This window comes from Bubalus kerabau, chromosome 7 (genome assembly GCF_029407905.1).
Source record: "Bubalus kerabau isolate K-KA32 ecotype Philippines breed swamp buffalo chromosome 7, PCC_UOA_SB_1v2, whole genome shotgun sequence".
Taxonomy (NCBI): Eukaryota; Metazoa; Chordata; class Mammalia; order Artiodactyla; family Bovidae; genus Bubalus; species Bubalus kerabau.
Window position 1 is genome coordinate 92,702,297 of NC_073630.1, and position 60,948 is coordinate 92,763,244.

A 60,948-nucleotide genomic window follows, 5' to 3' on the forward strand; every position below is an offset into this window, starting at 1 on the left:
CCTGGTTAGGGAACTAAGATCACTCAAGCTGTGCTGCATGGTGTGGCCAAAAAATAGTAGTTGTTAAGTAAATGACTCTGAGAATTAATGATGAAAAGCTGGTGTTATAATGTTCAACCCTGATTGACATCATGACGAAGAGAGGACTTTACGAACCTTATTGCTCTGTCCTTTCCCCTTGCCCGGCAGAAGAATTCAACTGCCATGAGTCTAGGACAGGCTTGAATTGTTTTCGTTGATGGAAATAGAAAGACAATCTAAGCAATCTGGCATTCATTTGAATATATTTGAAAAAGCACATGCCATTTTATAAACAGTAATTATATTTATCTTTTGTTTTTCAGCCTACCCTGAGAGTAAGAGGAAAAAAGAGAAATGAAAACTCAGAGCTTATTCATCTGTTTTTCTTTTCTGTTGGTGTTAAATCAACACCCTCTCTAAAGGACATAAATTTCTTTAAATATTTTGCTTCTTTTGTTTGTGCTACAATTAATAAAAAATGAAAAGACTCTAACATAACTGTCCATGAGTGTTATTTTTCAAAGATGTGTTGCCATCCTGAAAATTGCGTTAGGTGCTGTAAAAGTCCCACTGTTCTCTCTTTCCCCATTTCAATGGAGGACTTCTAGTTCCTTATGGGTTAATTATATAAAAGAAACATTAATACTGTTCTGAGTTGTGAATTCTAAGCATTCAAAGTAATGTTTTAACATTATGATAATTCTGGATAAAAGAATAGGAACTGTGGTATAGGTAAAGCATATACTGCTGCTGCTGCTGCCAAGTTACTTCAGTCGTGTCCGACTGTGTGACCCCATAGACGGCAGCCCACCAGGCTCCCCAGTCCCTGGGATTCTCCAGGCAAGAACACTGGAGTGGGTTGCCATTTCCTTCTCCGATGCATGAAAGTGAAAAGTGAAAGGGAAGTCGCTCAGTCGTGCCCGACTCTTAGTGACCCCATGGACTGCGGCCTACCAGGCTCCTCTGTCCATGGGATTTTCCAGGCAAGAGTACTGGAGTGGGGTGCCATTGCCTTCTCCAAAAGCATATAAAGCATGGCTTTTGCCTATATACTGGGGCTGAATAATAAATGTGGAGACCGAGACGATAGAGATGATTGCAAGGATACAATAAGTCCTCTTGTATCTGCAGGGTATAGATCCCATGACTCCCAGTGGATGACTGAACTGCAGATATATCTTATATATACTGCTGCTGCTGCTGCTGCTGCTAAGTCGCTTCAGTCGTGTCCGACTCTGTGCGACCCCATAGATGGTAGCTCACCAGACTCCCCCGTCCCTGGGATTCTCCAGGCAAGAACAATGGAATGGGTTGCCATTTCCTTCTCCAATGCATGCAAGTGAAAAGTGAAAGTGAAGTCGCTCAGTTGTGTCCGACTGTTCGCAACCCCATGGACTGCAGCCTACCAGGCTCCTCCATCCATGGGATTTTCTAGGCAAGAGTACTGGAGTGGGGGTGCCATCGCCTTCTCCGCTTATATATACTAATATATCTTATATATACTAGGTTTTTTCTTGTACTTACATACCTATAATACCTATAATAAAGCTTAATTTATAAATTAGGCACAGTAGGGCATTAACAATAATAAGAAAAATTATTACAATATACTGTAATGTTGCCTCACCCTCTCAAAACACTTTATTATACTACTTTTATGCCTTTTCCATCTGTGGCCACAACTTTTGCAGTTCGAGATGTGACAGCAAAACCAGCATGAATTTCTTTTTCCTTCACAATTTCACAGATGAAAGATCTATCCTTAACGTATCTCTTAACACCCTCAGCATACAATTGTTTTTCTTACCGTATTGAGAACTTTTACCTTTTCTCTTTCAGGAGTAATTTTACGGCTTTTCTTTGACAGATCCCAGTTGTCAGCATCACTACTCTCGCACTGTGGGGTGATAGTTAAGTAAAATAAGAGTGACTTGAAAACAAGCACTGTGATCCCAGGGTAGTTGACCTGGTAACTGAGAGGGTTACTAAGTGGAATATGACGGGTGGGATACGCTGGACAAGGAGATGATTCATGTCTGGGACAGGATGGCATGCGATCTCATCATGGTACTGGGAACAGTGTACAATTTAAAACAATATTCATTATTTATTTCTGGAATTTTCCATTTAATATTTTTTGGACCATAGTTGATCTGAGTAACTGAAACCTCAGAAAGTGAAGCCATGGATGAGGGACTAGGGTAATTAACTGAATTAGAAAAGCAAAAACCTGATCCTGAAGAAATTTAATGACAGTTTAGGAAGACAATATGAGAAGTGTGTAAGAAGTTTAACAAGTGTGGAGAAGCATTTTTGGAAGAGAAGATAGGCAGTCTTGACAAAAGTCAAGTAATAAATGATTGAGATATATTAGATTGAGGAAGTACAAAAGTTAGAAGGTGAAATTTTCTGGTAAAAAATAAAGATGTTATACACAATATTGAACCTTCATTCATTGACTTAGTCAATTGATATCTGGACCCTAGGAACTAGTTCCTTAACAAATATGGCCTTAAGAATCTCAAGAGAAGTGAATTTAGGAGCAGCATTATTAAAGAATAAGTGGGACCCCAGTGGGTGTTGTAAGTGATAGAGAGAAGTCTATCCTATTTGGATGGGTTGAACCTTCACCCACTTCAGGTAGAACAATGTGGCACTTTTCTCCCCAGATGTGCAGAAAACCACTTGTTGAAATACATGCTTTCCGTACAACACACACTTTGTTAAATTACAAACACTGATGCTGTTATAAAAATAATGGCACAGCATGTTTTATTTTCTTTAATCAGTAAGGTAAGCCCCATGTTGCTGAGAGGGAGACTAGGTGCCTGTAGGCCCTGCTCTGGGTGTCAGGACTTATGAAGGGCCAGGATCCTCTCTTCCTCAGGCAGAGAAGAAACCTTGGGTCTGGACACCAGGGGCAGCTCTGTGGCCTTCATGAGTCGGGTTGGTATCAGAGATGGGTGTCACAGCTGAGTGAGATGGTGCACAAAGCACTGAGTGGGAGCCTGGCCCGGGGACCCCTGGTGACCGACACTGCTTTCCCACCTCAGGCCCGGGCCTCCAGGAGCACCAATGTGAGACTCTCCTGAGCCAAAGGTCAGGGACAAGAGGTTGGTGGTGAGGCAGGACCAGGCTGGGGTATGGCAGAGAAAACCCTGTAGTGTCGTCTGTCCTGATGGGGGACTTCATAGAGGGCCAGCAGCTGAAAAGCTGTAAGGGACGAGTTGGAGCCTGGGAGGGGACATTCTGGAAATGGTCTCAGGCCCTGCTGGCTTCCTTGGTCCAAAGCTGGTGGGAGTGGGGAACAGAGACTCTGCCCTCAGCTTCAGTGCCCAGCCACTGGGGTGGAAGCAGAGTCCTCAGGGGGACCGTCCTTGTCACCTGCAGGTTCTACTCAACCACAGACGGCCCTGTGCATCTCTCATGTCCCCTCTCCACAGTCACAGGACCCTGGAAAAATCTCACCCTTTGCCAGAGGGAAGGCAAAGCAGGATCTTGGATGGAATAATAATCTGAGAAGCCACACATTCGAGTATTAGGAGTCACAAACATCTTCCAGGGATGAAGGGGACACCAACAAGGCAGATGAACACCCTGAAGTTTCAAATAGGGTTAGCCCATGTCGCTGGGCTCAGCACTGGGCACTAGAGCAGAAGTTAAAAGGGAGCAGAGTGCCGAGTTAGCTCGAGAGGCTGGCAAGAAGAACATGTGCTCAAACTAAGAATGCCTCTGTCCTATGGGAAAGATGCTCCCTTGGTTTCTTTTTTAAATTGCAACAAGGAAAAACACGTAGAACACCACAACCATATTGAGAGATTCACTCCACTGCTTCTTCCCAGTGCTGAGGGATCGGCTCTTCTACCGACAGAACAGTCCTGGAAAAGAGAGCTGGGTTCCCTCACTTTGTGATGGGGTGGACAACAGACACATGGCTTGAGGCAAAACGGATTCAGTGCAAGAGCCATCATGAGGTATTGAGGATGGGAATGCAGAGGTGCTTTGACCCATTTTATTACCTATCTCATGAGAGAAATTATGAGTCCACAGCACAATCCACTCACAAATGTCTTACCTCCCACAGAATACTGGAGGGCACATATGTTTCTATTCTTTTTCAGGAACATCAAAAGCAAGGCACAGTTCTCTAAAGAGAATCTGTTTAGGGAGAGGTGGTCTATGTTCTGGGGTGCAGTGTGATTGGCTTAAGAACAATAGACAATAATTCTACTTTTATCCTATACATGTCTTATGAGAAGAACGCATATTTACAGGTGTGTGTGTCTGCGTGTGTGTATGTATCTTAGTTTGGACCGCCGTAACAAAATACCATAAAGGAGGTGGCTTAAACCACAGAAATTTATTCTCTCATAATTCTGACTGCTGGAAATTCCAAGATAGATATTTAGTAGGCTTCAGTTTCAGGTGAGCGCTCACTAGCTGCCTTGCAGATGGTCACCTTCTCACTGCATGCTCACAAGCTGGAGAGAGAGAACTAGAGAAACAGAAATAGAACGAGATAGGGAGGGAGGGAGAGACGATAGACGCAAGCCCGCCCTCTGGTGTCTATTCTTATAAGGACACTAAGCCCGCTCACTCGTGACCTCATCTAAACCTAATTACTTGCCAAAGGCCCGGTCTACAAATACTATCACAGTGGTGGGTTAGGGCTTCAACATATGAGTTTTGCGAGGATAAAAAAATTCAGTCTATAAAAGTGTGTGAAACCTGTGGACCATGCAGGGGATTTTTCTGAAGCTCCTAAGACATTGAGCCATCACTCCACTTTGCTAAGGACAGGGAGTGTCCAGCAGTTATGCTGAGGATGGCATAAGGTCAGAGAATCCCTTTGTTATTTCTCATACTCTGCCTTGGCTACAGCATCTGGAAAGAGATGGGTCATAAGCATTTCATCATCAGAGAAAGTAGATGTCATCACAAAAGAGCTCCAGACTTATCAGCTTCCTCACCAGGATCTTCCTCTTCCCAAATCTGACCCAGGGCCTCTGGACCCTGACCATCAGAGAAAATATGAATGTAGACATTTCAGTAATGCTGTCTGGTTGAAAGGGTACGAGAGATGTGTCATTCGTTTATGTCAAATGAGTGAATGACCACAGTTAATGCATAAACCCTGACTACAGAAATCTGGTTCTGTGGCACTCAGTTTCTCCATGTGAAGATCTGCTTTGTGCCAGACATTGTGCCAGGCATTGCAGGAGCTGTGAAGATGAGTCTTTGAATCCAAGAAGCCCACTCTTCAGGAAGAACTTTGTAAGCTTGCAAATGCCTGTGATGTAAGATCAAATGAGAAGTACCAAGGGAAAACAATATAAAAGGTATTATAGGTTGCCAAAAGAGAGCGCATTTTTCTCTCCTTAGGGGGTAATCAGATACATATTCATGGAAGATTATTTGATATAGACTTTGTAAGTGTATGTGTGCTAAATTGTGTCAGTCATGTCCAACTCTTTGAGACCTCATGGACTGTAGCCCATCAGGCTCCTCTCTCCATGAGGATTCTCCAGGCAAGAATACTGGAGTGGGTTGCCATGCCCTCCTCCAGGGAATCTTTCCAACCCTGGAATTGAACCCAGGTCTCTTACATCTTCTGCATTGGCAAAGGGGTTCTTTACAACTAGAGCCACCTGGGAAGCCCAATACAGACCTTGAAGAATGAATAAATTTTTTTATAAGCATCAGTGAGGAAGAGGAAGAGATGTTGCCCTCAACTTTCAAATAACTAACCAGTCAAATCAACAAAGAGCAAAATAGAGCCCAGAAGGAGTAAGTAGCCAGTGTCATCTGAATAGAAGGCATTTTCTAGCAACCTCGTGTACAGCTTAACTACTTTGAAGAAAAGTGCTTCTAATATTTAACACTAATCATAATGTGAATACAATGATGATAATTATTTTTAAAAATATCTGTTAGGTATAAGACACTTTAAATGCATTATTCCTTCTATACACAAAATCGTTTGAGGGGGAAATTATCATTTTCATTATATATGTGTGAAAATTGAGAATCAGAGAGATTAAATTATTTGCCTAAAGTCATATGGTTAATAAATGTTACAGCCAAGATCAGCATCTGCCTGATACAAAAGTCCAGTTTACCACGCTATTCTGTTTCTGGGCAGTATTATAGATTTATTACAAAGCAAATAGAGTCAAAATTAGAGCAATGGAAATATTTGACATGAACTGTGTACTTTGGATGACACGTTGAGCAATGACGCATATACATCAAAGGTTGTTTGCAGTTAGTAGACAAACTGTGGTCCAGAGCTCCTCTTTATGGCTTGTCTTTAAAATTTGGTGTTCCTCAGGTACCTCTTTTCACTACAATCTGTCTTTCTCATCCCATCACATGGCTATGATAACCATCTATAAGCTGATGATTACTATTCAACTGCCCATCAGCTCCTCTAGCATAGATCTTACTTTAAACTTGCAAACCAGGGTGTTCTGCTTAATAATTACTCCAAGTTAAGGTGGCACTAGTAGTGAAAAACCTGTCTGCTAATGCAGGAGACATAAGAGATGTGGGTTTGATCCCTGGGTTGGGACGATCCCCTGGAGGAGGGCATGGTGGCCCACTCCAGTATTCTTGCCTGGAGAATCCCATGGACAGAGGAACCTGGAGGGCTACAGTCCACGGGGTCACAAAGAATCGGACACGACTGAAACGACTTAGCATGGCAACAGGCATAAACCAGAGTGAACTGGTCACTCTGTCTTAACTTCAGTATATGCAAAACTGAACGCACATTTGTAAGTCAGTCCTTTCCATGTTAACTCGTTCATATCACCTGCTTTCATCCACAGCAGTATTTCTAATTAGCACTACTCTCATCCAGGACACTTCTTGGGCTGTATTGTAAAAGCTTTCTAACGGATCTCCCTATCACAATCTTGTCTCCTTTTGTAATAAAGAGATTGTTTTAAAACACAAATGTGATTTTTATTAGATCCCCTTTGTAGACTCTGTTATCTTGGGATGAGGTACAAACTTGATTTAAAATGTCTTTGAGATGTCATCCTGCTCACTTTGCCAGGAAGTCCCTTTATAGAGTATGTTCCCTCAGCTTTTAACTTTGTCTTTCATTGCAATTGCATTTCTTCCAATTCCTTAAATATGCTGTGCGGGCCCTCACTTGCGGGCCTTTTCACTGCTTTCTACATTTGCCTGACTTCCTAATGGGTCTCCCAGTGTTACCTCCCTTTCTTTGGCTCACCTCCAGTTTTTCTACTGGTCCCTGCTAAGAGATTGCTTTCTCCAGGAAGCCTTCCCTGACTCTCTCCAAACATGTCAGATGTTTCTCTTCTCATTCTGCTTATCACTGCATCCATTACACCACGTGGACTTCCCTGGTGGCTCAGTTGGTAAAGAATCCACTTGCAATGCCAGAGACCTGGGTTCAATCCCTGGGTTGGGAAGATTCCCTGGAGAAGGGCGTGGCAAGCCTCTCCAGTATTCTTGCCTGGAGAATCCCCATGGACAGAGGAGCCTGGTGGGCTGCAGTCCCTGGAGTAGCAAAGAGTTGGACACGACTGAGTGACGAAGCACAACACATATTACCATGTTGTGATTGCTGATAATAACTCTCTGTCTCTCCCCTTAGATGATAAAGTCAGTGAGAACAGGGGTGGTGCATGTTTCTTGTTGCTAATTATTCCCACCAAAGAATAGTGCCTGGTATGCTGACTTCATCTTTTTGTTGAATGAATAAATAAAACTCCCATCTATTAAATGCCACTCTGTGCAAGGCCCTATTCTTAGCTATTTATGCCCAGTAGTTTATTTAATCATGAAAGAATTCTATAGTCTCCTTATATTGTAGATGATGAAAATAGAAAAGTTAAACAACTTGTCCAAAGTTTTGTAGCTAAGTGGCAGGGCAAAAATTCAAACCTGGTCCCCAAGCCCTCATGTTGAATCATGACATTGTACTGTCCTGATTATAAGGCAGTAATGAATTTGTGCATTTAGTTGAATTTCATACAAAATCTGATGCCATTTTATCTATGGCCCTGTTAACTTGTGTTGTGCAATTTAGGGAAAAGTCACATTCTTGAATGCCTGTAGTTTGAGAAGAATATTTGTTATATTTGCAAAATGGGATGAGTTTGCAAGTTTCATCCCCCTCCCCTTTTTCCACCCAAAGAAGGTCTGTGTCCTTGAACATAAAACGCAAATAATCCCTGTGCTGTTAATTATTAGCAAGTCATCCTATTTGGAATGTAAGGAAATAAAGTAACCGATGTACTGGCAACAGATTACTAGTTAACAGGCCTTGCTAGAGAAGACTATAAAAGAATTTCAGTTCAGTTTTCAATATTCTGCCCCAATCATTACCACCGAGGACAAAATAACTAGCAAGCATGAAGTGGGTGGTATCATTCTTTTTACTTTTTCTACTAAATTTTAGCGATTCCAGAACAATGCATAAAAATGCATATGGAATAGGTAAGATATTTTGTGTTTTTCTTTTTTCTACATGAAAATTCTTAAATCTGTATTTATTCATTTGCTTTGAATTATTTATCATATTGCTCCACATAGAGGATACATATTTCATTGGTGAATAGCTTAAAATGAATGATAAATTTATATCTTTATAAGAGTACAAGAGTTTTACAAAATCATGGCAGTGTTTAACATTATCTGTGACTAGTTCAATAGTGTTAAAACACTGGAAGATATAAAAACTGAATTTTAGTGTTAAGTCTACTATAAATTATTCTGCTTAACTCTATTTCTAAGCTTCTTTGTTTTCCCAAGTACAAAATTAAGATATTTGGATAGATGATTCCTAATGTCTTCTCAGTTCTAAAATTGTATAGTTCTAACTGAGACACAAACATTATATCTAGCAATGATGCCTTTCCTGACTGCAGTTGAAAACACCATTTTTCATGAAATTTATCTTGCTTTCCAGATTCCATATTGGATTCTTCCCCATGTTCTTCAGGGACAAATTTAGTTGGCCTGTAAGTTTTGTTTGTATAAATGCACTTTAAGTATGTACAGCAATGAAAATTTAATTTAGATAATTGAATAAAATTAGACAGCTCTATGAGTTTTTAAAAATGTAAAAGCAAACAAGACAATGTTAAGAAAAATTATTTATGTTGAATATCAAATTGATATTGAAAAAGTTGAATGGTTGACCCATGCCTTAGATGTTCACCTCAACCTCTAGATTCCTTGTAGATCTATGGGACAAACAAAATCAGATTTTAGAACTTGAAGAGTAATGTCTGATTGATGGTAACTCTATGAATTCAAGAATTTTTCTCATCAATACCAATAGGATGATAGTATCATATTTTCTAATCTGAATACTGCTTAATCCTAGTAACAGATAGTAGAAGGTGAAATGTTCTATTTTTGGTTATTTGTAGAAGGTATGTTCTCTTGAATGCTGTCTTTCTGTTCCATACTTCTGAAGTTTCTAATAATGATTTTAAAAGCATGTGGTATGGATATCGATTGCACACAGAAACCTGTGATAGTAATGCTTTGGGTTAATCCATGATCAGATCTTGATCACCCTGGGAGTAGACTCAGGCAAAGGTCTACTGACTAATTCTCTGCTTAAACACACACACACACACACAAAACAACAAACTACAAAGAATATAGATACCTTCAAGTATGGATACATTGCAGTGGGTAGATGACCATGAAAGGAGGAACCATTCATAGGGGAAATCCACTTATTTGCTTTGTTAACAGATATATGTGTATTCGTGGGGGAAAGAGACAAGAAGAAGATGGACATTTCTTCTGGATGGCTAAAATTTATATACATATTTAGCAAAAGTCATCCCCTAAGCAGATTACAATATAAGCAGACAACAAAAAACCCAAAAACTAACCTTGAGAAAAAGAATGACAGAAGTCTGTTTCTTAAGCATTCATATATATTTTTGTTTTAGAGCTACCATATTTTTTGCCCAGTCTGTTCAAGGAGCCACTTACGAGGAAGTAAGTCAAATGGTGAAAGATGTATTGACTATAATAGAGAAACCCACTGGCAGTAAGCAACCTGCTGGGTGTTTAGAGAACCAGGTGAGTGGATAGCAATAATTTTTTAAAAAATTATTGTGATATTTGACTAAAACTCAGCATGCAAAAGAGAAGATGCAGGGACTGCTTAAGAAATAAATACATTGAATTATTTGAAAACCTGTTTTATGAGAGGAGGTTTAATTCTGATTCACTGGAGAGAGCAGAGGAGAAAACAATGGATGTCTATTGTAAAGAGATGTTATAAGCATGGGGACTAAGAGCTAAGGTTCTGAAATCAGAGTATCTGGGTGACTGTGGGCATATTACTAAACTTCTTTGAGTTTAGTTTCTTTATCTATAAAATGAGTGATAATAATAGCTTCCATTTCTGGATTGTCATGGAGACTGATATGATGAGTAGTAGGAGTTAATTTTTATTAAGCAAACAGTGTGACAGCCATTCTTGGTGGGAATGTTATGTACCTATTGATAGTCAAAATATTTTGTGACGTGGAGCATAGCTTTGATGAATCAGAATGAATGTTCAGTGAGCCAAGAGATTTTGGGTAGGCCTTGTTGGCAGAGTATCAGCTTTGCTTGCAAATGCTAATTTATTAAATATTTGCCATAATCCTAGGGGGCAGATGAAAGTCTTCCAGTTGGGGAAGCCGAAGCACAGAGAGATTAGGTAATTTTCTTAAAGGCAACTCACAACCAGGATTTAACATCCTCAATGGCTTCATTATATTAGACTCTACACTATAGCAAATGTGAGGAGCATAGCACAGATTAGGGTCACCAGATTCAACAAATAAACAACCACAAAAAAATAGGAAGCCCTCTTAAAATTGAATTTCAGATTAACAATGACTACTTTTTTAGAATAGGATACCCTAATGTAGAAGATCAATAAATTACAGTTATTATTGGTTATTATTATCTCAATATAGAAAATAACTAAGAACTTTAAAATAATTAGAGCTACCAATTATGAAACAAAATGCCCAGAGAATCCTCTGTCATGATGGAGCTAATGAAATAGCCAAAAGATGATGCATCTACATTATTATAAAGGAGATGCCCTTTTAAAGATATGAAGTATTTATAACTCTGAAACTGATGACTTAATAAAAGTCCCTGATTGGCATCTCTATTTTTGACTTGACCTGATAGTCTAAAAATGTATGTAAAATAAGCAAAATGCATGTTATATCACAACTTTACATCCAATGAGATATCCAAGGTGCTGTGATGTGATCACATCTTGGATGTGACTTAGTGATAAGTCACTAAGAATAGTGACTTATCATTGTAAACCTGAAGACCTAATTTTATGTAAATTGGGAAATGGAAGTCTTAGTTACTATTTCTAGGATTCTCTAAATATTAGTAGTTTTAAAAGCTAAATAAAAAATGTCCCTAATTGAGTGAAACACACATAATTCTCAGAGGCATTCATCAGGCTATTGGTGTCATCAACTGATTTTGGTAAAATTAAGGCAACAAAGAAGGATTTTAAACATTTAAAATCTACATTTTAATTTTTTTTTTTTTTTTTTTACACTGTGGGTCTTGTGGGACCTTAATTACCCAACCAGAGGTCAAACCCTGGCCACAGCAGTGAAAGTGCCAAGTCCTAAAGCACTGGACTACCAGGGAATTCCCTAAAACATTTTAGCTAAATGTATAATTAGACCCATTAAAAGTATTTGAGGCTATTCTTATTCCATTTCAAATTATTTTGATTTTTGTCTGAAAATAATCTCCAACTTTTAGATCAGTGTCTTATCACAAGAATATCAGATGGAGTATCTGTGTCCTGCTTTTAAGACAAAATAATTTTGTCATGTGTATTACTCAAGGTTGGCAACTAAATTCCATTTTCCAAACACAGCAAAGAGAACTATCCCATCAGGATGAAACTAAATATATTGGAATTTGTAGGGGGAAATTATTTTCCTAATCCACAGTTCTGATTCTAGATATTAGAAGACTTTTCATGTATTTTGCAGCATTTTTAGGTAAAGCTAGTTGTCTTTCATTACAAATAAATCTTCTAGGTATCTGCCTTTCTGGAAGAAATTTGCCGTGAAAAGGAAATTCCTGAAAAGTATGGGCTTTCAGACTGCTGCAGCCGAACTGGAGAGGAAAGACATGACTGTTTCTTGGCACACAAAAAGGCTGCTCCAGCTTCCATTCCACCCTTTCCAGTTCTGGAACCTGTCACAAGTTGTAAATCGTACAAGGAAAATAGAGAGCTGTTCATAAACAGGTAAGACCCCAGAAAGAGAGCAGTGCCAATCAGAATCTAGAAATTCTGCAATTTGTGAATGTAGTCTAATGCATGGAGAAAAAAATGTTTTGTGTGGCATCTTCTGAACTCTTGCCCTGTGAAATTAAGTGAGCAATGTTAAATGTAACTTTGTCTCCACAACAGGTAAATAGATAGGTGTAGCCCACACAGGAGACCCACCAGCTGTTAGTCTCTTAGACACACCTTGTTTTTCCTAATTTTAGCTTGCCCAAGAATAATATTTAGCTTGTCCAATGTTTCTATGGCACAAATGACTCCTTCTAGAGCCAAACATTTGGTATTTTGTGTTCATCAAATTGCTCAGAAAAAAAAATTAGCCATCCAGGAATGTTTAAGATACATAAGCATGTCTAGCATTTATTGAGCACTTAGTATGTTTTAGGGACGTGTGTAATTAAAAGACACTTACTCCTTGGAAGGAAAGTTATGACCAACCTAGATAGCATATTCAAAAGCAGAGACATTACTTTGCCAACAAAGGTCCGTCTAGTCAAGGCTATGGTTTTTCCAGTGGTCATGTATAGATGTGAAAGTTGGACTGTAAAGAAAGCTGAGCGCCGAAGAAGTGATGCTTTTGAACTGTGGTGTTGGAGAAGACTCTTGAGAGTCCCTTGGACTGCAAGGAGATCCAACCAATCCATTCTAGAGAAGATCAGTCCTGGGTGTTCTTTGGAAGGACTGATGCTAAAGCTGAAACCTCAATACTTTTTTTGGCCACCTCATGTGAAGAGTTGACTCACTGGAAAAGATTCTGATGCTGGGAGGAATTGGGGGCAGGAGAAGAAGGGGACAACAGAGCATGAGATGGCTGGATGGCATCACCGACTCGATGGACATGAGTTTGGGTGAACTCTGGGAGTTGCTGATGGACAGGGAGGCCTGGCGTGCTGCAATTCACGGGGTCGCAAAGAGTCCGACACGACTGAACGACTGAACTGAACTGAACTGAGGGACGTGTGTGCTTGGCACATATGATCATATTGATGCTCACAAACAGCCTATCAATTCTCCTTGTCCTCTTCCTCTTGATTTCTTTCCTTCTTCTTATTTGCAGATGGGGAGATTGAAGCTTAGACAATTAAGGCAATTGTATGAGGGCATACAGCTAGTACATTCCCAAGAAAGTATTTGAGTCCAGGTTCTCTGTTGGGGAAGCCTGTGTCTAATTCTTAATCACTTCTATCTTCCCTGGTAGTGCCTAATCCAGAGAAATATAGAACCTGCCCTTAGAACATCTCTGCTACACTGATTGCCAGGGTGGATAATCCCATTTTGCACTGATAAGAAAAAAATACTTTACCTTTCTTCTTTATTTAGTGAAAGTCTGGCCTTACTGATTCTGGAAACATATCTGAGTAGACTTTTTGAAAAGGATACTTTAATAAGAATCACAGTCAGTGGTTCTGCCTGGTTTGTTCTCATAATAGAATGTAGGACAGGCTGTCAGATTTTTCTTTTTCTTGGAGCATCTTTATTTATTTTTATTGGAGGATAATTGCTTTACAATATTATGGTAGTTTCTGCTGTACATCAATGTATAGCAATCATAATTTTATATTTATATATATATATCCTCCCCCGGAAGATCTTTAGTGAGGAAAATTTTGACAGCAAGTGGAAAAAAATGACGATTTTCTTAATCTTTAAACAATTCCAGCGTCCAGTTCCAAGCAATAGCAGTCCTATTTTAATGTGTTTGTAAATCTTACTGCTCCTTTTCATTTCAGATACATCTATGAAATAGCAAGAAGGCACCCTGTCCTGTATGCACCAACAATTCTTTCTGTGGCTACTCAATACAATAAAATTATTCCACATTGCTGCAAAGCTGAAAATGCCACTGAATGCTTTGAAACAAAGGTATTATATTTGTAGGGATATCTGAACCAATAACTTCAATCTGATTATGACTGACTAAAGCCAAAAAAAAGTTAGAAATACGCTCTGTGTATAGAGTATCATTTTCAGAATAGGATATATTTCAGTAGTCTGCTATTCTTTGGGCTAAAAACCTGGGTTTGCTGTTTTTTTTTTTTTTAATTCATTCTTTTATCCACCCATTCATTCAGACAATGATTATTTTATTATTAAGGAAGTAAGTTTGATGGGATAAAGACAGAGGTAGAAGTGATAACATAACTGAAGGAGAGGAGTAGAAGGTGAAAGAAGATGGGGTAGGAGGAAGAGGAGAAAACGAGCAGGAAAAGAGGGAAAAAAGTGAAAGAGAAGTAGGATAAATGCTTTATATTTGTTATTTCTTTTAAACCTTAGAATAAATTTGAAGTGGAAGTGTTACTGTCATTTAACAAACAAGGAAATTTAAATTTAGAGATGTGAATAGATTTCTTAGGTTTGGAGAGCTAGAATAACATCCACAATTCATTACTTGTTGCTTAAAGTCACCAACTCGATGGACATGAGTTGGAGCAAGCTCTGGGAGTTGGTGATGGACAGGGAAGCCTGTCATGCTGCAGTCCATGGAGTCACAAAGAGTCAGACATGACTGAGCAACTGAACTGAACTGAATTGAAAGTCCTATAATAAAAATTTCCTAAGGACAGTGACTCTTCCTAGAATGTCAGGCTGTGATGCAATCTCACTTTTTGTGACTGAGCAGCCACTTAAGAAATTATCAGGCTTCAATTTGTTCAAAATTACAGTTGTTTATTCATTCTCAAGTATAAAAATTGCAGTTTTTTTGTTTTAAGTTACTTTTAATAAATCTGTCTGGCATAGATGTATATAAACCCATCTAAAAGAAAAAAGCATGAATAAAGTTTTGTAAAAATAGTTATAATTTATAAATATTTTAAATATTTTAAATAAATAAATAATTTAAAAATATTTATAATTTTTAGCAGAGTTTTTGTAGAGTTTTATGTTTTATCTGTGAGCTTTCCTGGTGGCTGGCTCAGTGATAAAGAATCCGTCTGCTAATGCAGGAGACGTGGGTTTGACCCTTGGGTTGGGAAGATCCCCTGGAGAAGGAAATGGTAACCCATTCAAGTATTCTTGCTTGGGAAATCCCATGGACAGAGGAGCCTGACAGGCTACAGTCCGTGTGGTAACAAAGAGTCAGACATGACTTAGTGACTAAACAACAATAAATACGTTAGCTGTACCTGTTGTTTTTCTAATTATTAGAGTCTAACAGGGAAAATGCATTCTTTCTTGACACTTTTTTTTTGTTTGTTTTTCTGTCTAGGTAACATCAATTACAAAAGAATTAAGAGAAAGCAGTTTGTTAAATCAGCATATATGTGCAGTAATGGGAAAATTTGGACCCCGGACCTTCCGAGCCATGTAAGTTTGAGCTCTATCTAGAAGATACCTGTAAAACTTCCATTTTGTAATTTGAGTCCACTTTTCTTGTTAATACTGTTGTAGAGAATGAAGTTTCCATTGATGAGAGCTACTGTGGGCTTCCCTTGTAGCTCAACTGGTAAAGAATCCGTCTGCAATGTGGGAGACGTGGGTTCAATCCCTGGGTTGAGTAGATCCCCTGGAAAAGGGAAAGTCTACCCACTCCAGTATTCTGGCCTGTAGAATTCCATGGACTGTATAGTCCATGTGGTTGCAGAGTCGGACACGACTGAGTGACTTTCACTTTCACTTTTCACTGTGATTAGAATCATGAAATCTTAGGAATGGGGAGAACAACAGATCAGTCTGCTATTTAAAACTTTCTTAAGTCTAGACGACGAGATAACGCTTAGAGAAGGCTTCAGAGATTTATGCTACTTACCTGTTCTTTTAGATACTCAAGTTCTGGACTTCAACTTATTTATACCTCCAGGTTATAATTATTTTCCTGCATTCTCTACAAAGTAGATTAGCCTTCTCTAAGTATCATTTAAAATTTCTGGCTTAACAAAACATTTTTTATATTAATTCTGCTTCCTACTCTGCTATAAAAGTCCATTATGCCAATTGTTGCTCTTTATAAATATTCACTTGAAGCAATAATATTAGAATCTGCTGTCCAGAGGAAAACAAAATTGTCATTTCTGAAGAACTGGCATGTATTTTCCTAACTGATGAAAGCATATGTTAATAACTCACTGAAGTCTGTTTTCTTGTCCCAGCTGCTAAAAAAGCTCAGAGGCAAATTAGGAGTTTTTCAATTGACTGTTATACTTAGCATATTTGCCCTCTCTTTCTTCTCTTGATTGTATGTATGTATGTATCTGTGTATCTATCTACCTATCTAGTCTATCATCTATGTATCTAATTTATCTACTTTTTGTTGTTAAAATGAGAGGAATATTAAAAAAACAAAACCCAAACAACTGAATCATCATGTAGTTCATGATGTAGTTCAACCTCTTCATTTTCAGACACGAGTAACCGAAGTCCGGTCAGATTAAAGCAGTTTACCCAAGACCACATTACTGGTCATCAGAACCAAGTTTTTCTAGGTCCTTTTCATGATTTATTTCCATCACATCTGCTTGTCTGCTATGTCAGTAATCTCTAATTGTCTGAATCCTCACAACTGAGACTTTGAGGTCAAATATGGGAATCAGAGAAGGAAATGGCAACCCACTCCAGTGTTCTTGCCTGGAGAATCCCAAGGATGGGGGAGCCTGGTGGGCTTCCGTCTATGGGGTCGCACAGAGTCGGACACGACTATGTCTCTTGCTATGACTCTTTCAGCATTTGGGGCTACCTATGCATGTTATTTCATCTTGATAGATAGCTATGATTGATTTCTAATTCTTTTTTTCCCTTAGAACTGTTACTAAAGTGAGTCAAAAGTTTCCCAAAGCTAATTTTACTGAAATTCAGAAACTGGTCATGGATGTGGCCCACATACATGAGGAATGCTGCAAAGGAAACGTGCTGGAGTGTCTGCAGGATGGGGTGAAGAGTTTTGCCTCCTATAAAAGATATTTCTGCTCTCTTTTCTTTCTCTTGCTCTCATTCTAAATGGGAGAAGGCTGTTGTGAGTTGGTCATAGGTGTGGTAACTAGCTCACAGTGAACAACCGTCTTTGCTGACTTTGTTTTTTACTTCAAGCATAGGCTCCTCTTGCTAGACCATTCATTTTTACTTTGAAAGGAGATGGTAACCTCTTGGGAACCCTCCACATAGGATTGAGGATGGGCAGACTCTTTACTGTTAATATATTTGTTTTTCCATCCATTTGTACTTTCAATTGACAGTATATATTGAATACTTTCTATGTGCTAGCCACTGTTGGGATCACCTATTAGGAAGACGCAAGCTGACTTCAAGGAATTTACTGTCTGATAGGATAGATAAGACATGTGACCTCGTTGGGATTAGGGACTGTCTTTGGTTGGCTGTTATTTCTGTAGGCCACCAGTACAATGCCTGGCACATGGAAGGCACTCTATATTATATTCATAGAGCTATTACATGAATACAACAAAATAATATAAGAAACATAAAAACAGCACAAAATACTGTTTTACAAAGTAAAAAGCTAGCCATCAAGGAAAGGTGTGAATAAAGGGCTCTAAGGTGATTAAAACCCAGAAACAAATACACCCAAAACAGAACCTCAAGCAGGCCATAGTCAGTTGAGCTTTAAGCAGTGTGGCATTGATCTATTTTGGGCCACCCTTGGCTTCTTAGATGTTGTGCACTAGGCCTGTCTGTCTCCAAATTTCTCCCTCTCTGGTCCCCTGTGATACACCTTCTTCTTTAAGGAGGCTTAAAATCATTGTTCCTTGATATTTAGATGGCTTGAAACCAGGGCTGGAACGTGGTTTCCAGAAGGTTGAAAGTGAGGGTAAAATGCTCATTTCAACCAGTCCAATGGCAGTTTATCTGAGATAGACTTTGAAGTCAGCAAAAAGCCAAGGCTGCTGGGGAGACCTGAGGGTGACACTGAGCCCACGCAAAGAATCTTGGTGTCGGGAGTTGGGGAAAGTGAACTAGGAATGCTGCCTCCAAGGCAGTTTTCCTATCTCATTTATTTTTCCTTTTAGAAGCACTTACCTTCATATTAAGAATGGTAATAAGAACATTTTTCTCTTTGTATCAGTTTTAGTTGACAATTTTACTAAGTGGTATGGTCATTCCTAAAATTTAGTTTTTTCAGTTTTTGGAGTGTATAACCATCCTTTTCCTTTAAGGTGGAAAAAATAATTTAAGTATGGTATATTAGTTGGATGTTAACAGCTGAATAATGGTTCTAATTGTTCCTGGTAAGAATGCACAGAATTTTCAGGACTCTGAGAGGGACATGGAAGCTCAGCTTCTTTCTTGGTCACTTACATGCCCTGAACATTTCATTGTCTATAGACTGCCCTCTGGAGGTCCTAATGGGTTACTGCAGATTGTTTTGCTAAAAATGAATCTTTTGCTCTCCGTGATATGCCATCAATAACAAATGTTTAGTAGCACATTTCTATACTAATAGAAAGATATGAATCAACATGCATATCATTCATTTTGAGGCATACATTTGTATTTTGTTTTTAAAAACTTGCTATGAGGGTAAAATAGATTTTACCTGACACGTATGAAAAGAAGAATTGAACAAACAAGGTTAGGTGGAAAGACGTGAAGAGAGACAGAAGGGAGAAAGCCCTACCATAAAAAGGGAGACAAGGCAAATGTCTTTTTCCTTCCATCTTTCCTTCCTGGGATTGACCTTAAGATCCTGAATTAAAGAATAAATTTTTAAAACTTAGACTTGTTTTTCTATTGCAGGAAAGAGTTATGTCCTACATATGTTCCCAACAAGATATTCTGTCAAGACAAATAGCAGAGTGCTGCAAGTTGCCCACCACACTTGAACTTGGTCATTGCATAATTCATGCAGAAAATGATGACAGACCTGAAGGCTTATCTCCAAATGTAAATAGGTTTTTAGGAGAGAGAGATTTCAACCAACTTTCTTCAAGGGATAAAGATCTCTCCATGGCAAGGTAACACACTCTGTAAATGTTATGTTCACACAAGTAAGAATTATGATGTGACTGACAGCTTTGTGTTGTTGAAATGGTTTCTGAACTCAGTATGTGAGGATGATTCTAGAATGTTCTAAGCCAAAATATAGTTAGGCAGTTAACAAGGGAATAAAGAATGGGATCTCTTAAACTGATGAGACTTTCACCCTTGCTGTTGCTCACTGGCTTGCTTATGAGGATGTATTTTGTTTTATATCAATTTCTCTAGAATCAGAAGCATTATCATCCTTGTATGGATTGCTCATATAAAGATCACTGTTGGTTTTCCAAATAGATTATAGATATTTTTGTAATAAGAAGGGCTCATAATTAAAAATGTGCATTTTCACTGTGCATGTTTTAAAAACTTTTCCCTCAAGTACAACTTAATAGATAGTGCTAGATAGAAGGGCCTTTACAGTAGCAGTTTATTTGCTACTGAATATATGTTTTATTTTTTTAAGAAAATAAAAATGCATTTAAAGATATTTGCAGTATGGCCCTAATAACTGTAATTTACAGGATATGTTCTCATTCTATTTGCCTTTAAGGGAATGAGCTTTTAAGGGGAATTAAGTTAGTACATTTTCCTTTACTGTACAGTGTGTATCAATGGACACTATTACAGGAGGGATTGTGCAGCTCTTAGGACATTATACTTAATGATCTCCAAAAGTCTTTCTAAATTTAAGAGTCTGCTTTTAATGTGGTAATGAAAATAATGGTGCAATTTTCTTTTTAATAATCCCAGAGGATGTTACTCTATTGTTGCCTTAAAATTACACAGGCACACACTGTTTGCACCGCTAAATTAAATTATGCAAACAAGAACAAAGTCTAGATTTCAGAAACTCAGGGACAATATTATTGGAGGCAGAACTAATATGACCTATTTCTACAATCTGGGAATAAAATCAGTAAATTCAAGAATTTTCTTTAAATTTACCCATTCATACATTCTGAAGCTGTTCATTTAAAAGCAATTCTTCAGTTGGAAAGGTTCTTCGCAGTAGAAATTTTCTCAGCCAAGAATGATCTTTCCTCAAACATTCTGTGTGGCTTCCTTCAACTAGGTTTTTCTTTGAAAAGAGCTGCTCAAAGAGACTTTTCTTGACCACACACTCTAAATTGTCACCCTTTTCCGTCTTCTTTTATTTCTCTTCATCGATTTAGCACTACTTAAATTAGATGACCTATTGCTTATTTGTTTCTGTCTCCCTATAATGCATGCTTTTTAGAGGCCCGGCATTTTATCTTATACATTATTGAAACCTTCCTGCTTAAAGAAAATGCTTGCACAGAGATGGCAGTGGAAAAATATTTGTTGGATGGATACATTTAAAGCCCATAAGTGAAAAGCCAAAGCGAATGATGCAAAAGAAACCAAAATACCATTTTAGAACAATTGGAGGGGTCATAATTTTCATTAATAGTTTTGCCATGCATATAGTTGAAATCATATTTGACTTCTAGCTTTATTTATTTCAATGTTAACTCCTGCATGTCATATAGCAGAAGAATAATTTGTCTCTTAATTCCAATAACTTGTTTTTTCACACATATTTCAGATTTACATATGAATATTCAAGAAGACATACTAAGCTTGCCGTTCCAATAATTCTAAGGGTTGCTAAAGGATATCAGGAATTACTGGAGAAGTGTTCCCAGTCTGAAAACCCTTCTGAATGCCAGGATAAAGGGGTAAATTGCTCAGTTTTTTTAAGGAAAATCTGAAAAACTAGATTGATATCATGTATTGAAAGTGCTGTTTGTTTGAAAATACCTAGTTACTAATGAGTTGTTAGGTGGTTATAGCTATTAAATAGCTATCTAGCTAGTGATTAACTGGTAGTCAACAACTTTTGGCTTTTTTTAGAAATGTTTTAACTGAAAGTTCTTTTATACACAGAATAAAAATAATATTCCTTTTGAATAGCTCCAGAAAGGCAAGAATTTTGTATAGAAAGAATTGTAAATTTTTTACCCAAGGATTGAGTTCTGTCATACAATAACTTGTGGTTCACACAATTTTCAACTTAAATCCCTAAAGTCCATTTTCTTTAATTCTCATAATTCATTTTTAATAGTAAAAAGAAACCCTCTAAAAGTGATTTCTCTACGATTGGTATCATAATAGAATAAGATATTATTTGGCCAAATTTTACATATAAAGTTGCTTGTACAGACAGAAAAAAACATGTATAATAATGCTTGTATTTTCAGGAGGAAGAATTGGAGAAATATATCCAGGAGAGCCAAGCCCTGGCAAAGCGAAGCTGTGGTCTCTTTCAGAAATTAGGAGAATATTACTTACAAAATGCGTATGCTTTGTTTAAAGAATATTTTAAGTGATGTATGGGAAGATTCCCCTGGAGAAGGGCACGGCAGCCCACTACAGTATTCTTGCCTGGAGAATCTCATGGACAGAGGAGTCGGGTGGGCTGCAGTCCATAGGGTCACAGAGTCGAACATGACTGAGTGCCTAACACTTAAGTGATTTAAAATCATTAACTGATGAGGGAAAGATTTATCTAAATTAACCACCCATGGCTATGCTAATTTCATCACCTAGTTGGACTGGTGTGCTCAGTTGCTCAGTCATGTCCGAGTTTTTGCGACCCCATGGACTGTAGCCCACCAGGCTCCACTGTCCAAAACCCAGTTTCCTGTTCCAGCAGGCGGCCTTCCCCAGGCCCCTCTCTTAAGGAGCAACAGATGGCCTGTAAAGATGGCCTCCAAAGTCTGGCTTTGGGTTGCCCAAACCATGTGGATTTTTGCAGTAAGGATACCCCTTCTATCATAAAGTTAAAACACCAAAAGATCAAAGTTCATCTCAAGGAAACTTTTGAGGGTGGGAATAGAGTCAGCCTGCTGCCCAGTGTTAATTTTCCCATTTAATTTCCCAATTAATTTCCCAATTTTCTGTTGGTGTAACAGGAGCGTAGGGAGTGAGTGTCAGAGTGAATGCGTCCCCAGTACTGGTCCAGGCACCATGTGGATGAAATAAATGAGCTGAATTAATGCCTTCTGATGCCAGAAGGGGGTCTTTGAAATAGCAACCCACTCCAGTGTTCTTGCCTGGAGAATCCCAGGGACGGGGGAGCCTGGTGGGCTGCCATCTGTGGGGTCGCACAGAGTCGGACACGACTGAAGCGACTTAGCAGCAGCAGCAGCAGGGGGATCCAGAAACAAGTGAAGGACTCAGCAAGATCTGGTGGGAATTGCTTCTTTCAGGTTTCTTGTTGCTTACACAAAGAAGGCTCCTCAGCTAACCTCACCTGAGTTGATGGCCTTGACCAGGAAAATGGCGAACGCAGGAGCCATTTGTTGCCATCTCAGTGAGGACAAACAGCTGGCCTGTGGCGAGGGAGTGGTGAGTGTTCTGTTTGGCCCCATCCTGTTTCTGCTCTGTTGGACTTGAAATAGCCTTATGGTTCCCATTTGGGGGAAATGGTTAAGAACCAATGCGGAGATAGCTTTCTTGGACTTGCTTGATTAGTTGCCATTGAAGGGGTGTAAGGACTCAGCTCTGAATGGCTGGCATGTGGTCAGGCTTCCTGTCCTTCTAGAATGGCAGTGAGTCTATTCAACAATTTCTGAGCAAGCTTTATGTACAGGGATGACCGAAAGACTGACACATCACTAGATTCATGATTTCACCAAATACCTAATGTTGAAAAAGCTTCAGGTTTGACAGATTCAGAATCTCTATTTTATTTTTAGCCATATCAATGTTTTTGTCTTTTGTAGTTTAATTTTTATGATGATGATAGTAGGGACAGTTTATCCCCCTTAACAGGGTACTGGGTATAGAACAGGGTAGTCCCACGTTCTGAATAATAAAATGACTTTCCAGTCGGTAAGCCAATAACCTTTACTTTTTAACGTCACTGGTGTCATACATATGATTACAGGTTTAATTTTTTCCATTATGTTTTCCCTTAAAGTCACAATTATGAATAAAATTGTGTATTTTTTTCCCATTTTTCCTCTTTTATATGATGAGGGGTTAATTGCTAGTAAGTCTTCATGTCCTGGAATTTTTTGTCAAAGATTAGAAGTAAAAAGAAAATTTCCTGTAATTAAGAACTGTCATCTTTGTCATTTATGGAATCCCACATATTAGGAGGATGCAGGGACAAAGGTGATAGAATGCTTCAGGGTATAGTTTCTGGGGGCCTTCTGCCTCCATTCCTGTCCCATTTCAGGACTTGTTAGTCTTGTCACGCTGGGAAAGCTGATCATCTCACTAAGCTTGAGAATTTTCATCTGACGTCTGAGAACAGAAGTTGTCAAGGGCTGTCTTAAGTGAGATAATCAGTATGACCCGCTCAGCACTAGCGTGATACATAGTATGCATACAAAATATGTTGGCCCTTATACAAGTTATTATTAAGTGCTTAAGAAATATCTCTGGGGACTTTCCTGGTGGTCCAGTGGTTAAGTCCTCACCTTCCAATGCAGGGGGTATGGGTTCGATCCCTGGTCGAGGAGCTAAGATCCCACATGCTTCACCATCAAAAAATCAAAACATAAAACAAAAATAATATTATCAAAACTTCAATAAAGATTTTAAAATTGGTCCATATTAAAAACTTTTTTGAAATAATAAAAAAAGGTATCTCTGAAGTGTGGAAGGTAGGTGAATTCTACATGAAGAAAGCCTTAAGGACACGCGCACACACGCACAAACACACACACACACACGCGCGCAGGCCTTATTTCTTTTCAATTAGGACTATGAGCTTCCCTTGTGGCTCAGCTGGTAAAGAATCCGCCTGCAATGCAGGAGACCTGAGTTCAATCCCTGGGTTGGGAAGATCCCCTGGAGAAGGGAAAGGCTACCCACTCCAGTATTCTGGCCTGGAGAATTCCACGGACTGTATAGTCGATGGAGTCCCAAAGAGTCGGATATGACTGAGCGACTGACACTTATGTATTAACTATGTGAAGAGGTTAGGTTTTGCTATTCTTACCTACAGAAAAAGATTCTCTGAATCCCAAAAGGAAAATGGAAAGTTCAACTAAATATACACGGAAAGGATAAGCCATGTAATGATTTCCTGGGTCAGAGCAGAGACTTTTCCCCTGTGGAAGTATGTATGTAACTGAAAATGTGTTTTCAATAGCTGACACACATAGCTGAAGGGGCTGTCTTCCATATCACCTGTGGAACATAGGTCACTAAAAGCTGAAGTTTATCCCAAACAAGTGGGTAAAGGTAAATATGGCAGCATATACGCTGATACAGACAACATGTTTTCCTGTAATGTTAATATTACTGGACATTAAGCATTACTGAAACAATTTTCCTGAATCAATGCTCTGGTTAATGCTCCATCTCTTTGCTTTCTCCTCTCTCACTCTCCTAACCAGGCTGACCTTATTATAGGACACTTATGCATCAGACATGAAGAGAATCCCATAAACCCTGGTGTTGACCAGTGCTGCACCTCTTCATACTCCAACAGGAGGCCATGCTTCAGCAGCTTGGTGGTGGATGAGACATACGTGCCTCCGCCATTCTCCGATGACAAGTTCATCTTCCATAAGGATCTATGCCAAGTTCAGGGTGTACCACTGCAGACAATGAAGCAACAGTAAGAAATAGTTATTTGCTATTATGGAGAAGACTGACAACACTAAATAGTGGTGGAGATTTCTACCTCACGCACCCAACACTCTTGGGCTCAGCAGGAGAACGTTATTACTCCAAAGCACTTAAAGTGACTTTCAAAATAGTCTTGTCTCGGTGTCTTCATAGCCTTTAGTCTAGAAAAATTCACTGGGGGCAGGTGTTCCTGTTTGTAAAAAGAGTCTCCATTTTAACTATTGTTGTGATGAGTTTTGGGATTGAGAAAAAGGGGGCAATCTGTTTAGGATTAATTAGGATATATCTTTATAGGAAGTCTTGGGTACTTGCAACACAAGCACTGAAAAATGCCTTTGCATTTTTCCCACACTATTTGCTCCTTGAAGAAAATAACCATAATATTTGATTCAACCATGAAGTATGGGTGTTAGGAAATGGAATGCACATTTCAGTTCATCGTGGGATGCATTCTGTAATGATGATAGTAATGCAAAGTGGAATTCATTTCTCCCAATTTCCATGCATTTTAATACTCCCATGCTTTGTAAAAGGTCTCCCTTCATTTTGGAAAACCTGTTCTTCCCTTTTTTCTGTCACAATCTGAGGCATGCAAGAATGCTGCCTCCTCTGGCAAGCTTCTCCCATTTCTTCAGTTAATGTGAATTCCAACATGACTGTATTACTAAGTGTGTTGTTGTTGTTCAGCCGCTCAGCTGTGTCTGACTCTGTGTGACCCCCCTGGATTTCAGCACTAAATGTGTAGTACAGGCAATTAGGATGGGCAGTGTTCAGGTAGGGGTGTGGTAACTGTGAATGGCAGGGGTTTGGAAGTTGGAGCCTTTGAGCATAGATAAGACATATTATAGCAGAGAGAACCAATCAGAAAGGATATTTTAGGCAAGTAAGAAGACTTGCTATCTCACTACATATGGTGGAACTATAAAGTAGTGTTTCACCTATAATCTGCATAAATCAAGACCAGTGGAACATTTAGCATGGTTCTAGCCTCAGTCATTCTAATAAATATTAGACAAAATATATGTGGTAAGTCTGGTGATAATTGATGGAATGAGGATGTAGAGCAAGGATTGCTGGAGCTCTGAAAGTTCTCTACTAAGTGTTTTTAGAAAAATACCATCGCAAAGCAGGTTTCTCTTATATATTGTTTTGTTTTGAAACAGGTTTCTCATTAACCTTGTGAAGCAGAAGCCACAAATAACAGAGGAACAACTGGAGACTGTCGTTGCAGATTTCTCTGGCCTCCTGGAAAAGTGCTGCCAAAGCCAAGAGCAGGAAGTCTGCTTTACAGAAGAGGTAGGTGCAGCTCGTGTTTATACTCAAACACTCGATATGGAATTTTCTGTAATGAAAAATGAAAAGAATATCTCACTAATGTATAATTTTAAAATAATGCCAGAAATATTTATATTTAATTTAGAAACAGATCGAAAGACTATAATGTTTAAAAATAGTCATCAGATAAGATCAGATCAGTCGCTCAGTCGTGTCCGACTCTTTGCGACCCCATGAATCGCAGCACGCCAGGCCTCCTTATCCAACACCAACTCCCGGAGTTCACTCAGACTCACGTCCATCGAGTCAGTGATGCCATCCAGCCATCTCATTCTCTGTTGTCCCCTTCTCCTCCTGCCCCCAATCCCTCCCAGCATCAGAGTCTTTTCCAATGAGTCAACTCTTCACATGAGGTGGCCAAAGTACTGGAGTTTCAGCTTTAGCATCATTCCTTCCAAAGAAATCCCAGGGCTGATCTCCTTCAGAATAGACTGGTTGGATCTATAGTTTTCCTAAATATTAGGAAGAAGTGCAGTTTGGAATGTATAATGAGAGTTAGTAATTTTGATTTATTTCCTAGTGGAGAAAACCGTAAAGTGAATATATAATTAACTGATGATAATTTAGATGGCTTCTGGCCTAAAATTTATCAATTCAGCAAATGGATGAAAAGGATTTAGTTGCAAATTAATTGTGCAAACAGGATATTGGGGGAATATTTATAGAAAGTATATTGAATTCATTTAGGAGCAAGCCTTTGAATATTGACAGAGTAGTAATTAAGGATTATCTTAATATAATTATTTAGCAGTTTTAGCTGGATTTACAAATTGGTTACACTTTGTAAGCCTCAAGTTTGTATTACTAAATACATTTGAATATAGCATCTGCTGCTGCTAAGTCACTTCAGTCGTGTCCGACTCTGTGCGACCCCATAGACGGCAGCCCACCAGGCTCCCCTGTCCCTGGGATTCTCCAGGCAAGAACACTGGAGTGGGTTGCCATTTCCTTCTCCAATGCATGAAAGTGAAAAGTGAAAGTGAAGTCGCTCAGTCGTGTCTGACCTTCAGCGACCCCATGGACTGCAGCCTTCCAGGCTCCTCCATCCATGGGATTTTCCAGGCAAGAGTACTAGAGTGGGGTGCCATTGCTTTCTCCGTTGAATATAGCATCAACATATTTTAAAAAGATATTCTATATTTCACCTTTTGCTCTTTTATTTGACTGTCTCATAATATAGAAGTTTAGATATTTTGTTATTTGATAATATTTAGAAATGTTGAGTTTTTCAATAGATAATATAATTATGTGTGTTTCAATGTGTGTTCTTATTAGTATGTGTTGTGTTTTTTGGTTGAAGTGGGTGGGACAGATAGCAAAATCAAATAAAACTAGATAAAATAGATTTTATGTAAACTATTTATGATAAATATGATACAAAAAGATTAATGTCCTCTGTTCTGAGAAGACATTAATTTACAGGTAGAGAACATTAACAAATAGTAGTATAGTAGTATTTCCTCTGCAAATCTTTCGATTTCTATGACTGATTTTCAGAGAAAGGAGAGAGGATGAGGCTTGGTAAGAATTTGGAGTTTGGTATGCTGCTGCTGGGAGGGATTGGGGGCAAGAGGAGAAAGGGACGACAGAGGATGAGATGGCTGGATGACATCACTGACTCGGTGGACGTGAGTCTCAGTGAACTCCGGGAGTTGGTGATGGACAGGGAAGCCTGGCGTGCTGCAATTCATGGGGTCGCAAAGAGTCGGACACGACTGAGCGACTGATCTGATCTGATGCTGCTGCTGCTAAGTCGCTTCAGCTGTGTCCGACTCTGTGCGACCCCATAGACGGCAGCCCACCAGGCTCCCCTGTCCCTGGGATTCTCCAGGCAAGAATACTGGAGTGGGTTGCCATTTCCTTCTCCAATGCATGAAAGTGAAAAGTGAAAGTGAAGTCTCTCAGTCGTGTCCGACTCTTCGAGACCCCATGGACTGCAGCCTTCCAGGCTCCTCTGCCCATGGGATTTTCCAGGCAAGAGTACTGGAGTGGGGTGCCATTGCCTTCTCCGGAAGTTTGGTATAGGAAATACAAGATCTACTATTGATTGGAGTGGAGGATTTTTTCCACCTCTGGCTTCCGTTGTCCCAGTTTGTTTACATCAGAGTTGGAAATCTTTATTTTAATCCATTTAATCTATAAACCTGTGAATTTACCCCTAGCTAGTAGAGAGTTAACTGTGTCGTGACTAGCATAGTCATCTACTTTTTAATCTGATGAGTCTTATTGATTGACTTTACTTTTATTTTTTTCATTTTTTATTAGTAGTTGATGTACAGTATTATATAAGTTACAGGTATACAGTATGGTGATTCACAATTTTTTAAAGGTTCTACTCCATTTATAGTATTGACTATATCCCCCTGGTTGTACAATATATCATTGTAGCTTATTTTATACCTAATACCTCTTACTCTCCTCCCTCCATATCTCCCCTCCCTCCTTATCTCCCCTCCCTCTTTCCTCTCCCCACTCACTGGTAACCACTAATTTGTTCTCTATATCTGTGAACCTGCTTCTTTTTTGTTATAGTCACTAGTTTGTTGATTATTCTTTTCTATTTTTAATTTTCAGGGTCCAGCACTGATTTCAAAAACTCGTGCTGCTTTGGGAGTCTAAATTACTTCAGGTAACAAAAAATTCAGAAAAGGCTAACTATAATGTTGATTCTCCCCAAATATTGATCCATAGCGAAATGCATTCTAAGAGCTAGCATTAAATACTTTCTTAAGTCAGTCAGTCAGTTCAGTCCCTTAGTCGTGTCTGACTCTTTGCAACCCCATGCACTGTAGCACACCAGGCCTCCCTGTCCATCACCAACTCCTGGAGTTTACTCAAACTTGTCTCCACTGAGCTGGTGATGCCATCCAACCATCTCATCCTCTATCGTCCCCTTCTCCTCCAGCCTTCAATCTTTCCCAGCATCAGGGAAATTCAGTAAAAAAAGAAAAAAAATTTAAAAAGCCTGGAACACGATAATGTTCACAATGTTAAACTGGTGATTTGAATAACTCAAAATTCTTTTAGGTTTTTTCACAGGCTTCAGAGAATGCCATCCGGAGGCCTTCCTATCAGTATATCTGATACAGATCTGATATATGTACACATACACACACACATACACACACACACCTGATGCAAAATAATAAAACCTGTTACTGCACCTATTAATTTCATTAATATTTATATAATATTTTTATTCTTGTTACAGGAGGAAGAGAAGAAAACAAGTCTTTATTTTTGTTTGGTGTGAATTTTTCCCTTTAATTCTAACTGATTTGTGCTTTTTGTGAATTAAAGAAATGATGAAGACTTTTATGTGAGATTTCCCTATCACAGAAATAAAATACCTTCAAATGTTTCCTTTTTCCTAGCCTGCTTATTTATGAAAACATGTAGATAATTTCTTGAAATCATTTTGTATACCATTGTCAGAAGCAGATTCTGGTCACAAAGCACTGAGTATTGGTCCCTGAAGTTTAAAACTACTCAAGGATGGATTTATGACACTGAAGACTAAACTATACAATGAACTAAAACAAATGTTCCCAAGTAAAGCACTATTTGGTGCTTCCAGGGCATACTGTTCATTAAATATCACTTAAGTATTCTAGTTTAACATCTACTTTTTTCTTAACCTTGTTCAGTTCTCTGTTCATAGACCTTTTAAAACAGAGTGTTTACTGTAGTCATTTTGATTGACAGTAACTGACACTGTCACCAATTATTATTATTTCTTTTGATTCTTCAAGTATTTGTTGAACACTCACTGTGTCTCAGGTCCTGTTCTGGGTGCGGTCACTGTCCTGCGGTTGCTCAAGAAAAGAAGGAAGCAACTAAGAGCAATGCAACAAGATTATGGATATTATAAAGGCAGCAACATATTGTTGAGAGAATGAAAGAGTGGGTGAGACCAGTTGTGACTATGGAAAGTCACACTGGCAGAGACAAACATTTAAGTGTCTCAGAAGATGAATGGGTAAAGAAGAAGGCAAATGCATGAAAAAGGAAAACATGAACTATTACAAACCATGATGAATGAACGTATAGACATGGACGATCAAACAAGACATGCATACTATATAGAATTGAGTGGATTCTCATGGGTTTTACCACAAAGGGTTTGAACAAAGTGTTATGGGCACCAGGGGATGAACATAATATGTAAGCAGAGTAATTAGTTTTTAAGGAGATATCTCATGAGATATGGAAGATGGGGAGTTCAGTTCAGTTCAGTTCAGTCGCTCAGTCATGTCTGACTCTTTGCTACCCCATGGACTGCAGCACGCCAAACCTCCCTGTCCATCACTAACTCCTGTAGTTTACTCAAACTCATGTCCATTGAGTTGGTGATGCCATCCAACCATCTCATCCTCTGAAATCCCCTTCTCCTCTCATCTTCAATCTTTCCCAGCATCAGGATCTTTTCAAATGAGTCAGTTCTTCGCATCAGGTGGCCAAAGTATTGAAGTTTCAGCTTCAGCATCAGTCCTTCCAATGAAAACTCAGGACTGATTTCCTTTATGATGGACTGGTTGGATCTCCTTGCAGTCCAAGGGTCTCTCGAGAGTCTTCTCCAACACCACAGTTCAAAAGCATCAATTCTTCAGCACTCAGCTTTCTTTATAGTCCAACTCTCACATCCATACATGACTACTGGAAAAACCATAGACTTAGATGGACCTTTATTGGCAAAGTAATGTCTCTGCTTTTGAATATGCTATCTAGGTTGGTCATAACTTTCCTCCCAAGGAGTAAATGTCTTTTTATTTCATGGCTGAAGTCACCAACTGCAGTGATTTTGGAGCCCCCCAAAGTAAAGTCTGCCACTGTTTCCACTGTTTATCTATTTGCCATGAAGTGATGGGACTGGATGCCATGATCTTTGTTTTCTGAATGTTGAGCTTTAAGACAATTTTTTCACTCTTCTCTTTCACTTTCATCAAGAGGCTCTTTAGTTCTTCACTTTCTGCCATAAGGGTGGTGTCACCTGCATATCTGAGGTTATTAATATTTCTCCTAGCAATCCTGATTCCAGCTTATACTTCATCCAGCCCAGCATATGGGGAGTAGGGGCAGGGGAAAGCGTAGCGGGGGACAAGGTCAGTAAGTGGTGACAAAAGATCAGCCTGTGAGTAGGGAGGCTGTTAATTGTATTAGATTTTGAATAGAAATCTAAAAGGTGTATTTATGTTTTGGCCTCTGCTGCTGAAGAAAACATTTGCTCAGAGGAATAAAATGAGCTTTTGGTTCTAACTCAGTTGCTTTGTCCTTCACATTTTCCTTTCAATTCTGTTGCAATATCTGTGGACTTTGCCTGATTTTGGTGTAATTCTAAAACGTATTAACTTAAAGATCACAGTAAGATAAAGTAGAATTCAACATAAAAGCATTTAACAGGAAGATAGTTTTTTTATTGTTAAGGGGAAAGTTCGAGTAAGATTAAACTATTTGGAAAACATATGAGCCAAATTATATTTCATGGACATATATAAAGGAAAAAAAATTTTTTTGAAGCATTAGGATGAATTGACACAAATACAACAAAAAATTGGAGATTTTACAACAGTTCTACCTCTTAGAAAAAACCAAGTTAAGCAAACAATAAATAAATAAAGACACAAGGTAGAAACTTTTCTAGTCAAAGCTACCAATGGCTTCCATGGTGTAAAATCAGTTACCTGATTTACCTTGTGAGAATTTGACACACTAGATCACTGCCTTTTCCTTGAAACATTTTTCTTGTTGGCTTCTGGATTTTCCTCCAATTTTATTGATTGAATCTCCTTAATATTTTTCACTACATTTTCTGCAATTCTCTGACCTCTGAATGTTGCAGTATCCCAGAGTTGCTCTTCCCAAACATGAAATTACTGAGTGCTAAGTCATTTCATTGCCTGACTCTTTGCAACCCTATGGACTGTAGCCTGCCAGGCTCCTCTGTCCATGGGACTCTCCAGGCAAGAATACTGGAGTGATAATCTCATATAAACTTAGTACAGTCAGACCATCTAAATATTGACAACACATATTTATATCTCCAACCTGGCTTTATTTCCCCTTAATTTCCAGGCTCTTGTGTCAGCTTCCTCCCTAACATCTCCATGTTGATAATGCGAAGACAATTCAAACTTAGTACAGTTTATACTAAACTCCCAAATCTATGTCTCCCTCTGTCTGGTCCATCTTTCTGGTTACTCAGGCCAGAAACCTTAGAGCCATATATGGTTCTGCTCTTCTGCATCATCCCTAGAATCAATCTATGAACAAAACCCGATGACTCTATCAATGTACACCCCAAATTTGACTTTTTCCCAATACCACCAGTGCAAGCCACAGTCCTGCCACAGAGGGATTATTGCCACAGCTTAATTGCTCTCCTTACAAGGTACCCTTGCCTCATTGCCAGCTCAACCTAGTAATTGTAGTGATCTTTAGTTGAAGTACAGTATACCACTTTTTCACTTAAAATTCCTAGTAGCAGGACTTCCCTGGGGTCCAGTGGTTAAGACTTTTCCTTTGAATGCAGGAGGTGAAGTTTCAGTCCCTGGTCAGGAGCTAAAATTCCACATGCTTCAGGGTCAAAAAGCAAAGACATAAAACAGAAGCAATGTTGCAACAAATTTCATAAAGACTTAAAAAAATGGCTCATATCATAAAATCTTTAAAAAAAAAATCTCTAAGTAGCTTCCCATCTCACTCAGATTAAAGTCTCTATAATGATTCTGCATGATAATAGCTTTCTGCTCTTTTCTCTTTCTTCTTTTCCACTGTGTATCTTTGCTCAGGTACAGTGGCCTCCTGGATATTCTTCAAGTTACCAATTAATTTCCAATTAACTTGCTGCTGTGATTCTTTTTGCTTGGAAATTGTGCCCTCAGATATGTGGGAGACAAGCTCCATCACCTCCTCAGGCTTCTACATTGTCATCTGCTGGAAAAGTCTTTCTTGACTGTCCTATTTTAAATCAGATACCTATCCTTATTCTCCACTCCAATTATCACCCTTTCATATACAGTAGATTTTATTTATTTTCTGACTACCCCCACTAGTGTAAACTCCATGAGGACAGGGCTTTTCCTCTGTTTTGTTCACTTCTATTATTCTCAATGTAAGAATAGTGCCTGGAACATAATAGGCATTAGGTCACATTTGATGGGTATATAGATGAATACATGTGCATGGGCTGTATTCTCTTACATGGTGGTAACCTAGAGGAGTCACCAGCTCCATTTTCTAAAAGTCACACTGGGGAGAAGGAGAAGCCTGGGTCTGAGAAATTAACATTAAAAACATAAGAAACCATTGAGGAGGTTAAAGATTCTTAGGGTTTGGTTAGGGTATAGAATGAGGATGTGTTGGTGTCTTGTGGCTACTGTAACAAACTACTGCAAACTGGGTGGCTTGGAACAACAGTTTTCTCTGTCTCACAGTTTTGGAGGCCTGCGGTCACTGCCAGGGCAGTGCTTCCCTGAGCTTCTGGTGGGTGCTTCAGCATTCCTGGGCTTGCATTCTAGTCTCTGCTTCCATTCTCCCATCATCTTCTCTCTGTGTGTCTGTGTCTTCTCCTTCCACTTCTCTGTCTCAAATCTCCCCTTGCCCTTCTCTTAAAACCACCTCTCACTGGATTAGACCCAGATGGGATAATCCTCATCTCAAGATCCTTAATTTAATCATATCTGCAAAATCCAAACATTTGATGTCTACAGGATAACATTAGGATAGGACTAATTTCCTGCTGGGCTACAAACTGTTGAAAGCAGCTGAGTATAGACTGTGTGTGCATGCTCACTTCACTCCTGTCTGACTCTTTGTGACACTTTGGTCTGTAGCCTGCCAGGCTCCTCTGTCCATAGGAATTCTCTAAGCAAGAATACTGGAATGGGTTGCTATGACCTCCTTATGAGGATCTCTCTGACCCAGGGATTGAATCCATGTGTCTGATTCTTTGCGACCCCGTGGACTGTAGCCTTCCAGGCCCCTCTGTCCATGGAATTCTCCATAGACATGCCCTCCTCTAGGGGATCTTCCCAACCCAGGGATCGAACCCAGGTCTCCCGCATTGCAGACAGATTCTTTACCATCTGAGCTACCAGGGAAACCCGGAGTATAGATCAGTCACTTTTAAAAAAATGACTCTTCCAACCTTTCCCTACTGCCTCAGGACTGGAGGATTACTGTACAAAGAATTTGTCTCTTCCCAATGATACCACTTTCAAAGAATTAAGGGAGATTTCAGAAAATTGCTTGATGGTATAAAATTAAATTGATAATATATAATTGCAAGATATCTGGAAATGCAGTGTTCATGAACTAAATAACATACTTCTAAGGAACTCATGAATCAAAGGAGAAATAAATAGGGCATTATAAATATTTTAAACTGAATTAAAATGAAAATGCAACATATCAAAATTTGTGGGATATTATTAAAATATCACTTAAAGAAAATGTATAGCACCAAAGTCACTCTGTTTTATAATTTATAGCACTCCGTTGTCTTCAGTTAACATTTGTTGGAGGAGAAAGAAGATCTCAAACCAACGAATGCAGCTTCCACTTTAAGGCAAAAAGAGCAAATTAAAACAAGGCAAGCCAAATAAAGGAAGTAATGGAGATCAAAGCAGAAATCAATAAAATAGAAAACACACAAAAACATAGATAAAAATCAGTAAAGCCAAATACTGGTTCTTTGAGAAGATCATTACTATTGATAAATCTCTAGCTGGAGTTTTCAAGGAATAATAATAATAATAAAAAAAAACCCCTGAACTACTAGGACCAGGAATGAGAGAGGTGACATCACTTCAGATATCAAAATAATAAGGGAATATTTTGAAAAATATTTTGTCAATAAATTCAACAACTTAGGTGAAATGAACAAATGCCTTGAAAGATACAAACTACCAAAGCTCCCTTAAAAATAAAAAAAAAAAGATAATTTGATTATTTCTATATCCATTAAAGAAATGCAAAATTTGGTTAAGATCATTCCCATAAAACTCCAGAAAACTGGTGAATTCTACTAAACACTGAAGGAAGATAGTATACTAATTCTATACAAACTCTTCCAAAAAACTGAAGAGAAGGGACCTTGATTCTGTGAGGCCAGTACTACCCTGATACCCTTTTCCTGCCATGTGAGGTCAGCACCAGATTTTGGCAGCCTGCAACCCTGAGGAGAGCTCTCACCGGAGCCAGATCAGGCTGGCATCCTGATCTCAGATTCCCAGCTTCCAGAGCTGAGAGGAATGAACTTCTGTTGTTGATAAGCCTCCCACTTTATCATGTTTTGTTATAAGGCCCCCGCTTTATGCTGTTTTGTTATAGCAGCTTGAAGTAACTTAGACACTGTATTGCTTCTGCCCTGTTCTCCCTTTCTCCTATAGATAGAAGCTTTTCTCAGTGCTTGGTTATCCGTTCTTTTCTTTATTTTTAACAGTTAAGCAAATATGTATATAAATAATTTTCCTATTACACCATTCTACCTATATTACATAAGGAGTTACATACTTGCATATATTGTTCTGCACCTTTTTACACTTAAAAATATAATCTTGGTGACCACTTCATATTATGCATACATTTTTTTCTTCAATTTTTAAGCAGCTGCACAGAATTTCTTTGTGTGATTACGGCTATAGGTTTTTAATTGACCTTGTATTGACACTTGGATAATTTCTAATCCTTTGTTAAGGCAAATAATGCCACAGTGAGGAAGCTAGTGCTTTGGTTGTTTAATCATATTGGTAGCATATTTTTAACTTGTGTGTACTTAGCTGCTCAGTTGTGTTCAACTTTGTGACCCCATGGACTGGGGCCCACCAGGCTCCTCTGTCCCTGGGGATTCTCCAGGCAAGAATCCGGGAGTGGGTTGCCATGTACTCCTCTAGGGGATTTTCCCAAACCAGGGATCGAATCCAGGTCTCCAGCATTGCAGGTGGATTCTTTATTGTCTGAGCCACCAGGGAATCCCATTTTATTTTTATTTTTTTAGTATAGGTACCTGTCAGAAATTTGTTTCTAACAAATTTCTAAATTTCTTAAAAAATTTTTTTTTTTACTTTACAATATTGTATTGGTTTTGCCATATATCAACATACATCTGCCACGGGTGTACACGTGTTCCCCATCCTGAATCCCCTTCCCACCTCCCTCCCCATACCATCCCTCTGGGTCATCTAAATTTCAAAGGATAAATACATTTATTTTTGTTGTTGTTTAGTTGATAAGTCGTGTCTGGGTCTTTTGTGACACCATGAACTGTAACCTGCCATGCTCCTCTGTCCATGGGATTTCCCAGGCAAGAATACTGGAATGGGTTGCCATTTTCTCCCCCAGGGGATCTTCCCAACCTGGGGATTGAACCTGTGTGTCCTGTATTAGCAAGCAGATTCTTTACCACCCAGCCACATGGGAAGCACATTATTTTTTAGATATTGCCAAATTCTCTACAGGTATTGCACAACCATTTTGCATTCGTAGAAGCTCTGGATAAGAGGACCTATTTCTCCACTGTTTTATCCTCAAAGTATGTTGTCAAACTTTTAGATTTTTACCAATCATATAGGTGAGGAATGGTGCTATGGTGTTGCTAGATGTTCATTTTTCCTATTATGAGCATCTTTTTTAGATTAAATATCCTTTTAAATGTTTTTTCTTTTTGCATACCATCTGTTTATATCATCTTGCTATTTTTCTATCAGATTGTTGGTGTTTTTTTCTTTCATATTTCAAGGTCTCTTTGTATATTGATAGATTGCAGCTATCTTTTCTCAGTTTCTTCTCTGCATTTGTGACTTTGCCTATAATGTTTTTCCATATACAGTCTTAAAAACTTTTTTGGGGTAGTTGAATTTATTACTGCCTCTGAATTTTGTATCATAGGACAATTGTCCCCATTTCACTTGTGTTTCTTCTAGTACATTTACTCTCCCCACTCCCTTTTAACATTTAGATCTGTGATCTATTTGGAATTTAGTGCATGGACAGGCATTTGAACCTAATTTTAAAATTTTAATTGTATGTGTCTTTCTCTTGATTGCCTATAATACACTTTTAATTATTTTGCTAGTTTAGAATGTTTTATTATCTATTAGCGCTGCTTTGCTCAGCCATTAAAAAGAATGAAATAATGCCATTTGCAGCAACATGGATGCAACTAGAGATTATCATACTAAGTGAAGTAAGTCAGAAAAAGAAAGACAACTACCATATGATCTCACATATATATGGAATCTAAAAACAAAACCGACCAACCAACAACAAAGCTTAAGCTCATAGACACAGAGAACAGATTGGTGATTGCTGGGTGGTGAGGGGAGATGCACAAAGCAAATGAACAGGAGGGTCAAAAGCATAGTGACTATAGTTAATAATATTTTACTGCATATTTGAAAGTTTCTAAGAGTAGGTCTTACAAGTCCTCAATATAAAAAAGAAAAAATTGTAACTATGTATGCTTATGAGTGTTGACTTACTGTGGTCAGCATTTTGTAATGTAGACAAATATTGAATCGGGTTGTATACCTGAAACTAACACAATACTATATGTCAATTATTCTTCAATAAAAAAATAAATTCTAAAATTGTGAAAAAAAAAAAAAAAAAACAACCCAGTGTTTTTTCTCCTTAGGGTTTTTATAATTATACTACTTGGCCATTCTTCAGTCCGCGTATAAATGCTCCAGCTTCCCAGTCTCTGGCCGAGACAATTCTAGGAAATCATCTTCCACTTCTCAGACAGGGTTACACCCAGCTGCCTACATGGTTACTTTTCTCATTAACACCTCCTTTATTAGCTTTTTCACTTCTTGGTCTCACTTCCTCATCTGTGCCTCCTTCAATCATCTTCAAAATAAATAAAAGGTCTTTGGAGGTCTGCTTTTGGAAAATGCAAACTAAGAAAAAGTCATTTTTAAATTTTGACCTAGAGGTAACCACTGAGACCTGAGTTTGCTCTCTACATGTGTGTGGTGGTAGAGAAAGAGAGAAGGAAGTGGTGCCCGCTGACTGACCTGTTCCGAATGCAGCTTTCTAGCTTGTTCTCCTGATTATCGCCCTATATAGCAGATATTGCTCTTTAGACTCAGAGCTTCTAGGGAAGGGTGGTCTTATCTTCCTTATTTGGAGCTCAGGTTCCTTCTTATTTATTTTCTCTATCAACTAGATCCCATCTGTGCTAGTTTCAGAGATTTTCTCAAGATTCTGAATATTCTGCTGGATATCTCCCTCTTTTTTCCCCAGTATCCTTATGTATATGTATGTGTCTATATAGCTAAAGCCAGACTTCTTAGGCACGTTTATCTGAGTAAGTTTCAAAGTTTGTTTATTGCTAACAAGGGAGCTAGCAGTTAGATAATTCCAGGCAAATTCAAAATGACCAGGAAGAAAATTGGTTTAAATACAATAAGCTTTTAACTCAGCTTTGACTGCTCTTTTATTTCATACAGTCACACACACAAAAATCACATTCCTATCAGTGATGGGGGTTAAACTTGTGAACTAGATGAATTGGAGCCATCTTCACAGAAGTACCAGGTGTGAACCAGTAATCAGAAGTCATAAGTAACATAGCTGAGAAGAAAATGAAAAGCAAGTTGATGTAATAGTTGAATAGTTGAAATGACAAAAGGCTGTTTAGAGGTCAGCATGATCAGTGACATTTACTGGTTGCAACCAGAGGCTGACCAAGCCAGTTTCAGAAACCTCAGTCTACCTCTGTCTCTTTCTCTCCCCACTTCTTTTTCTCTATACCACTGTTTACTTATCCATCTGTAAAGATGTCTTTTTTCTTCGTAATTAATGTAATCTATGCAGTTATAGTTTAAAACTGTAAATGTGCCTTTGTCTGATAATTTCTCACCAGTAACTTTGGCATCCATTCATGAAACTGATTTAGATCAGTTGCTACTGTGAGAGTTACAAATGATTAGTTACATTTATTAGTTGATCTTCTTAAAGAGAGAAGAGCTTTTGTTTCCTCTCCTTTTATTTTAATTTTGTATTGGTATACATTCATGGAATTTTAAAACAAAATTTAATGTGTTATAATGCATTCCTTTCATTATTTACTTTATTGTCAAATTGTCCCATTGATTTCTATTTTTTTTTGACATGTCGCCATTCGTTTTTGAAACTTTCCTTAGTTTTAGAAGTTCAAGATTCTCACAGTAGAGAAGAGTGTTTAAAACGTGATGGAGGCACAAAATGGGCTCCAAGGGCACCAAATAGCTACCTGGTAGCTATTGTTTTTGTGTGCTTTTAGTGGCCATAACAAAGAGAAGAAATAGATTTCTTATTTTATATCATGTACTAAAAATATTTACTTATTTAGGATCATGATCTTAGTATAGGTTCCCAGAATTTGAATGACTGGTTGAAATAACACAAACATCTTTTTTATAAAATTTTAAAATGTATGTATTTTTAAATGGAAGGATAATTGCTTTATAGAATTTTTTTGGTTTCTGTCAAACATCAACATGAAAAACACAAACATCTTTAAGGCTATTAATTCTTATAATAAACTTGTTCAGAAACTTTTATTTTGTGGGTACTTGCTTTGCTATATGTTTACCGGAATAACATCTTATTTTTCTCCTAATTTTATCAAGTATATAAAATTATTTATTGCAAATTCAACTCCTTTTGATTACCAGAGAAATTCAGCATCTTTTTAGTTATGCTTCCTCTTTGGTGAATTATTTATTCTTGTCCTTTCTCTTTTAGCGTTTGCAATAGTTTAAGATTTTTTGTTTTGGTTGTCTGTTTGACTAGGTATTGTGCATACTTAACCTGTGGACTTCTTTTTCTAACTCAATAGATTTTTCCAGTGAAACACTGAAAGAATTTTTTTCCTGGTTAATAATTAGCAAAAAATTCTGCAGAGTGATCAAATAAAAATCAAATATGAGGTATATGAGAAATAGGTTAAGCAAGTTACTTTTTTACTAATAGTGTCAAAGAATAATATAAAAACTTGATTTTCCTCATTCATGTTACTTTTCTTTTGTGAATGTGATTTCTTAAAAAATGAAACAGTTAAAACTTACAGGTTTTGTTATTTTCTTTTTCTTTTTGACTGAATCCCTAACCTTGCCCACACAGCCTCAAGATGTAGGTAAGAAATTTCCTTGTCTATCCCCTAAGGAATGACTAAGTTGGGCTAATTTCTAATTTTTAACTTCGGTTTCTTTCAGTTTAAATTTTCACTTGCTTTTTTTCTCCCTCTCCCTAGTTTACATATGCTGATCAGATACCCTGATCTAACCTTTCCAGATATTGTATTTTGGATCATATTATTCTATCTACTGACAGAGACAATTATCACACCCAGCAATCGGTCACCAGCATAATGGTAATATAAGAAGTGTTGCTGGGAGATATAATTTGGATTTGAAACTATTAATGTTTCTTGCAAATATGTGTAGTGTATAGAAACAATGGAACATTAGACATGAGTTGAGATTTTACTGGAACTTTGGTCGTTCGTTGTATTTCTTAATTATGTGGTAAACACCTTAAGAGTATGCAGACCCTGCTTCTTCCAACTGTACACACTTGGCGAATTTTTAAATCCCTGCAAGCCTGTACATTTCCTCAAGCCTAGCTGAAGCAGCGTCAGCCTGGAGGAAACTGTGACTTTTATATTTCTTCTACTCAAAGAGGGAACATTTTGAACTTCACCTGTTGGAGGTGTTTTTTTGTAATCCCTCTGGCCTGAAAGGACCATCTTTTTGCAGTTCACCAAGGTGCTGTACGTGTTACCATGCTCTGAAGTTGTGGATGATGTCTTAATTTGGTATCCCCTACAGTGCCTGCTGGGGCTTCCCTTGTAGCTTAGTTGGTAAATAATCTGCCTGCAATGCAGGAGACCTGGGTTCAATACCTAGGTCGGGAAGATCCCCTGGAGAAGGAAATGGCAATCCACTCCTGTATTCTTGCCTGGAGAATCCCCATGGACAGAGGAGCCTGACAGGCTACAGTCCTTGGTGTCACAAGAGTTGGACACGACTTAGCAACAAAACCACCGCCACCAACACAGTGCCTGCTAGTGAGCCCCGTCACAGGGCTTAAAGAAGGATAGTCATTTTTGAGTTTTTCTTCTCCTTTGCCTCTTGTAAAAACATGCTTTAAAAAAAAGTCCTGTTGATTTTTGACTCCAATATTTTTGCATCCACATTTTCCTTTGCACTTCTGTTACTCCTACCAAAATTCACGTCCTGCTGACTTCTCAACAGGACAGTTGCAAAAGTCTCCTAATGAGCTTCTTGATTTCCCCCTCTCCATCCATTCATTCTTACGTCTATCTGACAAATAGTTCTTGTTACTTTCTTTTTTTTGTTTTATTTATTTTTAAATTTTATTTTATTTTTAAACTTTACAATATTGTAGTAGTTTTGCCAAATATTGAAATGAATCCACCACAGGTATACATGTGTTCCCCATCCTGAACCCTCCTCCCTCCTCCCTCCCCATACCATCCTTCTGGGTCATCCCAGTGCACCAGCCCCAAGCATCCAGTATCGTGTATCGAACCTGGACTGGCGACTCATTTCATACATGATATTATACATGTTTCAATGCTATTCTCCCAAATCTTCCCACCCTCTTCTTCTCCCACAGAGTCCATAAGACTGTTCTATACATCAGTGTCTCTTCTGCTGTCTCGTACACAGGGTTATTGTTACCATCTTTCTAAATTCCATATATACGCGTTAGTATACTGTGTTGGTGTTTTTCTTTCTGGCTTACTTCACTCTGTATAAAAGGCTCCAGTTCTATTTGTTAGGTACTGTGGGAGATCCCAGATCATCAGACATACCATTACCTGGCTGGTATTTCTTAGTTTGGAGAGATGATGATATTACGATTCTATATAAACATTTTCAGTGGCTCCTCATGGTTCCCAGTTGAGGCCCAAACTCCTCAGCTTTATATGAAAGGCACACATAACCTGGATCCAGGTTCTTTCTATCTGCGGCTCCATTATGTTTCTTTATGACTCACTTTCTCATCAAAGTGGAAGATTAATTGATTAATTAATGTTCCCCAAACATCCCAGGATTCTTTACCTTTGCACTTTACTCACATCATTCTCTCCACACAGAAAGATGAGCTTACTTACTTCTCAGCTAGCTGAAACCCTGGACATTTTTTAGGCTCAACTTATATATCCCTCCTCCTATAATTCTTTTCTGGTTCTTCACCCAGAGACCATAAGCATTCCTGTTATATGTTGTTGTTGCTCAGTTGTTCAGTCATGTCCGACTCTTTGCGACCCCATGGACTGCAGCACTCCAGGCTTTCCTGTCCTTCACCATCTGCTGAAGCTTGCTCAAACTCATGCCCACTGAGTCAATGATGCCATCCAACCATCTGGTCCTCTGTCATCCCCTTTGCCTCCTGCCTTCAATCTTTCCCAGCATCAGGGTCTTTTCTAATGAGTTGGCTCTTCGTATCAAGTGGTCAAAGTCTTGGAGCTTCAGCTTCACCATCAGTCCTTCCAATGAATATTCAGGATTGATTTCCTTTAGGATTGACTGGTTTAATCTCCTTGCAATCCAAGGGACTCACAAAAGTCTTTCTTCTTCAATACCACAGTTAAGAAGCATCAATTCTTTGATGCTCAGCCTTCTTTATGGTCCAACTCTCACATCCATCCATGACTCCTGGAAAACCCACAGCTTTGACTATACGGACCTTTGTCAACAAAGTAATGTCTATGCTTTTTAATATGCTGTCTAGTACCCACTTTACTGTAGAATATTATATACATTCTACATTGGATTACAGTCATGTTCATGAGTCACCTGCACTATAAGAGTATTTAGGAACCCAAGGTCCAGGGGAGATGTTTTAGTTATCATTGATTGCCTCATAGTAACCAGTGCAGTACTTTGAAAAAGTAAAGAGTCCATAAAAATAGCCTGTATGAACAAATATAAATGTGTTCTGATAAGTATATGCTTATTGGAAAGGAACCAGTGGTGTTAGACTAGTTCAGAGATCACCTAAATATCTGTGTAATAATTTTGGCTAGTATCATAATTTTGGAGAAGGCAATGGCACCACCCTCCTCTTGCCTGGAAAATCCCATGGACGGAGGAGCCTGGTAGGCTGCAGTCCATGGGGTCGCGAAGAGTCGGACATGACTGAGCAACTTCACTTTCACTTTTCACTTTCATGCATTGGAGAAGGAAATGGCAACCCACTCCAGTGTTGTTGCCTGGAGAATCTCAGGGACAGGGGAGCCTGGTGGGCTGCCGTCTATGGGGTCGCACAGAGTCGGACACGACTGAAGTGACTTAGCAGCAGCAGAAGCACCATAATTTACACTACCATCAGCATGCCTGGCATCTCTTGCTGGGCACAACTGTAGCATTATATCACTTAACAATGAAACTTCATACTACTTTTCTAGTCATACCTGTTATCTAGCATGGAAATGGTGCTTGTGTTTGACGGTTGTGGCTGGGGAGCCATCAATAGTAAATATAAAGTCTGGTGAGTTTGAGATTAATTCAAGCCAATTCAACTTAATGAATATTTTTAAGCACATAATCAACTGTGATTAAGATGTAATATTTGGCTCATATGATGTCTCTTCTTCATATTAAATATGCTATTTTTTTCTATATCATTTTTTATTTTATACTTTTAAAATGTATTACATATAGTAATTTATTGGTAAAATATTAAAATACCAGGATATATAATAACTTAAATATCTTTGCTTTCAGATGATGTCAGAATCACCCAGAAATTTATAGAGGATAACATTGGATATATGTGAGTTCCTCTAAACTTGTTTTGATGATGATGGTGCTTATATAAGCTTATCTGATATATTCCAGAATTATTCATGCTAATATATTAATTAAATATATGCCATTAAAAAGTGAATACAATATTAAAGAACAATTCAGATGAGGCAATTGAATTGTCAAGAAGTTATAAAACTTAGAGACTTCACATTTTGATAATTTTCTAAGGTTAGTCAGCAAGTGGGTGCTCCTATGAGCTTTTGGTTGGACATACCTGGAAATTCTGCAGGTCATCATTGTGTACTCTGTGTGGACTATTGCAGCACCATCATTGCATTTGCTCAATATATTCAGGAGGCGTCCTTTGAAGAAGTAGAAATGTTGGTTAAAGCCATGACAGAATACAGAGATAAATGCTTGGCTGACAGGACACTCCCAGAGTGTTCAAAATTAGCTGTAAGTAAATTGTTTGCATTTCTTAAACAAACAAGCTTATTTGTCAACCCTGAGAGAATTTTTGGCTTGAAAATCTAGAGGGATGCTCTATGCTCTTGTTGTTCCTTTGCCTGACTTCAGTATTTAGGATAAGGCCCTTTCTTAGGAGAGCTGCAATTCTGTGTACTGATGCACAGGAGGGCTTGACTAGGAGCTTGCAATTCATGCCATAAGTATACAGGCAGGAAGACTAAACCTATAGCTTGGCAAAGTGCACGGAAGTAAAGTTACTTTCTTGACCTGCCTCTCAATATGTACTCTACTGTCACACCCCCTTTTCTTGATATCCTCCCAATAGAGTAACCACCTGCATCTCTAGAAAGCTATTACTAAACATTACCGCTAAATACTTCACCAACCCATTACACTCTGACCCTGTTACCTAGAGAGAGGAAAAAAAAAAAAAAAAGCCGCTATGTAAGGGAGGTGTAGGCAGAAGAGAGATAGGAAGAGGTTAAGGGGACTCAGGATAGGATAGAGTTTCCCAAAGCGTAGGATGGTTGTCAAGGCTGTGGGTAGAGATGCTCTGCTGGTAATATTGGGAACATCCTGGAATCTCTTTCTCAAAGAGTGACACTCACCACTCATTGTTTCCACTGTGTCATCTCAGAAGCCTGAAAAATGTTGCAATGAATAAAATGTGTCTTTTCCTTTTCTGTTGTCCAGAATGAGGTTTTACTGGAAAATATATGTGCCATGGAGGGACTGCCACAAAAATATAACTTTTCACACTGCTGCCGTAAGGTTGACTTTGAAAGAAGACTCTGTTTCTTCCATAATAAGAAAGCTGATATAGGATTTTTGCCTCCTCTCCCTACTCTGGATCCTGAGGAGAAATGCCAGACTTACAAAAATAACAGGGAATCTTTTTTGAATAAGTAAGTTGAATTTTAGTAGAAAAATCATCTAATTGAAGAATTATTCTTAGGCTAAATTCAGTATCTATTCCAAATGAACATAGTTGGGTTTATGGATCAATTAGTTAATTCAACATGCATTTGTGTGTCAGATTCTGTGGTCATTGTTGAGAAGATGAACAAGATATGAAACCTGCTTTCAAGGTCCTTTCAATAATGATGTGCATTTTCTAATGGGATAAGCCCCAGAACCCAAGTGTGTGCATGGTACGAAAGCAGTACTGGAGGAAATATATGGTCTTTCAAAAGGGAAGGTGCAGCTTTTACCAAAGATAAATATTAAGTCAATGGATGTTTAGCAGTGCAATAGTTTCAGAAGCAGAGACTTTTTCTGGAAAGCTTAAATCACAAAGTTTTATTTTTACATGTAAGTGATTATGATCTCTGAATCTCAGATGGAGTCTGTATAGGTAGCTGTTCTTTGAGCATGACAAGGAGGGCTGCGGACCATCTGGCGTCATGGGGAAGAAAAGAGAATAGCCAGGGTCTTGCATTCATGATTAGAACTGCAATCATCATTTTTATTTGGGAGTTGGCAACTTCAGTGGTACGACATTTTTGGAGACTCAGTAATGTTGCCTTCCTTTGAAGCCTTTAGTAATGGGAAATCCTTCTTCATCTCAACTTAACTTTCACAAATTGATCTTGTCTTTTTTAATCTTCTCTTTCCCTTCCCTTGCCTACCATTCCTTCACTTCTTTCCTGTTTTTCCCCCTTCCCTCCTTCCTTCCTTTTGAAGTTATGTTTATGAAGTTTCCAGAAGGAACCCCTTCGTTTTTGCTCCTACACTTCTAACTGTTGCTGCTCGTTTTGAGGAGATGACTAAAACATGCTGTGAAGAACAAGAAAAAGCTAACTGCTTTCGAACAAAGGTGGGCATTCCATTTATTCCATTTACTATTATATATATTTATTCTATTTAATAAAGGTAGGTATTACACTTATTAAAAGGACAGGGAGTTACCCGAAATTGTAGATCTTTACTTAAATTATAGCAAAAGAGGTTTTTTTTGTTTTTTTTTTTACCACTTATCAGCCGTTCTCTTGTCACTTTCACTGTTATTTCAACCCATTCACCACCTGCTGACTGATCTAAATGTCTTATTACTTGAGACCTTTGAAAATTTGCCCATTTCTAGGGTCTCTCTTCTGATTTTGTCTTCCTTGTAAATTGGAAGGAAACACTAGTGAGTAACTAACCAGGGTAAAATTACATTTTATCTTCTATCTTGGACAAGTCCTAAACCATATAAGTGAATCATCCTGGGAGATAGGGACAAGCTACCTACACACTGCACTTCCCAGCAAGTGTAATTTAGTCATCAGGAAGACTGGCTCTGCCTTTATAATGTGCCACACATTTATATTTATTTTGATATACACATTTCCTGAGATAAAAAACCCCATAGGTTTTCTATTTCTGAGGAAACATTGGGATTGTTTGGTTGACATGTGGTTAGGAAATAAGAGAACAGTAGGATTTTTCCACTTACTTCAACAGAATTTTCTCTTTATCCCTCAGGCAGAACCTTTCATATACTATTTAAAAGCATTGTCTTCTTATCAAAAAAATGCCTGTGGGGCACTTATGAAATTTGGACGACAAATCTTACAATTCATGTGAGTTTTATAATCTATCTTTTGTTTCTATTTGTATTTTTTTTTGTTTCTGTTCTATTTTTGTTAAATTATTGATGACTTTTTATTTATTCTCTTCTTAGATCTTCAGGGGTTTTGAGGTGGGGGTTAATCTGCTTGGATTGCTCAGAATCAGGACGTTAGATCAGGATGAGAGAAGCCTTGAAAGGTGGGGAGACCCCAGAGAGAAAGAAGGCTACTTCTGAGTTAGGTTTTGGTTAGTTGGGAATCTGAATGGGTCTTGGAGTTCCCAATCAGAATTTTAAAACCTCCGAGTGCTTTAGACATGACTTATCCATCCATCTTTGACTTTAATAACTAGGAAACTATCTTCTAGGGATACATTCTATTTCGCATCTTACCTAGCCAAAGAGCAATGGTACTAGTGCAGTGTTTTGTGAGAAATTCTGAGATTTCAAATAGATCAGTTAAAAAGGGTGCTGTGATGAATTATCTATGCCTGCCATGGACTCACAAGAAGAAATGGTGGTCCTTAAAAAATATGTTTTGCTATAACAATTGTGGAAGAGGGCATACCTTTCAGGCCTTTTTCTCCCCCTAGTCCTAGAACTCAAAATACCAATGCTTACTGCAGCTACTTATACGGTATTAGCAGAGAATTTCCTTTTGTCTATTTGCTGTTCAAGTTGTTTTAGTGGTTTATCAATTCTGTTTCCAGAAACATTGCTATACTTAGTCAAAAATTTCCCAAGATTGGATTTAAGCAACTTACCTCCCTTCTAGAAGATGTTTCTTCCAAATATGATGGTTGCTGTGAAGGGGACGTTGTGCAGTGCATCCATGGCAGGGTAAATATTCTATAAAACCAAGCAAAAATGGTGATTTCAGGGGGGATATTTTTTATTCTGAAGTTGCCTTAATGTGTGGGTACACACCACAATATAATCATAATGTTAATAAATTGGGAATAACAGATAGCACTACTATATATAAAACAGATACACAACAAAGACCTCCTCTTTGGTACAGGGGGCTACATTTAATATCTTGTAATAGCTTCTAATGGAAATGGAAAAGAATCTGAAAAAATAATATGTAATCTCTTACATATATGTTCAGTTATATATATATATATATATATATATGACTGACACTAACACACATTGTAAAACACCTATACTTCAATAAAAATTAATTGTTAAATAACATGAACCAAATAAAATTTAAAAAGAAGTATTAACAAATGAGACCAAATAACGCATTGGAGTTTTTAATGAATGAGATTGATTTTAGATTACTTAGTTGATTCTATTTTATGTGACTAAATGCACATGACATAATCCCCAGGAATTTATAATTTGTGAACATTCACTCAGCCAGACTAAAGTTTTCTTTAATATTGCAAATACTCTTTTAGAGATATTAGAAATTAACAGTAAAGCTCAGAAAACGACTGGTGATCTTTATGTTTTTAAGAGTTGCTTTCTCTGAGTTTCTTCAGGATACTTAGGAACGATCTTTTCAAATAAGTGAATATGTTCATTTAAAATAACTCTTATTGTAGTCTTTAAAGTGATTCTCTAAGGACATATACTAGTAAATATAATAGTGACCTAGTTGAAGTTGTTCATGCATACGAAGGTAACACGATTTCATTAAAAATAATCCTGATTTCTTAGTTGAAATTAGTTTTTTTTAGTGATTTTTTAAATTAGTCTTACTGTTTTAAATTCAAAACATCATGTTCATTAGATAACTTGAATTTTGGAGTATGAAGATATATACATTTTATTTCAAGCAATGGACAATAGATGTCCCCAAGAATTATTTTGTCCTTAAATTTATTGCAATGAAAAGCAGTCTCACTCACTGTTTATTTGTGTATTATTTGGTCACTTATAGGGATGTTGGTTTTATAATAGTGAATATAATGTACTGAATTAGGATATAATTGAAGAGTTTTCTGTGAAGTTTGGAGCTGAGACTAAGGGATCATATTATATTTTTAATATCCTTTTTTTTGATGGCTTTATGTAGAAATAAGAGCAATTGAATGGTATATTTCATTCAAAACAGAAATGAAATTTCAGACAATAAGTGATGTGTTGCCCTGAATAATGATGGCCTTAGGTGAGATGTATATTTGTCTGCAAAGATGGACTCCCTGGTTCTATGTGGTTTGCTGGAAACATGGTACAGACCTCCATTCCATTTCTCATCTCAGCCTAGAGCGCCATCTCATTCCTCACCTTCAGTGTTCCCCAGAGGAAGATTCCAGGTAGGGGAACCACTTGAGCAGAGTCAGAGTGTCTGGAATAGTCCAGTGCTTTGATGAAACACACTGTAGTTCATGTGAAGCTGGAACAGAGAGTAGGAGAAATGTGCAGACTCATTCTGAAGAGTCTGGAGGAAGAAGCAGGGATTAGACCACCTTTAAGAGAATTCCAGCTAATATGTAATAAATTTATGAGTCTATTTTTCATAATTATATCATCTAAAATCCTATGAAATCAAGCTTGCATTAAAATGAAAGGTCACTGTATTAAATCAATACAAAATTTAATTAGCATCAAATTAGTTGATGAAATAGTTCTCGATATTATAGATATGGTTGGTTTTGCATTCCATTTATGAAGGAGAATCTAGCCCTGAAGAACTTATGAAAATAAAGTCATTTCTCATTCTTATTTGATACAGAGCAAGGTTATGAGCCATATTTGTTCAAAACAAGATTCCATCTCCAGCAAAATCAAAGACTGCTGTGAAAAGAAAATACCAGAGCGTGGAGAGTGTATCATTTACTCCAATAAAGATGATAGACCCAACGACTTATCTTTAAGAGAAGCAAAATTTATTGAAAGTGACAATGTGTGTGAGAAACGAGATGCTGACCAAGCGAACTTCATGGCTGAGTAACATACCTCTATATTGACATTTATAAGGCAAACAGAAACTTATGACTTGATCTATTTTGGCTAACTTGGGTGGAAGATATAGGAACCATTTAAATCATTGGGTATACCACATAATTTTTAAAAATCATGGTTTTAGATTGTAATCTTTTTACATTATTTTAGAAACTGCAACTGCATAGGACAGTGATGGCTAACATTTATTGAGTACTTGATACGTGCCAGACAGTGGGCTAAGTACAGATTATCTATTTTAGTTTTCACAGCAGTCATGTAAAATAAGCATGATTTCTCCCAGTTTTCAGAAGAGAAAACTGAGGTACAGGGAAGTTAAGTAATTTGTTTAAGATTCACAGTTAAAATATGGCAGACTAAGGACATGATCCAGGAGGTCTGACCTAAGAATTTGCAGGCTTATCTGCCACACTCTCCCCTGCCTTCTCCCCCAACTCCCACCACTGTTTAGCTGACTTGGAAGCAAAAGGACTAGATTTGAATCCTGGTAGAATCACTGGGGCAAGTTAACCTGTCTGTATTTTAGGAATTGTATATAAAATTCATATGAGAATATTTAGTCATTCAAGGTTTGTCAGTAATAACTCTGGGTTGACCAAAAAGTTTGTTCGGATTTTTTTCTGTAAGATGTTATGGAAAATAAATGAACTTTTTGGGCAACTCAATATAATCCAGGGGCTTAACCAAGTTAAACAGGGGTTTTGCCTCCAATAAGCTTTCATCAATAGAAGTATGATGTGGAAAGAGACAGCCTCATAAATATATGAGTGCAAGAAACACTCTTTAATTTCTGAAAGCACTAGACCATAGGCAATATGGGGATCGAAGAGGAAGTCCTTGGGAACTCTGAAAAGTCTTGACGGGGAGGAGGTACTTGAAGAAATGCTGATAATCTGGATAGAAGAGGTAGAACACTGATAGAGGTGTGAAATGCATGGTGTGTATGTGGTTGTGCTAGGGTTTCTGCAGTGAGAGAAGAGGGTAGGGAGAGGCACATGGGGTCAGATCATCCAGATAAGCTAAGTAACAAGATGCCACCGAAGGGTTTTCATTGAAGAATAAGGAAGGACAAAATCACTTTTGTCTTTTAGAAACTTCATCTGGAATGAATCCCAGTTTGGGGCTTAGGTGGTTGGTAAGTAGTTTTCAGACTCCATGAGATGGGAAGTATGGGGGAAGGTTTGTGGGAAAGAGAAACTTTTTGTATTTGACCACATTGATTTCCCAGGTGGCGCTAGTGGTAAAGAGCTTGCCTGCCAGTGCAGGAGGCATAAGAGATAAGAGTTCGATCACTGGGTTGGGTAGATCCCCTGGAGGAGGGCATGGCAACCCACTCCAGTATTCTTGCTTAGAGAATCCTATGGACAGAGGAGCCTGGCGGTCTACAGTCCATTGGGTTGCAAAGAATCGAACACGACTGAAGCAACTTAGCACACACACATTGACTTTGAAGTGCCTGTGAGGTAATGCAGTGAAAATATCATAAGAGGATTTTATATATGAACCTGGAATTCTGGAAGGATGTCTGGATTGAAGATACAGGTTATTGAATACTTAGCCAAATTTTCAGTGCTTCACATCTGTCAATCAATTTAATTTTCAAAACAAACTCTGTGGTTAGAATACTTTCCTCAATCATCATTTTGCAGGCAAGGAAACTGAAGCACAGAGGTTAAGTAACTTGCTCCAAAGTCACACAACTAATATTTGGTGGAGTGAGGGTTCAAATGCAACCACTGTGGTTCCAGATTCCTGTTCTTATAACCACTGAGCTCTATTGCTTCTCATGAATCATGGATGCTCAGTCAAATTAAACTAAATCATTGATGCAGTACATTTCACTTGTACCTGACATAGACTTGCTAAATGGAAGCAGTTTTCATCCTTATCCTCATTTCTCATCATCTCCATCATCATCACCATGACAACTAAGATAGGGTAGGAAGCATGGGGAGAAAGGATAGAGCAGCGATGAATATGCTGAACCAGAAACAGCTTACGATGCAGTTTTTCTGGATGCCAATATTTGATGCAAGACCTCGGTGGATCTGCCACGCTAGGGGTTTTCTTCCAGGGGTTTTGTTTACAATATTTTGGTGGTGAGATTTTAGGTGCAATTTTATTTCTGAGGAAAAGTTCATGCCTTTTATGAAATATTAAGGGGAGCCCTTGATTCTTTAAACACCACTGCTTTAGAATATGAGACTGTATCTCACAACTGGGACTGAGAAGGTAAATGGAGAAGAGGAGAGATGTCAGAAAAGCCAAGATTAATCAAGAGAAAAAGGCTACAAGACAAAAAGAGATGACAAAATTCCCTTGGACTTGAAAAACTTTTGTGATGTATGACTCTCACAAAACATAGATCATTTTTACTTAATTCAAAAGAATAAAGATGATATTTCTATGAAGAAAATTGTAAATAGTATAGGGTAGTTAAAGAAAACAGCTCTCTTGAGAAAAGAGTTGGCTTGGTTTAAAAAGAATGAAGTAGGCGTCCTCTGGGACCTAGGTTCAAATTTTACAAAGTGAAAGTGTTTGTTCCTCAGTCGTGTCTGGCTCTTCCAGACCTATGGACTTTGGCCTGCCAGGCTTCTCTGTCCATGGCTCCAGGAAAGAATACTGGAGTGGGTAGCCATTCCCTTCTCCAGGGGAATCTTCCTGACCCAGGGATTGAACCCAGGTCTACCTGCATTGCAGGCGGACTCTACTGTCTGAGCCACCAGGGAAGCCAATAGCCAGGTGCTTTACTGGGCTGAGGCAGTTTCCTCGGCTGTGAAACACTACTTATCTTGAGGGCTAAGTGAAGTTAAATGAGACAGTGTTTTATAAAGGCTAGGAAGCCAATCTTTGTCTCGTATGCCCAAAGCTTGATCCAATGCCTCGCACCTACTAAGGGCTTAATAAGTGTTAGCCTCTTCCTCTCCCTTTCCCACTTTGTCCTCTATTCATACCCACCTGTACCATTATAACGCCTCACTGAGGCCATGGAAACGACTGCTAATGATTTGGACCTGCAGGGGTGATTACTCCCATAACTGACAAGTGACAGGATGAAGTAATGGGCAAAGTCTGCTCCACAATCTTTACCCAGGTGCACCGGGAGTGAGGAGAAGCCATATTCCCCAAATCTCAAGATGGAGGTCGAATGCATTTTCCAACAGAATTATACTTGATATGTATTTCCTAAAGTATTGGTAGCATGATCTACTATTTCTGATGCTTTATGGATAAAATTATTTTAACAATGAATAATAAACACCTCTAACCATTCTATCCCTCCAAGTAAAAAACATTGCTATTTTAAAACATAATATGGAAGAAAATCTTTGTAACATGGTTTCTTTTGTCAAAATGTCCTCTTAAGCCACTCCTCCGCCAGAGAAAGATGAAAGAGGATTTGAAGGCAGACTCAGTAATAAAAGGTCTCCCCAGAGTAAAAGATAGCAGGATTTGGTGTTTTGCTCTTTCTTGAAGTTCTAATGTACAAAATATTTTACACATCACAGGTTTCTTTATGAGTACTCAAGGAGACATCCAGAACTGTCCACACCAGAGCTGTTAAGAATTGCTCAAGTGTATAAGGATCTCCTGAAAGAGTGTTGTAACATGGAAAACCCTCCTGAGTGTTACCGTCATGCGGTAGGTTCCATCCTAGCAGGCTCAGAGAATTAAAGAAAACAGCAAACACTTAAAAACTATCAAATTTTATTATGGTTCAGAGGGTAGAAAATGTGATTGACCAATCTGAGTCTATCTAAAATTCGGTGTAAGCTGATCACTGCAAAGACCAATATCATCTGGGTTACACATAATGTTTAGAACTATGAATCCTGTGTATTGAGGTAAAAAACTCTTCTGATTAAATATTTATATTTTTATTTATGTGCTCTTGTGTTTTCTTGAGCCATCTTGGATTTTTTATGATCATAAAAATAATAAATGATTATTAAAGATGATTAAGGAATTACTAAAAGTTATAAAGGAAAAAGTAAAAACTTTCTGATTCAGTCCTCAATAAATACCTTTAATTAATATTTTTTTCATCTTTTCTATGCATATATGAATCTATTTGTATGTATGTTTACAAATAAGATTGGGATAATATTTTCCAAGGAAATTTTTGGATTTGTTTTTATTTATTGTCATAAAAAACATTTTACATTATTAAACAGACTTCAAAAAATTCACTTTATTTTACATGATGGTATTCCATTGTAATAATATATCTAAATGCTCTCCTACTATATCTTTGACATTTTGGACATTTATTTCGCTTTTTAAAAATTTTATAAGTGACCCTAAGTATCTCATTTCATTCATCTCTATTAATAGTTATGACTATTTTCTTAAGATAGATTATCAGAAGGAAAATTACTACATCAAAATATATAGACTTTAAAATAAAAAAATAATTGATACAAATGACTAAATTGCTACCTAGAAAGTTATTACCCGCATATAGTCCCATATAGTGTTGAAAATCTTCATTTCACCCCCACCTTCACCAACACTGCACATGAAAATTAACTTTGCTAAATAGTGACTGTGTTTTAAGAATTTAGTTGACTTTTGTAACTTTTTATTTTATATTGGGATATAGTTAATTAAAAATGTGATAGTTTCAGGTGCATAGCATAGTGATTCAATTAAACATTTAAGAATATATTTTATGATGGAGCTAAGCTTTTCCTATATCATTTTAGCTACTGTATTTATAATTTCCTGTGAACAGTTTGTTCACATCTTTTACTGATTTGTTTGTTGAAATTAGTGTGTTTTTAATATCCATTCATATGCATATTTATGTATTACAGAAATTAATTATTTGGCATTTTTGATTTGCTTCTCATTCAATTGATATGTGTTGCTTTGCTTTGCTTAAAAAATTACCCCCACTTGCCAAAAATGCCAGTTTCTGCCCATTCAAAATTGAGCAAGAAGTAAGAAGACTTGAGTTTCATCCAGCTTTGCCACTGTCCCTAATGAGGAGGTCTGTTCCTGATCCTTAAAGGGAGCATAGTGCTAGAAAATTCTTTTTATTACATGAAGATACAATTCATCCTTCAGCATCCTTCCACTGGTGTGTAGTTTTCTCCCTGGTGGCCACTTAGCTGGTGTCCAACTTTATGCTATGTGAGAGTTTGTCAAATATTTGAAGACAATTATTGGAGGTTTTAAATTTCAATTCTAAATGATTAAAAAGATGGTATAAAAAAGATATATGTGATTAAAAGTGTTCTGTAGCAACACTTGCCTATTGGGTAATTCTAGGCAAGTCCCTTGACTTCACAGGACCAGATGACTTCTCTGGCCACTTTAAAGGGAAAATTTATATGATCATTGTCAGCATCAGATTTGAATTCCACTTTGTAGACTTTAAAGCTCTATAAAATATACAAGGTAATGAAGATGAAAATTTAAATTTCTGCATTTTGGCAAATGCCATATCTATATATCTAACTATAATTAAAAAGATTCAAATTCTAACATACATATATAGAAAACTACCTTCAACTTAGTGACTAATTTATGATAATGATAGTTTGAAAATACTATGTAAGTATAAAAAAAGAAATTAGACAAGTCAACATCAATCTTATGATTAAATTTATGATTAGATAAAATTTTCAAAAGCATGGTTGTTCTTATTTTCAGGAAAATAGATTCAATGAGACAACAGAGAAAAGCCTCAAGATAGTACAACGAGAATGTGAACATTTTCAGAATTTGGGGAAGGATGACTTGAAATACCAGTAAGTTGTTCAAACAAGCAGGTTAACCCTTGTGACCAGGATAAAATAAAGATGGCCACAAAGTGTCAAAAATTTAGCTCAGCCCTTTTGTGATGAATTCATAAATTCTGGGAAAGAATAATATCACAAGAGTTAAGAATTCACATTGAGCTGTCATTTTAAAACTTTATCAGAAATCAGGCTTGAAATGGAAGAAATATAGGATTTTGGATAAATTGATTATCTAATGCTTTAGTTTTTGTTTAGACTTATCTTTTTTACTCTCAACACAGAACTGCTGGATTTTGCCCCATTTCAGGCATGGGGAATGAAATGCAGCAAACTTCAGGTTGTTATATTTTCCCAAAGAAAAGATGCTCTTCCCAAGATTTAAGCCCATCTTATGGAGTTTAAAGAAATAACTTTGGATTTGCTTAACACTTTAATATTTGTTTTTTAAGTACTTTGTGAATATTCATGAATAATATGAAGTTTTTTCTGAATTTTTAAAATTAATTACCATGCTAATGTATTGTAGATTGAAACCAAACATCTTCAAAACAAAACACAGTTTAAAAAATATGTTTTCACTATTTCTGTACTTGGGTTGTTAGCTGGGAACTCAGCCCATGAAAGATCTTTGTTTCTTGCTTCTTTCATTTCAGATTATCTTTTTCCAACATGTATTTATTAAATTTTCCCTTTGAAATGTTTATTCACAATGCAAAGGATTTCCAGTAGGATTTTACATACTAGCTAGCCAAGATACCTGCTGCCAAGGTGCTCCTATCATCACAGATGACACACAATGGGCAAATCTGATAGTTTCTAAATTGTCATGAAATTAGAAGGAAGCCCATATGCAGAGATCTATAGGAGGCAGGATGCAGGAAAATGGGGGGTGAAGAGACTGATATCTACCATTTTATGAGAGAGCCAAGGTTCACATTGCCCTTCCATTGGTTGTCCCTAGCCTTGCAGGGTTGGGGTTTCAGGTGGTTTATCAAGGGAAGAGGAGCTTCTGCTTTTGTTCAGAACAGACATATGCTCTTTCAGCTACCTCGTCAATCTCACGAAGCTAGCCCCCCAGCTCTCCACTGAAGAACTGACCTTTCTTGGCAAGGAAATGGTGATAGCTTTGACCACCTGCTGTACCCTGAGCGAAGAGTTTGCCTGCGTTGATAATTTGGTGAGCCTGGCCCACATACCTGACTGTTCCTAAAAAGAAAAAAAAAAAAGGATACCTGCATTCATTGATTTATAAGTGATTGTCTGTCTTCCTCTCTCCATTATTTTTTAACATTGTTAAGCAAGGAATGTCAAGTTTTATTTTTAGCTCTCTGTGTCAAAATCCTGAAGAACTAAAGAGAACGTCTTGATTAGTTGCTTGGGGGTCTCCAGATCATCTTTCTTACTTCTTTTTTTTTTGACTGCACTGAGGCTTTGTTGCTGCATGTGAGCTTTCTCTACTTTCAGTGAGTGGGGACCACTCTCCAATTGTGGTGTATGGGCTTCTCATTGTGGTGGCTTATGTTGTTGCAGAGCAGGGGTTGTAAAGCATGGGCTTCAGTTGGGGTGCATGGGCTTAGTTGCCCTGCAGCATGTGGGGTCTTAGTTCCAGGACCAGGGATCAAACCCATGTCCTATGCATTGACAAGCAGACTCTTAACTACTGGACCAACAGCCAAGTCCCATTTCTTCTTATTTATACTAGAAGTAATTTGTTAGAGCAAATGACTTGGAATCATAGTATTGTTTCAGGATGACGGAGAAAACTTCATAATTTTAAGCAACACTATAAATTCTCCTTGTCCCACCATGTCAGTAAAAGAATTGCTGCTTCCAGAGAATGCTGCTTGGGTTGGGCATATCTCTTTAGGTCTGGGGTGGCCCATATGTGGGGGATCCCAGGAGGGGACTAAATCAAAGGGTCACTGTGTCCTGCTGATGTTTTCGGTTAGCTGTTTGCAGCTCTCAGCTCGAAGTCACAAATTTGTATATACATTAAGCTTAATCTACATGAATTTAAATTACTATGGCTTGAATTTTTGTTATAATGCCATTTAGTACCTCAGGCTCTATTTTTTTTTTCTTTTGTGCATAGTGTCATATTACGATTGCAGAAGCTTTTCTGAGTTGACAGTGATATTAGAACAAACTAACAATTCATCTACCATATTTCAAAACTCCATTGCAACTTTCATTGGTACAGGTGGATTTAGTTCTTGGAGAGTTATGTGGAATAAATGAAAATCAAAATATCAACCCTGCTGTGGACCACTGTTGTAAAACAAATTTTGCCTTCAGAAGGTTCTGCTTTGAGAGCTTGGAAGCTGATAAAACATATGTACCTCCATCTACCTCTCAAGGGTTATTTACCTTTCATGCAGACTTGTGTCAGGCTCATAACGAGGAACTCCAGAGGAAAAAAGACAGGTACCAACCTTCTCTTCTGGTCATCATTTTCTTCAGGCTGAAGACACATCACGTTTTAATGAGAAGTTTTATTGTAATGGATGTGTGATCTTGATGTTATAATCCTGTTCCTTCTGTCAAACTGTCCAGTCTATCTAGTTGTAAAACTTAGTCTTTTCCTTTGCTAGAGATTTGGAGTGTCCAGACTGTGATTTGGAAACGTGAGTGAGTGAGGCCATAAAAAGGCTCATAGGAGGTTCATAATGAATCAGATTTTCTTGAAAGAGTGTCATAGATGCTTGCTCCAAGAATCTCTCTTAATGTTTGAAGATATGAGAGGCCTGAAAGGGATAAGGATTTTGCTTTTGTTTTCTCAGGCAATGCTATAAATGCCAAAGAAGCAGATTTTGGGGAGGATGTAGGCAGTGTCTGTATCAAGTGAAGTGGAAACAGAATTCAGTTGCTGAGGAAGAGAGAATGCTTTGAAATGAATTTTCTAGAAATATCAAAAGTTACATATTCTACAATATTGTGCACAGTGAAGACTTACTATGCTGCTGCTGCTGCTGCTGCTAAGTCAAGTCACTTCAGTCGTGTCTGACTCTGTGCGACCCCATAGACAGCAGCCCACCAGACTCCCCTGTCCCTGGGATTCTCCAGGAAAGAACACTGGAGTGGGTTGCCATTTCCTTCTCCAATGCAATGCATGAAAGTGAAAAGTGAAAAAGAAGTTGCTCAGTTGTGTCTGACTCTTCGCGACCCCATGGACTGCAGCCCACCAGGCTCCTCCACCCATGGGATTTTCCAGGCAAGAGTACTGGAGTGAGACTTACTATATGTTCCCACATTTTATACAATTTTGTCCATAATTACATAAGCCTCCAAAGAATGTTATCATGGAATCTATCCCATGTGTTTAGCAGAAAGGTTTCAGGATCTCCTTTCAAAAGTAGAATATTTTACTTTTTACATTCACCTAAATGGAGATTTCAAAAATACAATTCTATAACAAGCCTTTTGGAGAAGAGGGGTTCCAGAAAGAAACTGTTAATTGATTCTGTTTGACATCATTGGGTCACAGGTTTCTTGTCAACTTAGTGAAACTGAAGCCTGAACTTGCAGGGGAGGAACTGTGGTCATTGCTGGCGGATTTCACGAAGGTGGTGGAGAAGTGCTGCAAAGCCCAGGAGCCTGAGGCCTGCTTCAAGGAGGAGGTATTTCCAGCTCTTTTCTCTGGAATTCAACTAGTATTCCTGGTCAAACAGAGAAAATGGAACTCCCCACAGGACCCTGCTTCCTTCTTGCAATGTCTCCCTTCAAGTCCATCCATGTTGTTGCAAATGGCAAAATTTCATCCCTTTTTATGTCTGAGCAACATTCCATTGTGCATACATACCACATCTTCTTTATCCACTCATCTGTTGATGGACATTTAAGGTTGCTTCCATATTTTGACAATTATAAATAATGCTACTATGAACATTGGTCTACATGAATCTTTTCATTAAAAATTTTATTTATTTATTTATTTGGTTGCACTGGGTCTTAGCTGTGGCATGTGGGGCCTACTTCCCTGACCAGGGGTTGAACCCAGCCCCCCAGAATTGGAATTGCAGAGTTTTAGTCACTGGGCCACCAGGGAAGTCCCTGGGCTGCATGTATCTTTTCAAATTAGTGGGGGTTTTTTGATTTATATGTCTGGGTCATAAGGTAGTTCTATTTTTAGTGTTTGGAAACCCTTGTACACTGTTGGTGGGAAAGTAAACTGGTGCACCCACTGTGGGAAAACAGTATGGAGGTTTCTCAAAAATTTTCCTGTATGCTTTTATTTCTATTTTTTCTCTCTCAGAGTCCAAAATTGGCAGCCAAAAGTCAGGCTGCTTGAAAAACATCAAGCAAAACCCACCTAAGGTAATGCCTTCTATCTCAATCAAAGGCTAAATGTATTGTTAACTGCTTTGGTTATTTTTGCTTTTCCCCTCTCATGCTTCACTGTTGATTTCTAGTTCATCCCCTAGGCCCTGCACTAACATTTCTGGTTTATCCTCCTGGCCTTGCACTAACAAACCCCAGTACTGGTGCTATAATGTGTCTCTGGGTGTCAGTCACTCTTGATGGCTGGGATGGTACTACTGTGTTTCCGTTAGCACTGCCTTCCTGCTCCAACAGTTTTCTGAATATAAAGACATCCACTCTTCTGCCTTCCTGCTACTGCACTCAGTACTGGACCAGAAAAGAAAGGCAAAGAATCTATTAATATGAAAGTTCACAGGGGGAGGAGGGGGCTGGGAGGGGCAGACAGGCCTCAGTAACTTGTTCTAAGAGCCTTACTGCAGGATTTACATAAAAGAAAAGTGATATGTTTGTAATTTCAAAAAGGTATGTAAAGGACTCCTTTTCCCCTGCAGTTTCTGAAAGACTTATTCACAGACTTTAGGAACAAAAGGTTGAGTAGATATAGCAGGATGTTCAATGTCGGGAAACAGAGACCTCAACACCGCCCCCTGCCTCCCCGCCACCTGGCCAGAGGGCAGGTTTGGATCTGCAAAAGGAAAAACATAGTTACCACTAAGAGTTTTTTTATGGGATGTCTAGCCACATATATGGCTTTCTATCATTTCATATTCCTTTGCTGCACAAGATATTGTTTTTTCTTTCCAGGTTTCTGAGAACAGAGAGGAAGATCAACTTACCTACTTCCTAGCTGTCCTGTGGTGAATTTCATTTTCTGAAAAGAACACAGTAAACAGATTCTTCTGTACCTATTGTCTGAGATAATGTTATTGCAGCAAGCAATAAACAACAACATTATAAAGTTATTTCTCAAAGACTAATGTCATGTGTCAACTTGTTAACAAAATGAAACAA

General features: G+C 38.1%; 3 protein-coding genes across 3 annotated transcripts in view; all 3 read left to right on the forward strand.

The window, feature by feature from the left end:
- Window positions 1–479, forward strand: part of ALB (albumin) — a 17,849-nt gene extending 17,370 nt beyond the window's left edge. Inside the window, exon 15 of the mRNA XM_055587485.1 lies at window positions 345–479. The gene's annotated coding sequence lies outside the window, so the exon portion shown is untranslated. The remainder of the gene's footprint in view (window positions 1–344) is intronic.
- A 7,929-nt stretch (window positions 480–8,408) lies between these two features.
- On the forward strand, window positions 8,409–29,568 carry AFP (alpha fetoprotein). The gene is made up of 15 exons (XM_055587486.1): window positions 8,409–8,493; window positions 8,966–9,017; window positions 9,969–10,101; window positions 12,102–12,313; window positions 14,083–14,215; window positions 15,561–15,658; window positions 17,089–17,218; window positions 19,040–19,257; window positions 20,847–20,979; window positions 21,502–21,599; window positions 22,513–22,651; window positions 24,655–24,878; window positions 26,053–26,185; window positions 28,799–28,853; window positions 29,436–29,568. Exons 1-14 carry the CDS (start codon window positions 8,409–8,411, stop codon window positions 28,841–28,843), a joined length of 1,833 nt encoding a protein of 610 aa, XP_055443461.1. The 3' UTR covers window positions 28,844–28,853; window positions 29,436–29,568.
- A 10,690-nt stretch (window positions 29,569–40,258) lies between these two features.
- On the forward strand, window positions 40,259–59,965 carry AFM (afamin). Its single transcript, XM_055587487.1, has 14 exons — window positions 40,259–40,346; window positions 43,969–44,017; window positions 44,316–44,448; window positions 45,154–45,365; window positions 46,144–46,276; window positions 46,927–47,024; window positions 47,722–47,851; window positions 49,701–49,915; window positions 53,440–53,572; window positions 55,589–55,686; window positions 56,722–56,854; window positions 57,878–58,101; window positions 59,162–59,294; window positions 59,930–59,965. The coding sequence occupies exons 1-14, from the start codon at window positions 40,259–40,261 to the stop codon at window positions 59,963–59,965; spliced, it is 1,815 nt and encodes a 604-aa protein (XP_055443462.1).
- The last annotated feature ends 983 nt before the right edge of the window (window positions 59,966–60,948 follow it).

What these genes read in the sequence shown, in the direction of transcription:
- AFP (XM_055587486.1), top strand. Translation starts at nt 8,409, where the DNA reads ATGAAGTGGGTGGTATCATTCTTTTTACTTTTTCTACTAAATTTTAGC. An exon ending in TAAAAATGCATATGGAATAG is followed by an intron (nt 8,494 to 8,965) that starts GTAAGATATTTT and finishes CTTGCTTTCCAG; the next exon opens with ATTCCATATTGGATTCTTCC. An exon ending in GAATATTACTTACAAAATGC is followed by an intron (nt 21,600 to 22,512) that starts GTATGCTTTGTT and finishes TGCTTCTTTCAG; the next exon opens with GTTTCTTGTTGCTTACACAA.
- AFM (XM_055587487.1), top strand. Translation starts at nt 40,259, where the DNA reads ATGAAACAGTTAAAACTTACAGGTTTTGTTATTTTCTTTTTCTTTTTG. An exon ending in CTAACTGCTTTCGAACAAAG is followed by an intron (nt 46,277 to 46,926) that starts GTGGGCATTCCA and finishes TTTATCCCTCAG; the next exon opens with GCAGAACCTTTCATATACTA. An exon ending in TGCAGTGCATCCATGGCAGG is followed by an intron (nt 47,852 to 49,700) that starts GTAAATATTCTA and finishes TATTTGATACAG; the next exon opens with AGCAAGGTTATGAGCCATAT.